The 72,089-nt window shown below is 44.7% G+C and overlaps 1 protein-coding gene across 1 annotated transcript; it reads left to right on the top strand.

Annotated features, from left to right (window-relative positions):
- The first annotated feature begins 28,221 nt into the window (after positions 1 to 28,221).
- Positions 28,222 to 40,341, top strand: LOC144672804 (uncharacterized). Its single transcript, XM_078534790.1, has 6 exons — positions 28,222 to 28,311; positions 30,702 to 30,824; positions 32,298 to 32,420; positions 32,841 to 32,975; positions 37,895 to 38,017; positions 40,218 to 40,341. Exons 2-6 carry the CDS (start codon positions 30,704 to 30,706, stop codon positions 40,241 to 40,243), a joined length of 528 nt encoding a protein of 175 aa, XP_078390916.1. The 5' UTR covers positions 28,222 to 28,311; positions 30,702 to 30,703; the 3' UTR covers positions 40,244 to 40,341.
- The last annotated feature ends 31,748 nt before the right edge of the window (positions 40,342 to 72,089 follow it).

The raw sequence follows: 72,089 nt of genomic DNA, 5'->3' as shown, positions 1-72,089 counted from the left end.
AACCTGAGAAAGGCTGCAGGATTCCGAACTGAAGGGGAATCAGGCAGCTTAAGTACATGAGTTGGAAAAAGTGGCCATGCAGGGAGAGCATTCTAGTTCAGAAGGGTAATGAAATGCTATGCATTTTTTGTAAGGGGAATTGAAATTAAAAATAACGATATTATTCTTCAGTTAAACAGATCATTTCTGAAGTCTGGAATATTGTTTGTAGTTTTGATTTTCATGTTTATGGAAGGACGTGAATGCATGGAGGCGCTTCAGAGAAGGCTCACTAGGTTGTCACCTGGAATGAATGGAATGTCTTGTGAGGAAAGGTCCGGAAGATCGGACTTGCCTGCACAGCATTTTACGGGAGGGAGGGGTGAAATAATTGAAGTGTATGCGAACCTGAAAGCTTTGTACAAGGCGGTGGGAAACCATCTTTCATATTTTGGGTGAGCCATGAATTAGGAGGCGTCTATTTAAAAAAAATGGTTTGCCCTTTTCGGACAGAGGTTATGAATTTGTGTGTGTTTTTTTTTAGTTTCGACTCAAGGTTTATCTGACATTTCAACTACCTGCAATAAAATTAATCAAAGGTTATGGGCTTGGATGGGATTTTTGAACTCGAAAAAAACAGATTATCCATGAACTCAATGAAAGGTGGGGACGGCTCGATGGGCGAAATAGCCTATGTCTGCTCAAATCTTCTGTGTTCGTATATTCTTAATCGTGACAACATGGACGAATTTGATCACAACAACATAGAGCTTCAATTTAAGTTGTTGCCAGAGCGAAAGAGCTCAGTGAGCACCAGGGGGATGGGTGAATGAGGTTTCGTGTGAGTTCGGATATAGGCAGCAAAGTTCTAGTTAAGTTTGGATCATACGGATTTGTCATTGTGTGTTGCCAGGAAAATAATTAGAAAAGCTGAGCTTGGATTTCCCAAAAGGACAGGTGAGGCCCTGAGCAGCAGATGATCCGGAGTAGATGTTCTGATATAATGTTGGGGATCGAGTGCTGGGTGAGTGTGATGATCTGGAGGTGCATGGCAATCATGGCCAAGTAGATCGCAGAGGTTGTGCCCTGTCTGGTTCACCATCAGATATTGGCCAGACACCGGTTCAGGAAAGCGTATTGATCAGAAATGAGGAAAATGTCCGCCATCTTCACAATTTTGAGCAACACGGACTGTAATGCAATGAATCATTGATTTCAGGCGTTAGATCTGGATATAATGTTTTAACAGAAAGTACGCCAAAGCAATGATGGGAGAGTAAGCTAACGAGATCATCAGTAAGTTAAGAATGGGTAGTCCTGTTAATAACTGAATGCAGATATTCAGAAATAAAAACACAAAACAGGGCAGATTAAATGGCTACAAGGGTGAGAGAGTCAAACATCGTTCATACAATTACTCACTGAGTAGAGTCTCTTACTGGGGCACAAACAATAGCCACGATAACGAATAAATGTATTAAAGCACTAGTCCGAAATGGATCCGTTTGGCTTAGTTATTGACTAATGATCTGCAGAAATAACGTTGAAAATGTAAGATAATCCGCTGTACCTTGTTTGAACATTCCACTCTATTGTTCCCAGATCGACTGCATTGTGGTAACATTCGAACCAATTGATCTGAGATTCAGATCCAGTTGTGCAACATTCAAATCGATTGTTCTCAGATTCAAATACATTGTTGCAGCATTTCATTCTGTTATTCTCAAATTCAGATCCGTTGCTGTAACATCCTAATCTATTGTTCTCAGATTCAGATCTGTGCAGGCAAACTGGGTAAATGTTGCTCGAAAATGGAAATCCAACAGCAATTTGGAATCGCATTGACTCCCGTGGGATGCAGCGGCAGGCCTGTTTTCCTTAGTATCGTGGTGCGTGTCCCCACCCTCCGCACGGGAGACAGGGGTTTAATTCACAGACGGGGTGAAAAGTCATTGTTTGAATTGTGCGCTGCAGAAGACGTGCGCACGCTTTTGATTAGCAAATCGGTTTTCATTACCGCATGATGATCGACCTAAAGAGCACCTCCTCATCAATTGGGACAGAAGGCAGTTTGGCAAATATCCATCATGAGTAAAGATTCTGGAAAGATCTGGATATCATAATCCCCTGTGGGCAACGGCCCTTCAATCCATCATGCTGCCGGCTTCCATCTTGTAAACGTCGCAAAGTTTACCCAAAATAGCGCATCCCAATGTTTATCCAGGGCAATCTATTAAAAAAAAAACATGCTTTATAATCGACAACGGCGAAAGTAATACCAGACTTTACGATAACCGATGAGGTCAACGTAATTCACATCCCGACGACAACTGTACATCCAGGGCGAACTGACGACAACAGGTTCCAGGCAGGATCACAGCTTCACGTCGCCTGTACCCGAAGCTGTTGAAGCCTGAAATAAGGTTGTGATGGTCAGAGTGCCAACTGAAATGTACATAATGCGTTTCGGTGAGCTTCAAATTGGCAAACACAGTAATGAAAGAACATTTGAAGGCAGGCAAATTTCCATTACCCACTCTACCCTTCTTTCACGTTATTCCTGTTTTTCTACATTACTTATAGTATGTGAACACTTCCCTTCAGCACATAAAAATTCAAGCCGAAGGAAATAACAACATGGCATGCAGTCGCCTCAAAAGGCCAAGATTATCATGAGTATAAACAAAGTTTCGCCAAGAATCCTCTGGTTATGTCAGCAACGCATCAAATCATTGCCGCATGGAAACTCGCCCTACTTCAACTAAAGTTCTGACTGCCAAATGGGCCTGGATTTTGAAAACCGCTCAATAAACTCTTCAAAACACGCTCTGCTTAAAGGTGAGATAAGGAATTCGATTTCAGCTTTGCCAGCAGCCCGTGTCATCCATGGCTTGTTCCTCCCAAGTAAGATGTTCTTTCCCAAGTGTGACGCCCAGATGTCAAAAATGTCCCCTGGGCGAGAAACCCGGTCAATATTCATAGAAAAGCAAATTTTGGAAAAACTCAGCGGGCCTGAAAGCATCTGTGGGAAGAAAGACAGTGTTTACTGTACGGGTCCGTGCGGCACTTCTTAAAAACTTTAGTTTGTAAACTTTTTTCGGACGTGTTTGCATATGCTACCGTACGCAGGCTATACTCACCACATTTCTGCACTCCTCTTTAGGCAGTTAACATTCAGTCTGAACTGAAAACAGCCTTGTGGATATCCTATCCAATAGTCTCGGATACACTGCATCAAAAAACCCTTTCCCCACGTAGCCTCTGCTCCCCTGACCTCATCCCCCTCTGCTGGTCCTCACTTCTGCATCTGCAGGTTTGAAGAAATTCTTAATTATTAACCCTTCGATCGAGCGCCTTGTTTTATTTCTGTGCTGAAAGCGGACCATGAGAACTCAAGCTGTTTGTTATCCATTTTGCATGGCGCCGCTTTCGTACATGGATCCTGCCGCTGTACTAATCCTTTATCTCTGAAGAGGGACCAAGAAGGACTTAAAATCCATAGAGCCACAGCCCGTGATTTGGAAACGTTGCTTCTGACAAGTTTGCTTATGAGTGCAAATGAATAAAGAATCGTCTTCCCTTACCGGTTACATGTGATGTTTTGTATCCGACACTATGACTTGGTTTGTGTGGATTATGGAAATAGAGCAGGGAGTTTGGCTGCAGGAGGTAGGCGTCTGAAGCAGTTGGCCAACTTGAATTCCTTGTGATTTTTTTGCGAGAATTTGCGAGTGACAAAATGAAGGAAGTAGCCGAGGAAGAAGCATCTTTGCTTCTGTACAACGGGCAAAACTGTGGCCATGTAGCGATTTTGCAGAAAGAAGATGCCTCCCGTTTAAACCGATGGAAGGTAAATATCTGCATTGTGCAGTCAAACTGTGCAACCATTTCTTCAAACTGAAAATCCCACGGCAAATTGGAAACTCACTCGCTCCCTTGGAAAGGAGGAGCAGGCCTCTCCTCGTTAGTATAGTGGTGAGTATCCCCGCCTGTCACGCGGGAGACCGGGGTTTAATTCCCCGACGGTGAGACAAATCCCTGTTTGATTAGCGTGAGGTGGAACGCGTGCTCAAACTTTTGATTCGCAAACAGTGTTTCATTTCCACAAGGTGATCGACTGAAAGGGCATCTACACAGCAAATCCGACAGAAGGCAGCGTGGCAAAAATGCATCATCAGCAGATTTTCAGGACAGTTCTGGTTGTCAATATAACCTATGATCAGCGGGCATTTCCGCCATCATTCTGTCTTCTTCCGCCTTGTGGGCGTCGAAACGTTTACCCAAAATACCGCATCTCCATGTGTATGCAGGGCACTTTACTAAAAAAGCAAACGTTAGAGACGAAGACGGCACAAGCTTCAAAAGATATTGCGGTAATTGCTGAGGCCGATGAACTTGATATCCCGCCCACGATTGCGCATCCAGGGCTAACTGACGACGACTGTCGCGGAAATCGGAGTGAACACTCAGGCCCAAGAGGTTTGTCTCGGAAGCCTTTATTTAATCGTGATATCACGGAGAGCCCAGCAGCATACAATGGAGCTAGCTGACACTCTGAGGAAGCATCAGAGTACACACATAGTTATAGTAAAAGTCGCACATATCAAAGAACTTGAAGGTGATAAAAGTGCCTAACCATCAAAAATTAATTTCATTGAGAATCATTATCTTTGGCATGCAACACACAATTATTCTATTCTAGTTTATGACTACACAGGATATTAGGAGGGGTCCATCTGGTGATAAAAAGTAAGACAGAGAATAGATAACCATGCTTGACCTTATCTTTAGTGCTCGGGGGTGGACACTCTAGAGAACAGATGACCATTTCTTGATCCTGTCTCTTTGTGTTGGGGGCAGACATCCTAGCCTTGCCTCAAGGATTCTAGGAAGCTTGTTTATGATACTCCGTTTCTCCTTTCCTGCTCAATTAGCTGGCAGCTGCAGGTGTGCCTGCTAGAAGAAGAAAGGGAACTGTGCTGTAGAATTCCACTATGATTTTAACCGTTTAACCCTTAGTTGTCCTGTAGATGTATTTTATTCTTCCACAATCCCTCCTGGTTAATCTTTTAGATTAATACCAATGAGGAATAGTATCTTCATCATCATAAGGGGGCTCATAACCATAAGGAAAAGGCCGATCCCTGGCAGAGTAAACTTTTTCTCCCCACCAGTGTGTTTTGCTGGGGCCAGTGCATATCAATTGAGGAACAATTGGAGCTCCTTCTAATCCAGTGGTGACTCCATTCATAGCTCCATTAACACATGGGGCACAGCAAATCCTCAAAGTAGCACATGCGCAACGCCCTATAACACCTCTTAAAACTAACCCAATTAAAACATACAGCAGCCAACTTCCCCACCCGGAGAACCACCACGTTACTGTAGCCCACCAGGAATCCTTGTTATAATAATCTTTCACCAGATTTCTTTATTTCTTGCACTTTATACATAACATGCTGACCCAGGTTAGTAATATTCTCAGAAACATCAGGCACATAAGTGCAGCATTCTGAACCTATCATGGCACAAGTGCCACCCTTTTCAGCTAGGACGAAATCAAGGGCCATTCTATTTTGCAGAGCTGTCAGGCATAGAGCTATCATTTCAGTAGTGATGGCTGAAACCTGTTCCTGTGTCTCAATCAAAGTGTCAGTTGTTGAATTAGCAAACTTTTCAAGAGCAGCTGCCAGGTTAATCACCTCTCGGGAATTACGAGCAGTCCCGTATGAGGGGAAGACAATCATCCAGAATCGCTTGGCCTCCGAGATGTCACGGGGATGCAGATGCAGATGCGGGTTAATATCTACTCTACTTATATAACGGGGGTACGGATTCAAATATGCTAGGTAGCAGCAACCACTCCAGGTGGGAGTGGTAGCGCCTTTGCCCAAATTATCGGCATCTTGATTAAAAAAGGAAGATAATTGTGGCATCCCAGGCAGCCAGGGATATGCTTTTTCTCCACAAACTCAGTAAGTACCGTTTAGAGGATTTTGAGGACCATCACTACCAGGGCTGGTTAATATGTGTTTTGACAAATACTGTTTCCCAGATTATAAGTACCGGTTGCAAGGATCGAACACCAACAGGTGGTGTTTATCGTTTCCGGAGGGGGCCTGATTTTTACTCCATGATTTGTGTAGTTCCACCCCTTAGCAGGTGGAGAGCGAGGGAACCATCACCTAAACATATTGGGTTCTGCATCATCTGGCTCTATATGGAAGATTGTGAGATCCTTTATTTCTTCCTCAGTCAGGGGTTTTGACTGATAGGTGCTTGACACACCTCCATGGTGGGGAGTCTGGGCACATATCCAACAGGCATGCTGTCGTACTTGTCCATCATAGGTGCGGCATAAAGACAAAAAAGTGTTGGGGTGGGAATCCTTTAGGTACACTCCATAACAAACTGCAAAAGGGTAACATATAGCAAAAGTCAGTATCTGATACATAATGCAAATTAATACACTATTAGCAATGGTTATAACACTGCTGGACAGTGTTTCTTGCAACGAGTGGCGTGGATCCACTTCCCTTTAGCCTTCAGGGCCGTTCGAGTTGTCCGTAGAACCAGATAGGGTCCTTTCCACCTAGGAGAAAGAAAATATGTGTTTATTTTTTTTTTTACATACACTTGATCACCCGGCTGAAAGGTATGTATAGGTGTATCTCCCTTGGTTGCCTGAGCCTGCCTGACCCTCTCATGTAGTTCAGCTGCTGTTTTACAAATTGCCTGGGCGTAAGCCAGGGACTGTTCATCCTTCCAAATTAAGGCTAATTTCTCAGCACATACAGGAGGTTCGGCTCCGGTCGTCATGGGGCGTCCCATGAGGGCTTCATGGGGTGTTATCCCAGTACCTCTATTCTTTCGGTTTCGCATAGCGAAGAGCACTACTGGGAGCGCTTCGGGCCATGAGAGAATATTATCCTGACAAACCTTAGGTAAGGTGTTCTTTAGTTCCCCATTTACCCTTTCAACTAGTCCTGAGCACTGTGGCTGGTAAGGAATATGCTACTTACACTGAAAACCCATGATCTGTACTAAATCCTTTACTATTTTCTCAGAGAAGTGAGTTCCTCGATCTCTGTTTATTCCCATAGATATTCCATACCTAGGTATCAGTTCTTTCCACAATATTCTCACTACTGTTCGCGCATCATCCCTTCGTGTAGGGTAGGCTTCAACCCATCGGGTGAACATATCCACTATTACCAATAAGTACTTATACCCTGAGGCCGGGGGCATATGTACGAAATCAATTTGCAAGTTTTCAAAAGGCATTTTAGGCATTGGTAGGTGATCATACTTAGCTGCCGCTGTCCCTTTATTATTCTGCTGGCAAATCAGGCAAGAACGTATGATTTTTTTGTATCGCTGGAGTGATACGACGTGCAAACCATTGTTGATTTATTGGATGTTGCATCCCCCCTTTGCCCATGTGTGCCTGTGCATGCACTAGGCGACACAGGGGCAATAACAGACTTCGAGGACAAACCAGACGACCATCCGAATGGAACGAAAAACCGTTTTTATAACAGCATTGTGCCTTTTCCCATACCCGATTATCCTGCTTAGTACAGTTTTGTTTGGCTGCCTGCAACTCGGCAGACTCCAGAGCAGGAAGGGGGGCGCGATTTGGAAGACATAGCGCTTGCAAAAGAGGGGTCTGCGCAGCTGCGACTTCTTTAGCTGCTTGGTCAGCGCGAGCATTCCCCACAGAGACATCATCAGTCAGTTTAGTGTGTGCTTCACATTTAATCACCGCTAGACGTTTAGGCAATTGAATCGCTTCTAGGAGGTTCAGCACGAGCTGGGAATGTTTAATAGGCCGACCTGCTGATGTAATAAAACCCCTATTTTTCCATATTTGACCGAAATCATGGACGACGGCAAAGGCATATCGGGAATTGGTGTAAATATTGGCTGCTCGATCTTTAGCCAGGATACAAGCTCTGGTTAGGGAAACAGTTCTGCTGCCTGTGCTGAAGTGCCAGGGGGTAATGCGTAAGCTTCCACGATGTGGTGTTGGCTCACAACAGCCTAACCGGCGAGGAGCAAATAGTCTCTAGGTCAATGAGAGGTGCCGTCGGTGTAAAAAGTAACGTCTAGGTCCTGAAGAGGATCCATCTGCAAATCCATTCTAGGAGAAGTAGATTGCTCGACCATGGCAACACAGTCATGCTCCAACTCTTCTGGGGACTCGGGAACAAAAGTGGCGGGGTTAATGGCCGGCGATCGGCGATAGGTGTAGTTGGGATGCGATAATAAAATAACGTCTTACCCCCTTCGTCCTGAGGCTGTAAAATGTTGTGTAGGAGCAGAATTTAGTAGGTGCATGACGGCAGGTGGCACTCGTACCTCACAAGGGTGATCGAGGACTAACGGCAACGTCTTTTCAACCATTGTGGCCGCGGCGGCAACAGCACAGAGACCTGCGGGCATCCCCATCACCACAGTGGGAAGAGCCGTAGAATAATATGCGGTCAGTCGAATACCTCCATTATGGTCTTGAGTAAGAACTCCGGAGGCGAATCCCTTCTTTTCGCAAGCGTGTAGCTGAAAGGGACGCTCACAGTTGGGTAGCCCCAGAGCCGGGGCCGTGGTTACAGCTGCTTTGAGAGCTTTAAACGCTGCCTCCTGTTTTGAGATCCACTGGACAATCGCAGGCGCTTCCTTCATCTTAGCTGCACGGAGGACAGCATCATGTAGACGGTAATCGGGAATCCACTGTCTGCAATAGCCCACTATACCTAGGAAGGAAAGAATCTCTTTCTTTGTTTTAGCGGCAGGTATCGGCAGGATGGCTTGTACTCGTTCGGGTCCGATCTGCCGAGTTCGTGTTTTTAAACTGAAGCCCAGGTACTGTACTAGTGGCTGGCAGAACTGCAGTTTAATTCTAGATACTCTATGGCCTCTCGTTGCTAGGAATCGAATTAAAGTTACTGAGTCGTTCACACAGTCAGTCAGTGTGGGTGAGGTCACTAAAAGATCATCGTCATATTGTATAAGTGTGGAGTTCCCATTTAAATAACATTCGTCCATATCCCGTTTTACTGCAGCAGCGTATACAGCAGGACTTTCAGTGTATCCCTGGGGAAGCCTCGTTCAGGTATATTGTTGCCCTTTATAGGTAAAAGCGAACAAATACTGACTGTCGGGATGGAGGGGGATAGAAAAGAAAGCGGAGCATAGGTCTATCACGGTATAAGCCACGGCGGTAGTCGGGATGGAGGACAGGATTACATTTACATCGGGTACTACCGGCGCTATGGGGACCACAATGCTATTTACGGTTCGCAAGTCCTGCACAAAACGCCATTCGTTTGGCCGTCCAATTTTAGGTATCGGTAATATGGGTGTGTTATAGGGGCTAACGGTGGGTTTAAGAACCCCTTGTTAAAGCAGAGTATTTACGACGGGAGCTATGCCTGCCCCAGCGTCAGGGGTTAACCGGTACTGCCGAACGCAGGGCAGGACAGCATTTTTCCGCAGCTTAACACTATGATCTGGGGCGGAGAGCACTCGACCGACAAGATTTTTATGCAACGCCCACAGGCCACCCTCGACTACGTCTAACGCACAGGGACTGACAAAGTTAGATTGCTCGGGGGGCAGCTGTCGCTGCAATTTGACTGGGGGGTCAATTACTTTACAGGAGACCCCGGAAATCCCTGGGAGATAGATCCTACCCTCAACAGACCCGAACGATTCCAATGATCCAATGCATTCAGAGGTAGTGGTCTGTTGAAGTCTTTTTATCATGGGACCTATATGGTGTGACCGAAAGTGGGGGCGAATAGCTAGGGTCAGATGGGGCACAGACTCAGAGTCTCCTTGAAACAGAGGCTGCTGCTCCGTTGTCAAGTGTACCGGTACGCCGAAGCTCGCCTCGCCCAAGTAAAGGTAAGGATCAGGGCAGATGAGAGTAATGGTTCCTTTGAGAGTGCTGACCGTTTGATGATATGCGGGGTTAACCTTCACTGTATGCCCTGCGGTACAATGGAGACGAGAGTAATTCAGCACTACCTGTAACAAGCTTTTTAGGGTTTTAACAGGCGGCGCGCTAGCTAATCTATCAAGTTCCTGCCACAATCGGCCCATCCCTGCCATGTAAGGATTATCTTCAAGTTGCCAGCAGTATAGAATTGGTTCAGACTTAGTCTCAGGGGCGTCGTCAGGGGCAAGGAGAAGGGACGTTAACTGGTGAGTTTGGGGTGTGGGCACTTCCAAGTACATGCCTTGTGGCGTGCAGTAAATAGTAAATAGTAAATAATTTACAGAGTTTGGCGTCCCAGCAAGGGTAAAGGAGTGCTTTTAGAAACTATCAGAATCTCTTCCACATGGTTGTGTTCCAGTGACAAGGCAACTCGCTTAGATAGAGGTTCCGACAGGGGAACGCCTGCCACTCCTACGGTTACTTCCTTATTCCGACTAAGGGGTAATCCCAGGGAGGGAGGCCTAGAGGAAAGGGTAGCTCCAGTGTCCACCAAGGGTCGTAAGTTTGTGTCTCCTATTCTAAGGGTTACCATAGGGTGCGCTTCAGAGTCTTGGAAAAGTGATATAACTGCTCCCTGTACCATAGCCTCCCCTGGGCCCCCCTATTCTTGGGGAATAGGGTTATTGTAAGTAAAGGGGGGAATCGCCACATTCTGCTGGCCATGGGACCCAACAGGTTTCCTAGGGGGACCCGATCGACATTCTCTAGCCCAGTGTCCCCTCTTTCCGCACTTGCGACAAGTGTCAAGGGATTTATCTCTTCTCTGGCTTTTTACTTTCCCTTACGTTTATTCTGATTCTGACGAAAAAGTTGGGTTCTCTGCTGTTTGGAGCCCTCCCTGTTGCTAACAAATAGTCCCTCTCGGTCCATATTAACCAAAGCAGTGGTTATTTCAGTCCATTTCAAAGTTTGCCAATTTAAGTTTCGCATTTTGAATGACTGGTCATGTTGGGGCAGCATGCAATTCAGCAGTGTTTGTATGGCTAAGGGTCCGTTGCCTTCCAGGGGAACGCCCGCGTGCTCCTCCCAAGCATTACCGAATTGGGCAATAAAATCAGGGGCGCTTTCCTCTTTCCTTTGCAGGCACCGAGTTACTTCCCCCGTGTCCCCGTGTCTTTGTGCTGCTGCCATAATAGCAGTTTTTCCCCTGCCTTGCAGCCAATGTTCTAAACTTTCATTCCCAGCCTCTGCTTGCTCATCGTCTTTCCGCCAATCCCCGTTCTCCCCAGTCGGCACCGGAATGGTATTTTTTAAGGCGGCCCACGAGCTACCATAAGCAAACTTTAATAAAGCTTGCAAATCGCCCGGAAGGGGCTGGTAAATTTCACACATCTGCTCCAGGCAATTTAAAAACGCAGCTGGGCATTTTATAGGATAGGGCGCTTCAGCTATCATAGCTCGACCTTCCGCTGGAGTCCAGGGTTTGAGTATAAGCCTTGTCACCAATCTTTATTTTAGGGTTCTGAAGTACATGAGGGGTAGTCTCAGCCGCTGCCTTCCTAGAAAAGTTTCGTGAGAACCTCACTGGACGTTCGTCATTGAACTGACTACCGAGGCCGGATTCCCTTGTGTGGGGGCCGAGATCAGGTTGGGTACTGTCAGGGGCATCATTTGATGGTCCCGCTTCTGCTCCCTCCCCCAAACCGGCAGCGGCAGCCGCGGAAGCCCCATTGGATTGTCTCCAAGCCGCGGCTATTTCTATGAGATGGTCCGTTAAAGGGTCGGGAAGGGTTGGCCAGTGAGGGTTGCCAGATGCCGGCAGTCTTGGAAACAAGGTATAAGGTCCCATTGGGTCGGTGCCGAGGGGATATGGTGGAGGAGCAGATGCTGCAGCTGGAAGTGCATCTATCAGCTTTTCACTACCTTCGGTCTGATTTTCCTTTTTATTCTTTACTTTGGGGGGTTGGTGGCATTTCGCCACCTCCATCCATTTACTAAAACAACCCATCATATAGTCGAAATCCCAGTTGGGATCTCCAGCCCCATTAGCTACCCCATCCCACCAGGCCCGGATAAGGGGTATTTTAAAACTTCCCCCATACGGCCATTCTCCCCGCGTCCATCCGTACAGGTCGCTGCTAAAAGGCACCGCATACCGATCATCGCCTGTTTCTCGTATTATAACGTCGGCTGGCGACTCCGGGGCGACTAGCGGATCTCCTACCTGCTGCCGAGCTTTGGTTACCATTATCCTTCGTTTTTCCGTTTTCTTACCCATCTTTAAGGGTCCCGCTTTCAGTTCCGGTTTCGGTTTGTTCTTAGTACTTTGAGAGGCAGGGGGAGTGGCAGAGCCCGCTCTGCTGCTGAGACCTCCCACTTATCTCAATAGGAAACTCAATTAGCAGCGCGGCGCGTTTCCGACCCTATGGGCTCACCGATGTTTAAGAATTCCTTACCAAGTCCTCCGATTCTTTGGGTCACTGAATTCTCTTTGGTCGGTAGCTACCCTTTTACTCGCCGTTCCCTTCTCAGCTGGGACGCTGATTCACTGCAATCCCCTTTCAGCTAGGATGCAGTTCGCACTCTCCCTAACTTGGGAGAGGTATTCCTCTCTTTTTTCCGCGAGGGTTCTTTTTTTAGGGATCCGACGAACCAGGATTTCAATCACCTCTTCAACTTAAGAGGCTACTGGACTTCAGTCGGATCCCATCCTCGTCGTGAATTTGTCGCGGAAATCGGAGTGAACACTCAGATCCAGGAGGTTTGTCTCGGAAGCCTTTATTAATCGTGATATCACGGAGAGCCCAGTAGTATACAAGGTAGTTAGCTGACACTCTGAGGAAGCATCAGAGTACACACATATTTATAGTAAAAGTCATACATATCAAAGAGCTTGAAGGTGATAAAACTGCCTAACCTTCAATAATTAATTACATTGAGAATCATTGTCCTTTCCATGCAACACACAATTAGTCTATTCTCGTTTATGACTACACAGGATATTGGGGGAAGCCCATCTGGTGATAAAAAAGTGAGAAAGAGAATAGAGAACCATGCTTGACATTTTCTTTAGTGCTAGGGGGTGGACACTCTAGAGAACAGATAACCATTGCTTGATCCTGTCTCTTTGTGTTGGGGGCAGACATCCTAGCCTTGTCTCAAGGATTCTAGGAAGCTTGTTTATGATACTCCTTTTCTCCTTTCCTGCTCAATTAGCTGGCAGCTGCAGGTGTCCCTGCTAGAACAAAAGAGGGAACTGGGCTGTAGTATTCCAGTATGGTTTTAACCGTTTAAATCTTAGTTGTCCTGTAGATGTATTTTATTCTTCCACAAGTACAGAACACGGCACATAACTTACTCCCTGAGTGTTTGCCGGATTTGCTGAGTTTACTCCACATTTCTAGCTTGGAATTTCCTCTTGCACTTTGGGAAAAGATCATCGGAGGCACCTGTCACAATGATGATAGAGTGGGTGTTGGTTGCCTCGCAATGGTGATAGAGTGGAGCGGCCCTCTCTTTTTGAAGACCAGATGAGGATCTGGGCTAGTAACTATGATGACAGTGCAGGTGGCAAAACCTGCCACTACAGTTACCAAACATTAACGTGTCATCTCGCTTCCACAGCAGTGGTGGGTCCTGACTGATTTGTGAATATCACTGGCCGCCACAAACGTGCTCATCCATTGCCACAACACCTGACTGCCCAAAAGCTGTCTCCATGACTAACGGGCGCACCGGGGTGGGGGTTGTTGAGTATTGCGCCAAGTACATTGCAGGATGTAAAAAACTTACAATGACGACAGGGGTTTGGTTTTGATATGCCAGGTACAAACAATGAGCATAGTGGTGCTAATGGTATAATGGGGCAGATCTTATATTGGTTGACAAGCAAACATGGGATGATACAGCATGATTTCCTGGCTGATGACTGATGTACCTAACAGAGCAGATGAGGCTTTTGATTTCTAATGTAGAGTGGAAAAGTGTGGATACAACAAATGCTCAAAATAAGGAGGTTCTCCAGATGGAGCGACTGATATGCCACGTAAACAGGTAAGATGGGGCGATATATCAGGTAGAAAGAAATAGAGGAAAGAGGTCATGAAGCACAATCCGTGGAGCGTGATATATACCAGCAGCACCAGGAGAGGGGGATGGTGAGCCAGCATACTGGTGCAGGTGTAGTTAGGGAGGAAAGCCATGTACACAGGGAGACGTATAATGGGCATAATGGGATCTGTATATATACCTGTACAGTGGGTTAAGTCTGATTGCAGAACGGATCGAGAGATAAAGCAGGCGTGGGGCATGGATTTTTTTTCGTGCACAAAGTGGGGGAGTAGGCTATACGTGATGCAATGGGTGGGTTGATATAAAAGGTAAACTGGCAGAGGGGTAAATATATATTACGTGCTGCAGGGCAGGCAATAAGAAACACGATTTTCCAGGGAAGAAGGGGATGTATACCTGGTACGCTGCGGAGGCTGGGTGGCGGAGTATGGGAATATGCCAGGTCCAATGGACGGGGGGTGCTTTGTTCGGTTTGACCCGGGAATGGGTGTAATATTCCAGTTAAATCCGCGAAGAGGATGTATATCAGCTACAACTGGGGGCCTTGGGGATATAGTACAGGAAAAGCGGGGAGGAGTAGTTATATACCATGAACACCGGGGGAGGGGCAGTTGCAGAAGTTGCAAAGGATGAACGTAGAGTGGTATCCAATGAAAGCAGCGAGTGGGGGAATATTTGCCGGCCACACTGGGGGAGTATGAGATTCACACCGGACGATCGGGATTACCAAATTTCTCTCTGGAGGGAGCGCTTTGAACCACTTCTCGGGGGAGGGCAAGGCCATGGCGGGTCACGAACATAATAAATTCTCTCTCTCTCTCTCTCTATCTCTCTCGCTCTTTCGCTTCCGTCATTCTCTCTATCTCCCATAAATATACGTTCAACGTCTTAAATAGTCAGTCGAATGCCTATAATAATGGATATTGTTCCTGCATTTCAGCATTTTGGTAACTTCAACTGACAAACTGACAAACAGCTTTATAAACCTCCTTGATGGTTATTTAATCTCTAAGTAGTCAGGACTCTGCAACGTCTATTTCACTGTTTATGGAAATTCGACCAAAAAATTCTCACTGAGCACCAAACATGGAGCAGGGAGATCTCAGGCCCCATCATGGTTTTACCTCTGTCAAGATCGGCACAGGACCTCCTGTCACATTGTCGGATGAGTGATGGAGGCAGGGGATTACGGGATTCATGCAGTAATCCTGACAACCGCACATGTAACATGACACAGAGTCCGAAATGCAGGCAATGGAAGCCCACACGTATTAGTATCGAATATAAACATGGTAAAACAACCAAAGATGCTGCAGAGAGCATTATATGGCAAAGCGACAACAACAACTCATATTCATAATGCACATTTAACACAATCACGTGGCTCAGGTTGCTTCACATTAGCTCCACACAACACAACTTGACAACTGATCAAAGATTTAGTCAAACGGGTCGGTCTGAAGAATTATCTTAAAGGAGGACGGAGAGGCAGTGATTTGGAGCGGTGCTGGGGGGGCGGAATTCCAGATCATGGACTGTAGGCAACTGAAGGCAAGTTCAGCAATGGTTGAAAATCACAGTCGAGGAGGTTCATGTAGCCGGAATTAGGCGACCACAGTTATCATGGTGACTTGTGGGGTAGGAAGAAATTACAGAGATCGTGAAGGGAATGCCATGAAGAGACATCACAGACGTAATTGTGACTTTTTTTCGCAACTGACCAACGAGCCAAAGATGAGATTGTTTCCCTCGCCTCATGTCTGTTTGCTCAAATATTATTGACTTTTAGTGAAGCAAGAACTGGAGTTGTCAGAGGTTATCAGATCCAGGTGAGGGCGCAAAGTACAGAAAGTCCGAATAAGAACACCATGTTTTTTCTAAAAACAATGCTCGCCTTTCAGACAAAAAAAGAGATGGGAGGGATCACTAAACAGGCAGAAAAAACAGCTTTCCCAACAGCATTCGCTTGTTCTTGCTTCAAAAGTAAAAAAGCGCGTTATTCCATCTATCTTGTTTAATGTGAATACCTTTGTGGGCTGAATCTTTATTTAGCCTTTAGTGGTAAGAGGGATTATTTCACACTTCCTACTCCCCCAGTGGAGCTGACAGGAGTCAGTGTATTTAAATAGATGCTTATTACCCTCTGCTTATTTTTATCTAAGTCTAATTATTGTTTTAATCTTGTTGCTGTGATCAATGCGCGGAGAAGCGCGGATGGGAACATTAATCTGCCTCAGAACGCCAGGAGCGGACTGATTTAGACAGACAGCATTGATACCATCATTATTTTTAAATTCACCAACACATACCCTCAGTGAAAGGAGAGTGAAATGGAGAGGGCAGGAGAGGGGTTTGAGCCTATGTTTACAATACGGCGCAATAACTCTTCAGATGTTTGCCGAGCAGAGACATAATCAGGTTAGTTACATTACGGTAAAAAAAAAATCAGCAGCTTCTCTCTCCCTCGGCCTCTGTTTATTTCTCTCACTCTCTCGCTCTCCCACACACCCATATCTCAACTCTCTCTCTCTCTTTCTCATTTCTCTCTCTCTCGTTTTATCTCGTTTGTTTTCACGTTAATAACATCGCCTTCACGTTTTTCTATGTTCCCGAATCCAACTCATCCATATGTCCTGCGCAGTATTCTCGGGACTGGAGCTTTTAAAGAGGGAAGGTTTGGCTTATTTGTGCGTACGTGCCTGTGGTTGTCTCCCTATCTATATGTGTGTGTCTTCTTCTTTGCAGGAGTAACTTTGTTTGTGTGTGTGTGTGTTTTTATGGATGTGTGTGAGTGCGCGTGATAGTGTGTGTGAATGTGAGTATGCCTTGAACGAGTGTGTGCTGTTTGAGTCAGCGTGTGTGCGTGTGTGCAACACAGTGGGAAACAACCCTTCGCGCCGCACACACTCCCTGGATTGGTACGTCAACTTAAAGCCCCTAGTCACAACTCCTCGACCGAAGAGAATTAAATTTTAATTCCAGAGAAAAAGGAAAAAGAGGCAGATTCGAGAACAGAAATTGCACTCTACAATGCAATTTGAACAAAGGAATGCTGTTTATTGAAGCCCTTTTCATGCAAGTACCGCCCCCCCCACCCAACCCCCTGCCATCCCCCCGTTCTTGAAGATGTGCTACCAAGCATGGAAGTCCCCCGCACACTATAAATATTTACTTGAAAGAGCAGTGTTTTTAAAAGTATCTATTCATATGTAATCTTTATTTATACCCAATACAATGTTTTCATATGTGAATCTGCACGAGGAGCTTTTTTGTGGACCTCTACATTATGAGGGCTGACTATTTTTTTGATTATACAGCCAGGTAGTGTGTCCTGCGCTATTAATTCAGCCACCATGAACGATCGGTGACATATATGGAAAGCAGCACACTGTGCACCTTGTAGGGGAACTGGGAGGTGCTGACGTTCCAGTTCTTCTTGCCCATCTCAGTGGTGGATATCAGGGATTTGGAGTTGCTATCATAATGTAATCCAGCGAGAGATATGGAAATGCAGAATGCGATCGGGTTACAGCATTTCACATAACAGTATTTAGTAAAAGTGCCATCATCCCGTTCAGTTTATCTGCCAGGAATCGCGCAATGCCAGAAGCTTAATCTGCCTCAGGAGGTCACTGAACTCACTGCAGTGAAAAGGAAACGAAATCCTGACCCCGTGTTGTTATTGCAGCATTAAAGATATTATTCTGCTGGATCAGAGACCTAGATGGTGAAATTGCAAAGCAATATTCGAGCTGAGGGTTTGCTGTCAGGCGAGTTGGATTTGATTCCTGCACTCAGTCAGTTTATAACCCGTTTTCACAATGACATCGTTAGGAGAACAACGGCACTGAATAAGACAATGAAACACTGTTACATTTAAATGCAGGCTGCCATTTCTAAATATCAAGAGAGGTAAACGAACATATTAAGTCGCCAGGCACGGTTTCTCTGACCTGCAATTATGACCATCACACGCTCATTGACCATGGATACTAAGCAGCTTCCAATGACCGGGGAGGGGTGGTGGGTGCTTTATATTCCCACTGGCTCCGTCCTCTTTGCCGCTTTTTGATAACCCTGAATTTTTCAATGGTGTCTTTTGTGAGAATTTCAGATGAGGGCAACCGTGGATTACCCCTCTAAAAGCAGATATGATAGGACTTCACTGTGTCAGGATGCATGGAATGGTGCATCTCTCTCCTTTCAGATCGACTCCAGTTTCCTGATGAGGAATATCCGGGAGTGGTGGCTACCATCTGGTTTAAATCATTTCAATCAATGTAAATCAATGGAACTTTATGCATTGTTGGGCTGTGAACGTCTCCGAATTCATATGAATTTTCCCTGGTAAAGGGGGTAGATTTCAGGTTTGAATGGAATTGGGATCGCCCTATTTACTAGGATAGTGAAATAATTAGAATGTGGGAGACAGAGAGTAGGATGAAAGGTGGTATCCTCTAATCGTTCGGATGTGGCCGAACGTGTCAGCTCAGGATCTGCACGCAGCCTTAGCTGCCAGTTCAGTAAAAATCACAAACAAATCTGATGCAGCATTATGGAGCCTTATATCAAAGTTAAATGTAGGCACTTAGTGAGACAGTGACCAAATTATATAGATATGTTTGTGAAATTGAGAAGGTGCATTTACCGATGAAACGGAGTCGTAAACCTTGGAGAATAGAGGCAAATTCTGAGAGAGCAGGAGGCCATTCACTTAGGTCATAAATAAAAGCTACATTATTGCATGAATGGTCATCAACTACGAGAATGGTGCAGCCCCCATGGCTAACTCAGGAAGGTAAGCGTATTGAAAGAAACAGTGCACAATTAAGCCGGAATTAGCTTTATGCCTGAGACTGAGAAAATTTCAAAAAATGGAAAATTGTTCCCAAATACAACTTATTTCTAGACATTAGGAGATGCCTAGAAATAAATGTGATAATAGGCATAAAAAGTGTCTTCAAACACAATGGAAGGAAGAGAGGAACTAAATGTTAGGCACGTAGTGTATGAAATATGTAAATTAAGCAGGGAGGTCAAGGAGTTGGCAGCTGAATGTATTTTAACAAGAGCGAAATCCCATTCACTTATCAACAATCTGCTGAATATATTTTAAGAGCACTAAATTACATTCACTTATCACAACACTGCTGAATGTATTTTACCCAGCACTGCATCCCATCCACTTATCACCACTCTGCTGAATGTATTTTACACAGCACTGCATCCCATTCACTTATCACATCTCTGCTTAATGTATTTTACCCGACACTGCATCCCATCCACTTATCACCACTCTACTGAATGTATTTTACACAGCACTGCATCCCATTCACTTATCACCACTCTGCTGAATGTCTTTTACCCGGCAGTGAATCCCATTCACTTGTGACCACTCTGCTGAATGTATTTTACCCGACAGTGCATCCCATACACTTATCAACACACTGTCGAATGTATTTTACCCTGCACTGCATCCCATTCACTTATCACCACTCTGCGGAATGTATTTTACCCGGCACTGCATCCCATTCACTTATCACCACTCTGCTGAATGTATTTTACACAGCACTGCATCCCATTCACTTATCACATCTCTGCTGAATGTATTTTACCCGACACTGCATCCCATCCACTTATCACCACTCTACTGAATGTATTTTACACAGCACTGCATCCCATTCACTTATCACCACTCTGCTGAATGTCTTTTACCCGGCAGTGAATCCCATTCACTTGTGACCACTCTGCTGAATGTATTTTACCCGACAGTGCATCCCATACACTTATCAACACACTGTCGAATGTATTTTACCCTGCACTGCATCCCATTCACTTATCACCACTCTGCTGAATGTATTTTACCCAACACTGCATCCCATTCACTTATCACCACTCTGCTGAATGTATTTTACCCATCACTGCACCCCATCCACTTATCACCACTCTGCTGAATGTATTTTACCCGGCGCTGCATCCCATCCACTTATCACCACTCTGCCTAATGTATTTTACCCAGCACTGCATCCCATCCACTTATCACCAATCTGCTAAATCTTTTTTAAACAGCACTAAATCCCAATCAATTATTACCACTCTGTTCTCCTATTGATTTGGGTTTGCAATATAGCAAACTCCTCGGTTTAATTATTACCATCTTCTTGGTAAATCCTTAAACGGCATCGCCCTGTCACCATCTTTGAAAAAAAAAAATCTTCGGGTCCTCTCAATCTCCGAAATCAGTGCTCCTCCTGTTTTCTTCAGTTGTCTAACACGGACTCCCTTTAACTTGGCTGCCTTCTATTGCCGCTGTGATATGATCTGACATCCCCTTCCCAAACCGTTGCGCCCTGCCACCTGGCTCTGTATTTTAAATCTTCCTAAAAATCGATGTTTTTTTTAGTAAGAATAGGTTCTTCAGCCTTCCCAAGTAGATCATCTATACAGCTGAATTGGTTGATAGCATTAGACTGTGGAAACCATCTTCGGTCGGTTAACAATTTATTATCATTGCCTCGCCCGTTAGACTATGATGCATAGAAGGAGATGTCGGATTTTGGGCACATCGAGACTTACCCAGGATTCAATGTGGTCATGGCTGATCCGATAATCGTCAACTCCACTTGCCTGCCTTCTCCCCATAACCCTTGATCCCTTTACTTATTAGAAACCTGCCTATCTCAGCCTTGGATAGACTTAAAGGCCACCTATACCGCCCTCTCCGGTCGTAAATTCCACAGATTCACTAGCCTCTGAGAAAATAAATTCTTCCTCATTCCTGTTTGAAATGGGCGTCTCCTTACTCTCAGATTATACCCTCTGGTCATAAATTCGGCCACAAATGGAAAGAACCTCTCAGCAACTAGCCTGTCAAGCCCTCTAACGAATCATATCTGTTTCAAAAAGGTCGCCCCTCATTCTTCTATAACCCAATGAGTCCAAGCCCAAACAGCAAAACACTCCTCATCAGAAAATCACTCCATACCCGGTATCAAACCTGGTGAACTTTCTCTGGACTTCCCCCAAGGCCAATGTAACTGCCCAAAACTCTCTCCTCATACTTAGAACTGATAACTCAGACTGAATAGAGCCTCAGGCCTGGTCGCAGAGCAGGCAGCCAATCCAAATCCAGACCACGGCCAATTCCGAGCCTCGATAATCCCCCATGATCTGACATGACTGAAATTTTGTGACCGGGCAATGTGGAGTCCAGGTCTCCAGTCTGATTCAGTCGTCACCCCACATTCCGGGTAGGTCCTGCTTTGTTTTAGGAAAATATCTTTTGGTTTGAGTCTTGTAACGTTTCAATGAAAGGTAAATGCTAAGTAAACCTAAGCAAATGGACAATCTAAAGGATAGGTTCATTTTGAGTTAACATGTCACAGCTATAAAGACACGATCACAAGCAACAGAGAGCGTTTCATTAGTTTCGGAATGGTGCCAGTAAGTCTGTGAAACATTGTTTCGCCTTTGATGGAAATATACATTATTCGCATGGTTTCCCAGAATAAATGGGAACTTTGGAATTCAACCTATTTAGTTTGTATTTCTACCTGGAAGTCGGCTGTGTGTGTGTTCGAGTGCGTGTGTGAATTTTTTGCCAAAGAGACAATGATCAGTGTGGAGCCTCGGTTAGCAAGCTATTTTGTTTCATTCATCTCTGTGTGTTTGTGTTTGCTGACAGAAACAATCATTTCAGTTTGGGTACAGACAGTTGCAGCAGTAGTTTTCCATTTGTGCAGTCTGCATGCCACAGAACCGAGTAATGTGATATATGAACTTCAATACCGATGTGAGTCCAGATATTGAGGCCATAGGTCCAATACCTGGTGGATCATATCAAACACCTCGTCGCTACGGCTGCTCACAACAGGCAAATCAATCACCATAATCGTCCTCCACGTGTTTTTAAAGCAAAAAGCAAAGTGTCCAACATTGGATGTCATTCTGCGTTTTGACAGCACTTACTAAATAATCCTGGTTTTGCTAAGTATTACATTGTCAAGCAATTTAAATGTATCAGTCGCGCTCACAGAGTGGCTCACTTACGCGTGATAGATATATTCACACAGGGGGCCCTGTCCCCTGCAAACAGAAAGAACATGCCTATGCATTGTGACTTTTTATTTAGACAAAACCTCGGGGGACATTCATTCCCTGGTTCATTCCCCATGTTAATACCCTGAGTAATCAGGGCCGTCTTGCCTGGTTCGAATTTTAGGAAAAGCTTGGCAGTTAAGTGTCCGCTGGTTCATTCGGCATAGCAGTGACCCAGTAATCAGCGTCCAGCTAATCACCACCCTCTTTTCATGCAGTATACATTTCACCCTTTGAGATTTGCTATTCTTGCAAATCTTTCCTGATGAGTGCAAGACAAAGAGCTTCAACCGCATTTGCCTTATTAGTGCAATACTCATGTCCTGTAAAACCAAGTGGCTATCGATAACAATGTCAAACTCACCTGACGAATCCTCTCAAAGTTGTGAGCACACCTCCAAATCGTATCCCACGAAAACTCTATGGAAGATGTCATATTGTTGCTCCTGTAGCCATTTCATTACGGAAACAACTTTCACAAATGACATAAAGCACATTTCTCCTTCACGCTCATTACGTTTATGTGCCGAGCCAATCTGCTCTCCAAAAAATAGGAACGAGGTGTGGCCTCTGGATTCCCTGTCCCATGCACTAGCTTGGGAGATTTCCTTCTTCCAATTCTATTTTAAGTGCGCGTATTTCTCTATCAAAAACGTGAATCAACGTTTGTCTTTCTAATTCTCCGCCTTCCTCGATTTCCTTTCTTTCAAACGTCTTCCTCTCTAGTTTGAATTGTCTCACCACGTTAATTCTGGTTAGCAGCAATAGATGCGAGTGCTCTTTTCCTCCTTAAGGTTAATTATAAGACAATATTTCTTCTCTCCAGGAATCCCTGAACAAAGGAAATAACCATGTTGAGATTTCGCTGAAAACAGCAAAATTCAAGGTGAAATCTTGTTGGTTCATATTCTGGAAAATTCCAGCACCCCTTTCCCGTCTTCCCACTGAGAGATCCGGTAACACCCCCGAATTTTATCCGGCCCTTGGCAGACAAAACAACTTGTTCAAAAGAAGTAAATCCCCAAGAGAACAATGGAATGCAAACCAATGTTTTTTTAAAAATTAACTTCACAACTAAATTCACCATTATTCGAGGTTTAACATGCGGATGATTTTGCAAACTAAGGGGTAAATTTCATTTGAACAAGCGACAAAATAAAGGTATGCTCACGGAGTAAACAGCATTCACTTTGCTTCTCCCAGAAACGGGGCACCACGTGAAATCATGCAGTTTTCTAACTCGAGCCTCGCTCGGATCTCGCATTTTCCATTCAATTGCCCTTCCGTCGTTTTCATCAGCTGGTGTATTATGTGAGACATCCCCAGACATGGTTACCACCGACAGGCTGCAAGTCTACGAGCCCTCCCTCACTCCGTTCACGACAGCCTGTTGGCACCGAACCCCTTCTCTGTCACAATTTTAAGTTCTAGTGATCCCTGTCAACACTTAAACTGTATCAAAGGGCCTTGCCCAATTCATAATCACTTCCCCTTCCTCCTATCACTATTATGGTCTTTCCCCCTGTACAACACGCATAACAACACGGTCGCTGCTCTATTCTCGGAGAGCTGGTTTTCCACAAGGATCAAATTGCGAAATGACATGAAGAAACCTGTTCTATATGGAGTGAACCATAGCTGTTTTTATCCACATGAATTCTCAGTATGTTCTAAGCTGCCAACTATTAAAATAGACTGCTATCCAGAAAACTCTAATTGGCAATCAATTTGCCCTTTCCTTGTGAAACGCAAGCTATTACACAGACAAGAATTACACAGGAAAAATACCTTATTGAGCTTTTGGTATACTCTTCAGTCCACATTGCCCTCAAAGGGGACATTGAACAAATAAGAAAATTAAGGCTTATTTTTCCCAAGGACGTGAATGGGCCATCACATGATCTAATGATGCCAAATCATCATCCTCGCTCTCCCTTGCAAAATCATTAAATTAGTTCTGATTGAGAAAGTACAAATTGCCTTAGGATGAAATTTTGCTATTCCCTCTCCCCACGACCCAACTTGACTGTTCCGATGTTCTTTCAGCTACCAAGAACTGCAAACTTATTAAGCAGTTGTGCAGCAGCAAAAAGTAAAAGGAGGGGGATTGGGGGGTGGGGCGGGGGGGGGGTTGGTGGTGTGGGTGGGGGGATTGGTGAAGACAATACCCATGATGAAGCACCATAAATCACTCTGACACTGACAGCCAATTGCTCAGATACTGGCACTGTGTGTATTTTAGAGGGTGGCAGAGAGGGAGATAGAACGCTGTATACTGGAAGTAGGCCAGTGTGACGTAGGACTCAGGTCTTTGGATTGCGTGGTGGGCCATGAGTTCTGCTGCATTTCATTCAGAGAAGGAGGTCGATGTGACAGCATTTCGAAAGATCCTGAGGGATATATTCACATGGATGTTTGGTCCATCGCCAGGTCCAATAGTACACTATGTTCTATCTAAAGCAGTATGGAGGAATCCAGCAGCATAACTTACTCATTGCTTCACGCAGAGCTGGGGAGCTATCCTCAGTGTAAATGTGATACCAGCGTCATTACCACAGTTATTGATTTAACAGCGTCACAACCGATGCCAGATGGAGCAGATTCCATTGCAGTACAATCTGAAGGCATCTCACGTCTGAGTGATTCAGTCGAAGTGAAGAGTTCAGTAATGCAGGCGTAGCTTGTTGCCATGCCTGCACAAGTTATTGCAATGCCAGCTCAGGCTGCTGCCATCAGAAATGTTGATGTCACTATTCAAAAGGGCTTGCAGGGTTTCACAGCAGACAGGCAAGCCGCCCTCCAACACATTAAAAGGGCAACTGAAGCACGTCCCCGCCGGAGCAGGAATGACTCCGTGCATCAAACAATTGCTTTCCGCTCTTAGGTACATATCGTTCATTCTCCCAGAAGAGACAACCTTCTATTTCCCGGTGCCTTCCTGTCGGCCTGTGTACACTGCTGTTGCCAAGCCGAGGTCGGACAATCTGAAGCCCGGCCTGTTAGGATCAGGGCAGCTCGAGGGTGTGCACCAGGACGACCTGCACACCGACCAACTGAAAGTCACCATTCTTCCAACCACCATGCTGCAGCCACTGGGGTCAGACTGGGTCGGGGCTCTAGGCCAGGTATGGGCACATGGATGTATAACACTATGGATTCGGGGGCCACAGAGACCTTAGATGGCCAGTCGACTATCAGTAACTAAGTTTAAGATAATTTAATAAGCAGCAACAGTTTATGAATGATGTATGAATTAATTCGGCAGAAAAAAGGGATTTGGTTCGTGAGAATTGGAGGCTGTTTATTGATCTCATGGGGCGAACAGGCAGTTGGCACACAGCTTGCTAAGCTCAGTATGTTCTGACAGGAGCATCCTGCACTCCAATCCAAGGGTTAGGCAACTCTTCCCGGGATCCTGCTCCTCCCCCTCCTATCCATCTTTCATATTCAGAGTTCAGCTGCCTGTATAACACTAGAGCCTCCCCAAGTGTGCCCCTGCTTCTCGAGTGCTTTTTAATGTACCTTAGTTTACCGGGGGCTGGTAGCTTACACAGTGTCCATTACATATTTAAACTCTTCTGATCAAGGGTTATGGGACAGTTTCCAAAACTGTCAGTGTCGTTACCTGCTCCCCTTTTCGAGGTCGGAATTTCTAGCTTACACCATGCTGATGGACATACCCTGGCCTCTCGTGAAGACTTGCACAGATAAGGGAATGCAAAAGCCCCCATCCTATGCACTTAGGAATGTCAACGTAGAAACCTGAATCAACTGTCCCTGACGTGTCTGGAGGCTGATTAAAAATGTTTTATGTTTAGAAATGGAATTTGTAGAAAATGTTTTTCTGGAGAGAGAAAATCGATGCTGTTTCGCTAACCTGAAAAGAGTTCTTTGCAATGAGGAAATTATTTGTCCTTTTTGCGCCATGATTCCTTACAGATGGCAGTTACAAAGGGAAAACAAAAGATAATTTGTTGATTTCTGAATGAAACTGATTAACGGTTTGGTTTATAAAGTTGCAAGATTTATTTGTGTGGTAGCTTCCATTTCTGAATTGTGCCGAAGAGGGCACAGTGTTGGGGAAAGAAAGGTCTGCGTCTAACGTTCACTGAGGGGTTGTTTTTGGATTCACTGGTGCGACAGTCAGATGAGGCTATGATCGGCTGTCCAGTCAGAGAGGATCTGCGTGGGTTTGTGGGATCCCTTCCTCTCCATCTTCCCCTTCCGCCTCCTGCTTCTGCTTGGCTTCTCTGCCTCCTGCTGAGTGAAGAGGAAACATAGTATGCATTCGTTGCATAAAGAGCATCATTATCTTCCCCTCTAAAACAGTGGGTAGTGACCAGTTAGATGTCTCGATAAAATGGCCTTTATCACCTTCATTTGCAATAAAAAGCACTGTTCACCCTCCCGGCAAAAGGGTAGATTGCAGTGAGAAATGGCACAGGGAAGCAAATATATTTCATACTGTCCTTCGCTGAGGACAATTTGGAGCATTTATGCCTGTTGACCTAAAGCTGAGAACACATTGCTCCCTCTTACAGGACCCTGTCGCAGTCTGAGCCTCCTCTGTCCATTCTACCGGCCAAACTACAGACCAAGGTAGGTAAAAACATTTGCTCCCGTGACAGGGTGCGGGAGTTCAGAGCAGAAACATTATTTTCAGATCCATAGCCTTCACAACGCGAAAGAAAACTTCCTGTAAGCTACATTTACTTGAAGTAGCAGTACAAAACACACCAATGACTTTAATCCACTTAACAACCACCAGTAGAAATCAATCAGCAACTCTACAACAAAGGGTACTGTTTAGAGGAGTGCGGGTCATTTTCGTTCTTCATCGTATGTCCATCACTGAGGGGCGAAGGGAAGGCGATTTATGGAGGGTTGAAGTCCGAAATGGCGGCTTTAGAACGGGGAGGCGTGCACGCCTATCAATGGAGCTATTAAATCAGTCAAACAATGAAAGTTGTGCGCTGTGCTTATTTAGCCCATAAGCTCTGCATATTGGAGACTCGATACAACGCGTCCTAAGGGCAGATGGACTATTTTGTTCTTGGACAGGGAGGCAATCGCACTGGTTTCCAAGTCCCGTCGACCCTGGTACATAATAAAAGGGGGAGGCCATTCAGCCCTTTGGGCCTCTGGCACTGCAACAGGAAGAGGCCATAAATTCACTTGAACATCTATTTTGGAACAGGTGAGAGGCAAGGAGCACCTGGAGTCTGCACCAGAGTGTAATATCATATATGTGACCTGTTCACTAACTCAATTCCACCAACATACCTCCAAATACCTTCATACTCTTTCTGCTAAAAGTCTCAGCCTCAGTCTGGAAAACCAAAGTTTACCCCTTTGTGGGAGTGAGTTCCAAATTTCCACTAACTGTGGTTTCATATTTTGTTTGTTGCTGTTTCCTGGAATGTCGGTGGATTGGCAAGTGCAACTTATTATTCCCATCCCCAATTGCGCTTGAACGGAATGCTCTTCTCGGCTATTTAATAGCCAACCACATTGCAGTGGGCGTGTAGCCACATTTCTCGCAGAGCTCCTACGTGCTGAAGATTTCATACCCTTACGGACATTAATGATCCAGATGGGTCCTTACAAAATCCGTCACTATTAATGGGATGAGTTTATAAGTCCAGATGTATTAACTGAGTTTAGCTTCCACTGGTTGCCGCAGAGAGTTTTGATTAAATTGTGCCACTATCTCCCCGAGCTGCCTACCGTGCCTCCTGAATGACACACCTGTAAAATCACTTTGTTCTCGACACGGCCTTCAGAGGGATTTATTTATCTTAAACACACAACCATATTGCTTAATCATCCATTATCAGCATTGTTAATTCAACCGCTCCACTATATAACTCATGCATCGCACAGCAGCGTTCTCGTACACCCGGGCAGTGTCCCCCTCAGCTGCCAAGATCAATATATCATCTGTGAGATGAGGAGCGAATATCTGAACAAAGTGATCCAGTTGCAGTTCGCTGCTGGCAGGATCCGACACAGGCTCTGTAAACTTCAGTGTGCTTCCCCCAGCTTTGCATTCCAAGCCTTTGTAGATTAAATGGGGGGCGGGATTTCTCTTCTTGATTTTGGCTTCATTCCACTCGATAAGATCTGAACTTCGATCAGCTGGTGTTTGCACTTCTTGGCGGATCCACTTTCACGATATAGGTCTGAGAAGCTTGTGGTGTGCAAGCAGAAAGCAGTGATCCAAGGTAAGTAACACGTTTCTCCCAAAGAATTAATGTGAGCAATATGATCTGGTTCAAACTGCTGTGCGGTTGATTGTATGTTGGGAATTTTCTGTAGATCTATGTTTAATTCATTGTCGCCCTGTGAGCGTGAGTGCAAATCTCAATTCCCACCACCAGCCCCACAGCCCCGATGAGTTGCTGAAGTGTTGCTGCTCTGGTCTATCCAGGTGTTTAGAGTCGAGTGTTTCGAAAATGTGAGCGAACACGAATGCTATTTTTAAAAAAAACTGTTTCCATTCGAATGATGGGATATAGAACAGTGCAGCCCTCACCTATCACCGAAACCTGGAGTAACGCAGAGTTCTTCTGCACTTTTGGCGAACGAATGTCCGCTCATTACTGATCAAGAAGCTATGTTTTATCTGTCAGAACAGCCCGTCCAAAAGTGCGGAGCTCATTATGATCTGGCCCTCCGACAATGCAGCACGACCTCAATACAGAAGGTTGACAATGCAAAACTGCCTTAATAGATCCCTTCCGAAATTGCAACACTCTCTCAGCACAGAGCCTCAAAAAGTGCAGCACTCTATAAGTACTGATCCCCAGCAGTGCAACGCTGCCTCAAAACTGACCCTCTAACAGTGCAGCACTCGCTCAGTACTGAAACCCGACAGTGCAGCGCTCCCTTATTACTGACCTTTCGAGAGAGCAGCACTCCCTCAGTACTGACCCTCCGACAGCGCAGCATCCATCAATACTGACCCTCTGACAGTGCAGCGCTCCTTGAATACTGAACATCCAACCGTGCAGAACTCACTCAGCACTGACACTCCGATAGTACAGCGCTCCCTGGTTGCTCACCCTCTGACAGTGTAGCTCTCTGTTAGTGCTGCTAAACAAAAAGTGCAGGCAAGGAGTATTGGGCTCAAGTTCCTCGAGTGTGACTTCATCGCTCGATATTCCTCCTTAGAGTCGAGACTTTTGTCGACATTTTATTTACACAGTTGTAATATAATGAAAAACCTTAACCAATATTACAGAGCACGAAGAAAAAACATATATTGCCGTTATCACTGAAAAAACGATTATGCACTGGACTTTGAATTCTATAAGGTCAATTGACTTAGTGATTTGCAACAGCTTTGAATCAGGGAACTGGAGCTTATTTTATTGAGATTCAGTTTCACTGTTTCCATCAGACCTGAATTCAATTCATTTCTCCCTCATTCCTTCACTCCCCTGGCCTCCCACTCCGTCTATCACTCACTAACTCACCTCATTGCTCACCCATCAGCATGAAGGTGTAAAACATTCCTCAGATGCATTCGGCGAAACACAGGGTGTTGTTGTTCTTATTAATCACTCATTCAAAGGATGTAGGCGCTGATTAGACGAGCGTTTGCTGAAAACCCTAATTATCCCTTGAGAATGTGGTGTTGAGCTGCCTTCTTGAATCACAGCAGTCCCTGTAGTGTAGGTGCACCCACAGAACTGTGAGGGTGGGAGTTCCAGGATTTTGACTCAGTGACAGTGAAGGAATGATGATATAATTACAAGTCAGGATGGCCTGTATCTTGGAGGGGAACTTCCAGGTGGTGGTGTTGCCATATATCTGCTGCCCTTCTCCTTCTAGATGGTCGTGGTCGTGGATGTTGAAGGTACTATTTAAGGAGCCTTGGTGAGTTCCTGTAGTGCATGTTATGGATCGTACAAACTGCTACTGCTGTGCGTCAGTGGTGGGGGAATTAATGTTTGTGGGTAGGGTGACATTCAAACAGGCTGCTTTGTCCTGGATGGTGGCTTCTTGATTGCTGTTGTAGCAGTGCTCTTCTGGAGAAGAGGAGAATATTCCATCACACCCCTGACTTTTGCCTTGTCGGTGTTGGGCTGGGATTGGAGAATCAGGCCGTAGGTTTCCAGCGGGATTACCAGCCTTGGCCTGCTCTTGTAACCTAATCATTTATATGTCTGGTCCAGTTCAGTTTCTGATCAATGTTGCCTCCCAAGATCTTGATGGTCGGTGTTTTAACAATGGCATTGGGTTTGAATACCCCTACTGTCCTGGACCGAATGCTTTCCGCTTAAGTGAACATTACTGAAATATGAAGATATTTTCTGTGTACTGATTGGGCGCCACAATATCTACTTTTCAACAGAGAGTGCGGCATTTTCTAAAATATAATTATCAGGCTGTGAAAACATTTAGGGCGAACTGTAATCCTGACGGGCGCTACGTAATTGCAGGTTTTTTGGGATAACAAATGATTCTCCCGCAGACATTGATCATTCTGACTCCCAGCTGCGGGGAGATCCATTGTTTCATGGCACCACTTGTGTTATCACTGTTTAGGTCGCATCTGATGTCTGGTTTGACCAATCAGGGACCGAGAAATGTTGATCTGTCTTTTCAGCAATGGCGTCCATGAGTGATGAAAACCCTCGCGGGAAGATTGAGGACATTTTGAATACGTTCGACAATCAGAATCTTCAATTCGTCTTGAGGCACATGTTAACCTTCAGAGACTTCATCACCTGTAAGGCCGACACTATCGCTCTAAGTTATGGTTTCCTTGAATTTATTTGTTGCTTGGCTAAGAATAATAGAGCTGAAACATTTGCTTAATTTTGATTCCAATTTTGGAGGCTTTAATTGTCGTCTCTTCCTTTATACATTTTATGCCTCCACCCATTCTTCAATCCTTCCGTTCTTCCTAAATCCTTGCAGTGATTCCCCACGTGTTCCTGAATAGCATGGCAGGTTTACAAAGTGTTTAAGAGGGCCTATGGAATCCTTTTATTTCTTAACTGAGGTATAGAACAGACAAGCATGGCGCATATACTGCATCTGTGCAAATCATTAATCAGGCATACATGATTCCTGAGTGCAGCGCTGGTTACCGTATTACAACAAAGATCTGATTGTATTGGAGAGGATACGGTGGAGGCTTTTGGGGATCGGACTGGAAAACTGCAGCTGTGCAGAAAGAATGGATCGGCTGTGATTGTTCTCCATCAAACAGCGGAGCCAAGGGGTGAATTGGTTGAGATGTACAGAATTATTAGGGGCCTGGCTCAATAAGATATGAAGGAGAAATTTCCTTTACCAGAGAGAGCAGTGATTAGGTGGCATAGATTTTAGTTGATCTGTGTTAAAAAATAGAAAGGGAGTTGAGATTTTTTTGTTTCAGACAGTGGGATGCAGGGTTCCGCAACTCATTGCCAGAAAGTGTAGTCGAGGCAGAACCGCTCATCTCACTTAAAAAGGGTGTGGATACGCACATGAAGTGTTGTTGGCTGCATGGTTACAGAACAAATGCTGGATGAGGCGAGACGGCTCGTTTTCCAGCTGGTGCAGACACGGTGACCCAAGTGGCCTCTTTCTGTATAGTAACCTTTGCAAAATTCTATAGTATTGAGCAGGTGGTGACTATTGTAATAAAGTTAGAGATTATTTTGCGTTGACTTTTAAGAGGATGAATCCTTTAAGTTTATGAATGGTTAGGACAGGGTTGAATTGGAGTGAATGCACTCAATTGCCGTGGAAAGGAATTATCTCCCTATCCATAATCATTATTGACTGATGCTTAGAGAAGGACTCATTTCTTCATTGAGTAAGTGGGTGTACTGTGTAACGCATGAGCACAGGAAATGTTTCCGGCAGGCAGTTTAAAGTGACACTGGGAGAGCACTTGTATAAAGGTGATTGGAAATATGGGATGCGAGGCTGAGATGAGAAGCGAGAATGGGATGAGACTTGGGTGAAGTCTAAACACCATCCCTCGTTAACTTGGCTAGGTGAGCAATTACGGCGCTCTATATTCTCTGTACTTCCAAGAACTTTCCTTCTTCCTTCCCCCCTTAAATTTCATCCCTCTTCCCAGCATTCACTACCTTACATCATTCATTTCTTCCAAATTTACTTCCCTCCTGCCCCGTTTCTATTCGGTATTGTCTGCCGGAGTGAATGACCTCATGCACTCTGACAAATGCTTCTCTCTTATTTCTAGTTAAGGTCTCTGGAGGTCTGAAGAATTCACGGCAGAGGATCAGTGATCTCCTCGACCGCTGTGATGACAATCTGCTCGCCTTCTTCTTTAATCAGTTCTTAGTCTTCAGAAAGGACGTTCAACGTGAGTTCTGCAGATAGATTGTAACTGTTCAGTTGAGTGATAAAGTTTCCTGCTCGTATGAAGTCCACATTCCACCATTAACCTGGGATCCACAGACCTTCACTGGATAGGGATACAGAACTTTAACATTTTCATATATGCTATTAGCAAATCGCTCTGTCATTTCAATCCTCCAGGCATTCAAGCCCTCCTGGCTCCTGGCAATCCTCCATATCCAGGTCATTGTACATTTTTGATGATCATCACTTCGCTATTGGCAGACATGTCGTGATGTACCTTGCACATCACCTCCGTGGCACACTCCCAAGTCAATGAAATGCCCAGTCCTCGGTCTCCGATCTCAAGCAGTTTTCAAATTCTAACTCCACAGTGCGAACGTTTGGCGGTGGATTCTGTGACTGCTCTTCATTTCACTTACAGGAATTATCTCCAGTGGTGACCGGGACAATGCAAAGACTCGTCGACAAAATCTCGTCTGTCTCCTCGACCAGGCAGAGGAAGGAGATCTGATCGCTTTTGAGCAGATTATATCCAGCTACGTCTCCATTGCTCGAGGTGAGTCACAGTTCCTATCGTCTAAGATCTGTCAAAGCCCACGAGTGCCAACAGTTTATTATTATACAATCAAAGTTCATGGAAGTCCACAATTTATTGTTATACACACAAAGCTCATGGAAGCACATAGGTTATTATTATACAATCAAAGTTCATGGAAGTCCACAGTTTATTATTATACACACAAATCTCATGGAAGCACATAGGTTATTATTATACAATCAAAGTTCATGGATGCCGACAGAACACTGTACAATCACAAACATGTTGAGATTGACATGTGCACATTCGATGCCACATCAAGGCCATGGGCCTAGTGGTGCAAAATTGGATTAGAATAGTTGGGTGATTGAATGGCGCAGGCCCGATGGGCCGAAGGGCCTTTTACTGTCCCTTAAACCTCTGTGAATCTATGATTATATTCATCATGCCTTGGGGCCTGCGTCTGCTGGCAAAGGAGGCGAATCAGATTCCCAATATGCATAGTGTTTAACTTCTGTTTGAGGTTTTGCCTCATGCTGTTAACCATTGGTCAGCCATGAAAAATGTGTATGATAATGATAACCATTAGTTATAGAGCACCATTTAGAACACAAACTCATCGCAGCGATTGACAGCAATGATATCAAACAGTTATTTAACACCACTTCACATAAGGAGGTGTGAGCACAGGCTAATGAGGCTTCGGTCCAACGGGGTGATTTTAAGGAACAGAGACAATTGAAGAGACACGAAGGCTTGGGAAAGGGATACAGATGTTTAGAATATAAGCAGTTTGTAACTAATGTTGGAGCAGTTAATAATGATGGTGCTGAAGAGGCCAGAAACCAAGGAGCAGAAATGGAGGGTTTGCCATCCGGTGTTCTCTGTGTTCCGCTTCATCCCATTCTCTAATAAGCCTCCGCTGTTGGCACTACCATCTCTGTGTATCTCACGTAAAGGAATACGAACACGAGTAGCCCATTCATCCGTTCAAATCTCTGTCCTCATTCAATGACCTAAATTTATCTAGACGATTGTGGTTTAAGATAAAGCAGATAAAAAAGGCCCTGTGACAGGCACAAGCAGAGTAAAACTGTAGACAGCCTATAGAAGTATAGGACATACAGGTGCGAGGTTAAAAAAGGAAAGTAGGAAAGCAACGAGGTGGTAACAATAAAATTTGGCAAGTAAAATCAAAGAAAACTCCATTATTCTTTATCAGTAGATTAGGAACAAGAGAATAACTGAGGACACGGTCCGGCCTAACAAAGGCCTCCATGGAAACTTGTGGGTTGATGCTGAAGATGTGGGCAGGGTCCCAAATGCGTACTTTTTCTCTGTCTTCACTAAGGAGAGGGATGATGCAGACATTCTACTTAAGGTGAAGACATGTGAAAGCTTACATGCAATAAGCATAGTTAGAGAGGGCGCACTGAAGGACTGGCTTCACTGAAGTTCGATAAATTACCAGGGCCAGATGGATTATATGCCAGGCTGTTAAAGGAAACCAGGGAGGAAATAACGAATGCCCTTAAGACTACTTTCCAATCCTCACTAGATACAAGCAAGGTAGAAGAGGATTGGGAGACTGCAAGGGCTGTACCAAATTTTGAAATAGTTTGTGTTGGAGCGGCCATAAAATTATAAACCAATTAGTATGTCTTCACTGGTGGACAAATAATTGGTATCAATTGTGAGATGCAGGATATATTGTCACTATGAAAGGAAGAGATTGATTACGGATAGTCAGAATGGTTTTCTCAATTGATGATAGTGCCTTACCAAATTAATAGACATTTTTCACGAAGTAACCAGTCGGATTGATGAGAGCAGTTCACCGGATGTTATAAACAAGGATATTCCCAAGGCACTTGACAAGGCCCCGCATGACAGACTGGTCAAACAAGTGTGATCCCATTGGATACGGGGGAAGGTGGCAATCTCGATCCAAAGTTGGCTCATTGACAGGCGACAAATTGCAATGGCCGATGGCTGTTTTTGCAAATGGAACGCGGTTCCCAGTGGATTTCAATGCACTCAGTGTTGGGGCTCTTGCTGTTTGTTGGATATATCAATGATTTGCGCTTAAATGTGCGATCGGGAAATTTGCAGAGGAACCAATAATTGGCCCTGCATTTAGTAGTAATTTGGAAAAGTGCTGCCTCCAGGAAGCTATCAATGGTTTGAATGAGTAGGCAGAAAGTTGCCAAATAGAAATTAATCCAGAAAAAGGGTGAGCTAATGCATTTGGTGAGGGCAACCCAAGCAAGGGGATACTCAATAAACAGGAACTTATTGATAGTGGCTGAGGAAGTGAAGACCTGGGAGTGCTTATCCACAGGTCCTCCAATGTTGCAGGGCACGTGGATAAGGTGGTAAAGAACGCAGATGGAATGTTCCCTTTATTGGATGAGGTGTTGAATACAAAAGCAGAGATGCAATGTTGGAATTGTCCAAAAAGCTGGTTAGGCCGCAGCTGGAATTTTGTGTAGAATTCCGGTCACCACATTATAGGAAGGACAACAGAGTTCTGAGACAGTGCAGAACGGATTTACAGGAATGTTGCCAGGTCATTAAACGTGGCGTGCGGTGTGGCGGGGTCTGTGGGATTAGGGTGACACAAAGAAAATACATTTCACCCAGAGGATACTGGGTGCCTGGGATTCACTGCCTAAACTGGTGGTTGAACCTGAAACCTTCAACTCAATTAAATGGTACCTGAAACGCTGTAACCTGAATTGCTACGGAACAGGTGCGGGAAACTGGGGTTTAAAATGAGCTACTGGTTGATTTATTTTTCTCTTTCCATGGCCGGTGCAGACACCGTGCGCTGAATAGGATCCTTCTGCGCTTTATCTTTTCCGTGGTTCATAACTCTCACCCCTTGTCCCCCTAACCCTCTGGACATATGGTTGACAAAGCTGCGAATCTACACCTCAATTGTAATAATTGTTCAAGCGCAAATTCCCATTTTTGGAAGATCTCTCTTCACAACATTACAGTACCTTTACAGTGCAGGAGGAGGCTATTCGGCAAATCGATTTCTCTCTGGCTATCTGAAAGAGCATTCCGCATAATCCCCTATCCCTTGCATTATCCGTGTAACCTTCTATATTCTCTGTTTTCAGGTAAGAATCCAATTCCCTTTTGAAAACCTCGATCGGAATTGTATCTAGCAAATTCCAGGAAGTTTGTTCCGGATGCCAAATGCAAGCTGGCCGAAAAAAAAACAATTTCCTCCCGTCCTTTCTGCACGTTTTGCTAATCATTTTGAATATGTGCCATCTAGTTCTTGATGCTCACTTAGGTGGGAACATTTCCTCACCATTTACCCTGTTCATACTCCTCAAGATCTTGAATACCTCAACCAAGTCTCCACTCCTCTCTTTCTTTTCTTCAATGGAAATTTTTCTTCAATCTTCATAGCTACATTTCTACATCCCGGGGATACTTCTTGTGAATCTCCTCCGTACTCGATATATTGTCTTCACATCCTTCCGCAAGTACAGTGCCTCAACCAAGTCTCCACTCCTCTCTTTCTTTTCTTCAATGGAATTTTTTCTTCAATCTTCATAGCTACATTTCTACATCCCGGGGATACTTCTTGTGAATCTCCTCCGTACTCGATATATTGTCTTCACATCCTTCCGCAAGTACAGTGCCCGAAACTGGACCTGCAATCCAAATGAGGCCTAATTATTGTATTATCCAAGTTCAACATGATCGCCTTACTCTTGTACACAATGCCCCTATTAATAAAGCCTAAGATAGTATATGATTTACGAACTGTGCTGTCAACACACCCTGCCACCTTCAAAAAACCTATGTACGAATACACTGAGATTCCTATTTTCATGCATCTCCTTTAGAAGCTCTCCCTTCATTTCATACCGTCTCACCATAACATTCCTGATGAAACGGATCATCTCACTCTCTCTGCAATGAACTTTATCTGTCTCTTCTATGCACAATCCTCGAGCACGTCTATGTCCATTTCAAGTTCAAGATTGTCCCCATCACAGTTGACAACAAGTTCAATCTCCATATCATGTGTAAATTTGAAATCATGCCCTGCCCACCAGATTCTGGGCCATTAATATATACCAGGCAGAGCAAGGGCCCCAGAACTGATCTCTGAGGAACTCCAAACCTTCCTCCAATCTGAAAAACAGCCATCTATCGCTCCTCTCTGTTTCCTTTCAAACAGCCAATTCCATATTTAATTGCCTACTTTCCTTTTTATTCCATGGCCTGGAATTTCGCTCACAGGTCTGTTGTGTGGCACTGTATTAAATTAAGTTTGAAAAACCTTATAGACAACATCAACAACCTTCCCTTTATCGAACTCTTAACATTTAAATGACATTTCCTTTTATTTCAATCAGAGAAGTTCAGGCCTAGTTTTTTATTTACCTTTTGTACCCACCCACCCAACGAACATCCCCAAAAACCCCCACCGTGCTAAAATGTCCAACAAGCAGATCTATTTATTTATTCATTTATTTTTGTCAATCCTCCATTTCAGCTCTAGTTAATACCGTGAAAATGGCGGGTAGGTTATTTCTGAATGTTCAAAATTCAAGGGATAACATACAATTTGCTTGATCCCCTGCCTCCCAAAACACCACCACACCCACACCCCACCACACCGCAGACCCCCACCTCCCCTTTTTTATATCTTTCTTTCAGCCCAAGGCAATGTTGCCCTTAGCCTACCCTGACTTGCTCCAAGTTATAGGCAAATACATGGCAGAAACACTTCAGGTGTACTCGACCCAGGTGTTTATTTAGCTGAGGCATGACTGATCAGACACCCGTGTAGTCTCTTTAGTTTAATTTCGCTACATTGAAAGTCGCCTTGTGAAGGTCACTTTATTTTGTTGATGCAGAAATGTAAAACCAGTGTTTAAGCCACAAACATTGCTGTATGTTTCCAGCAACAGCAGCTGGCAGGGCAGAGAATCCTCGTCAAATCATCGACTCTCTTCTGGATAAGCTTGATGCCGCCAGTCTCAGCGCCGTCTTGCAACATCTTCTAACGATGCGGGAGCACGGTGTCCGTAAGCATCCGTTTACATTCACATTCTTCAAATGATTCGGGGCTCATTGTGAGATACAGGAAAATCATCCACCCTTACCCAATTTCAAAGAAATTTTTGTATATCTTTATTTTTACACACGGAGGGAAGCGGGGGTGGGTGGTGGGTGGCGGGGGGGTGGTTATTGAGGAGCCCAATATGAACGCATGTACATAAGTAACTAAAGGCCAATGGACAAGTAGATAAAACTGGGACGTATTAAGGGTACAAGCTGATGAGATTTAGCGGGATTCTTCGTGGGATCAGGGCTTTCATCACGTGGTGGTTTCTTGCTATTCACCGGAGAGTATAAATAAAAACAGGCCAGTTCCATTGCCCGAAGGGTGGTTAACAACTCGCTCTAAAAAAAATAGGGTTTCAATGGATAGCGATTGTACAATGCTGCGGCATGGAGAGATCCGAATTTCCTCTTACATGAGACACAAAGCATTCGTCTGCAGGTGAAACAGCTACCGGAGGGAAACTGAATGTTCACCTTTATTGAAAACGGTTGGATTATAAGTGTAGGGATGTATCGGGGCAACGGCGCAGAATGCGAATGAGCGTTTTTCAGGCAATATTGATCACATTATGTCAGGAATAATATAACTGAATTGGAACCACTCCATAATAGGTTCAATATTTTTTATTCTTCGAATGATCAGCTTAGCTCGATACTCATGGGGGTGTGGAAGAATACGAGGAAACGCTTTGAAATCGTTTCGTAATCTTGATGGGAGTTAAGGGGGTGGATAGTGTGTGAATGTTCCCCTCGTGGGGGATTCTAGAAGAAATGGAGCGTCGATTGGGAATCAGAGGGCGTCTATAACTGATTACGCCCAGGAGCATCTTCTCCTCACAGATGGTGCTGATTTGTTACCATTATCCATTCCAGAGAGCTGCAGAGACCGTCATTACACCTCAGAAACATAGAGAATAAGAGCTGGAAACGGTCATTCGTCCCTTCAAGCCTGCTCCAACATTCGATGTGATCATGCATGACCAATTACCTCAACGCCGTGCTACCACTCTTTCGCCACACACTTTTGACATCTTTAGAGAAGGGAGACCTGTCTATCTCCTCCATTAATATATTCAGTGCGTTGGCCTCCATAGCCTTCTGTGGTAGAGAATTGCACACGTTCACAAACATCGGAGAGAAGAGGTTTCTCCTCACCTCAGTTCTAAATGGCCCACCCTGTATCCTGAGACTTTGACCGCTTGACCTAAATCACCCCCAGCCAGAGGATGCATCATCCGTTCATCCAGTCTTTCCAGCCCTGTCATAATTGTTTATGTGTCAATGAGATTCCCTCTCTGTCTTCTAAATTCCAGTGGGTACAGGCCTAGTCGGCCCAGACTGCCCTCTTAGGACAATCCTGTATTCCAAGGAATCATTCCAACGAACTTTCGCTGCAGTCCCCCTATGGTAAGCATGTGTTTTATTAGCTAAGGAGACTAAAACTACACACAATACTCCAGTTGTTGTCTCACTGTGGGCCTTTCCAGCTGCAGTAATGAATCCTTGCCCCTGTACTCAAGGACATTGATGGCTGAAATAGGCAGAATTTGAAACAATGAAGGTGTCAAGGGTAATGGTGAACAGGCAGGTAAGTGGAATTGAGATTAAAATAATATCAGGCATGAATGGCAGAGCAGACTTCAGGGGCTACGCGCCCTGCTCCTGAATGTATAATAATAATAATTATTAATATTATTGCAATTATTATTATTTTAATTACTATGCTCTTATACATTGGAGCTCATTCATCAAACAGCCAGTGTTGAGATAAAATGCGGGGGTGGGGTGGGGTTAGGGGGGAGTAAAGGGGGTTGGTGGTTGGGGAGGACGGGCAAGAGCTGCGAATAATTTAGCAGCTCGTCCTGAAAGCCAAAAACGACACACCAGGCAGAATGGGCTCCGTCATATCTGCAACAGACTGTGGTAATTTCATGTTGCTCTTTGAGCAAAAAGTTCTGGAACATGGAGAGATTAAATTTGTGATTCGGTAATACTGAGCACTGAATACTCCACATGTGGAATATTCAATCCGATTTGGGCATTGCACTACTGGTCTGATCTATTGACCATGGAGAGAGGGTGCGCATGTTTATAGAATGATATTGCAGTTATCCGGCAGGTTAATATTGTTTTAATTATGTGCATTGTTTTGCTCCACAGGCATTTCTGCTCAGCTTAATCCCTGATGTTTTACAGCTGCTGACTAAAAATCACACCCTCACAGTTCAAGTGCACTATCATCCTAACGCTGAAAAGAACTCATTAAAAACTGTACTTAAAATTGCACCTGTCGTTCCCGGTCCCTGATTAAAACAGCTTTGGAATCGACACACAGGGAAAGGGCTGGGCCTATGAGTCACGTGGCAATGCAAGAGGCATGAGGAGAATTGTGTATAATTCGAGTCAATCACCTGTGGAGTGGAATACGAGCCTAGGATCCGGTCACTGCTCTTATACCAGTGAATTACCCTTGAAAGTGTCTTTAGTGAGATGGTGCCAAGACAATGCGGCCCCCTTGAGAACTTAGGATATGCAGAACAACAAAAAAATCCTCAAATTCACATTGGCATGAGTTTTGACCACACGCTGTATAATCCCTTCCTGGTTGCTCAGCTTTCTATTTTTACAAATATTCCAGTGCATTTCATTCGGTCCAACAGTAAAGGTCATGCTTATCAGCTAGCTCTCTGTGATTGTAAGTGCTTAAGTAACCATCACTCAACTGCCCAAACCATGATAGTGCCCCAGCTATATCAGTTCACTTTGTTCATTCGCTCCATAGTACTCTTCACTGAGGGTTTTACTCTGTGAGCACTCCCCTGGCCTATGCCTGCGGGAATCCCGTCTCCCTGCTCCCTCTTGCACTGGGACACAGTTTACTCCACCCCTCCCTGACCAATCATCCTTCCTCTCTCCTCACTGCTGCATTGCTGTCTTTTTCAGCCGCTCTCTGCCACATTTGCTCAATTTTGCCTTGTGATCCATTTAACCCATAACTTTATCTTTCTACTGTAGTTTTCAGTTTCTCACTGAACTCTCTCACAGTGACTTCACCTGTCCCAGGATGCATTGGTAAGACTGTTCTTCACCGCAAGGCGGTTTAATTGGTCAGAATTAGATGGGTTTTACACGTTGTCTCCGGTAGGGAATGACTGATCAGTGTTGAATGAAATGTATGCCATCTTAGTTTAGTGCGTTTGCTTGGAGATTATTCTGGGGCCGTGACCTTCTTATTGCAGGGAATGCTGAGCGGAAAGCGTTTATTAGTTCTTCCCTCTCAAATGGGAGGGCTGATCTGGCTGTGCTTAGAGACCTGAATATCGACCCGATTGATTGTGCAGCGTTTAGGGAAAAGCACATTCTCCTGTCACATTCGATTGGGCAGTGTCAATGGATCGTTACACTCTGATGGAGCATTAAACTGAGTCTCTGGGATTTTTAATTATTTATTTATTATCTCGGGGGATCTGGGCGTCTCTGATAAGACCAACATTACTTGTCCTATTAAGTTTAGCGCTTTGACAGCCATTCCAAAGGGAAGTTGACATTCAACCACATTAATGTCTATGCACTCACATATATTAGATCTGATCGCGAGATAGCTTCATGGGACAGTGTTAGGAGACCTTACGGTGCCTGGTAACATTGATTGCCTGATATTTGTATGGCGCGAATGCTAATTGCCAGCTACCAACCCAAGCTTGAAATTCGTCCATATTATTCCATATGAACACGTTCTGCAAATACAGAGGAGGTGTGGAGTATTGTGCAGTCATCCAGGAATATTCCAACTTAATGGTGATGATGGTGGGAAGATTATTGATGAAGCAGCTGAAGACGGTTGGGCCATGCAAACCACTCTGAGGATCCCCTGCAGCAATATCCTGGTACTGAGATGCGTGATCTCATACAACGGCCTTCCGTTCTGCTAGGAATGATCCAAACAATGCAAACTTCTTTCCGCCTGCCTCACCACCCGCTCCCACAACCACCAATAACCCCCACCCCCCCCCACCCCCATCACACACACACCTTCCCCACCCCTCCCCCCACCCCCCCCCCACCCCCCACCCCCCCCACCACCTCACCACAGACCCCAAGCCGCTCCTTTTTCCAATGAATACGAGTTTTGCTCGGGCTCCTTGCTGCCTCATTCGTTCACGTGGTGCTTTCATGTCAATGACTCGCGCCTGATCCCTTGAGTTCAGCTATTTTGTCCCCGGTTGAAACAGTGCTGCAAGCCTTTAATGAGGTCAGGAGCTGATTGGACCTGGTGTTACACAAAGGGAGAGAGAGAGAGCAGATTTCTGCTGATTATGAGCCGCTTCATGGAGCTGTCAACCACATCTTCCGTCTTTCAGATGAGATTACACGGTAGGATTTAAACAGGTGAAAAAGTGCCTTGCACTCTGACTGATTATATCAGTGACAGTGCTATTATGCAAAGATGCACTGAACATTTTTTTTTTGCAGAGCATCATTGTGCTGTGTTGTGTTGTGTGTTGGAAATGAATTTTAACCACTTTTCCAAGCTCACAATGTGCATCATAATAAATAATTTAATTTGAGTCAGAATAATGTAATTAATTTTCTATCTCCCCAAGATGCCGGGTCTAAAGCTCCCGGAGTTAACACCATTTATGTTGCTCAGTTCCACAGTGAATCCTGAGTCGCTTCTGAGTCAGCCTCCTTATGCATTCCTGTGAGCAACGGTTGTGAAACCGCTTGTCACAAATCAGAAAATGTCAGCCTTTAAAAAAGGAGGGCCACTGGTTTACGAGAGACTGGGAAGAATAGACTCTCCCTATCAGCAAGCACCAGTAAGACCACCTGAACGGAAAAAAGTTGGACGATTACCAACATATGAAATCAGCAACAAAACCGAAAGTGCTGGGGAATGTCAACAGGTCCAACAGCATCAGTAGAGAGAGAAACAACAGAGTTAACGTTTCGTGTCCTTATTACTCTTCGTACTCTCATACTTCAGTGTAAAAGAGAAATATATTTTTTTATTAATTTTAATTATCTTTAACTGTCTTACTGTTCAGTGAGAGAAATAGTCTGCTAGAATACGTCAATAAGCAGAATGAGCATTTTGCAGCACATTATTGCACTGTGTGTGAAGAAGACCACCTGCCTTACTATCTCAGTACCAAGCTGCCCAGGTCACTGCCTTTTTAGCCTCTACTTTCCCCGATATATCCATTGCCTCGAGCCCCTTGCGTTAACACTAGCTCCACACTGAAACCAATTTCACGTCATTGATATACCGCTTGATATTTGCATTCCATGTGCTTAAGATAGCTGTATGTTATACCTTGTGTCACATGTTGTAACATATCAGCCTTTAAAATAAAGAGCATGTTTTATTTTCATAGAGTGAGAACAATGTTCGCTTCAGATCGGAGGCAGAGATGAGATCTCTGGACAAAGTTGGATGATTAAAAACATAGGCAAATAGGAGGGAGAGTGTTGGCTGTTTTTCTGTTTGCATCAATTTTAGCATTGCCGAGGCTATGTTAGAAAATAAGCGCAGGATACAAAACTGTATGATGCTCCTAATAGGCTGCATCCGAAGTGAAAGCAGAGTAGTAGAGAACTTACCGCATATCATGAGTCCACTCTGCCCATCGTTTCTGTGGCACCCGAAACACGAGCCACCCGGCGTATTGCCACTTTTCCCCCTTGCCATTGGTCCCTCTGCAATAGTAATTCGGCCCTTCCTACCTACTCTATCCAGGCCCCTCACAGTCCTGTAGTTCCCCCTATTCCAATCGCTGTTGTTCCAAGGATACCAACCCTATGCTATCCAATCTTTCCTCAGACCAGAAAAGAGAGTGCTGATTCGTTGGGAAGTGGAATCTCTGATTGTAGAGGCGTTGGCATGGAAAATGCAGCACAGAAATCCTAACTGTACCAGCTGTTAACTCTACCAATCAGAGTCCAATTACGCACCCATCTTCACTCTCTTCTCATGTGGTATAAATTGTTGTTCACTTCACCGTTTGAACCATACTGATGAGTGCAAGTTGAAAACCTGAAACATCAGATTCGCTATGCAGACACCAATTTAAATATCATTGTAATATAAATATGTATTATCTGTGATAGATGATAAGACATTCTTTACTTAATCCTCTGAAGAAGAGTCATACCGACTCGAAAAGCTAACTTTATTTCTATCTCTACGCATGTTACTAGACCTGCTGAGTTTTTCCAACATCTTCTGCTTTTCGCCTACCCAGCATCTGCAGCAATTTGCTTTTATGTTAAATAATTCTCCCAGTGCGGATGGGGACAAAGGAAGTTATCAGGAACTCTCATGATAATGCAATTCAAAGAGTATCCGAGCTTTAGCGAACAATTACAGCCTAGTTTCTATGCATTCTCCCTATATCAGGATAGTCATTGTTCTGTTACTGAGATACTTGCAACTATGAGAAATTCTCTCATCCGTTGCACGGAGGACACTTTTACTGATGCTGGTGCAGTAGCGTCTGGTACCCAAAGATCACAGAATGGCAATGTCAGTATTGGTCCAGCGAAAACACGTGGCACTGCCCAGTGAGTTGAATGAACTGGCGCTCTTTTAGCTATTCACATTCAGAGTCTGTTAAGTCCGAAGTACTGAGAAAAAGAAACATTGCAGAAGCAGAGTCATATCCAAACCAAAAACACAAACAGCCTTCTGCCTCCCCAGAGTTGGTGCACTATCACGAGGTTTCCCTTCGCGCTGTGAAGCTTGTATTGCTTCATCTTCACTTTCCTTGTATTCAGCAGGGTCTCCTCGATTTTCCTCTGCTCTTCCTCCCTTCTACTGTTTAGGTGAGATTTTATTGCATTAATGCTGCTGAAGAGTAAAGCCCTCAATTTTGCTTTGTGAACACGCCGGATAATTAGCTGTGTTCCGACTATTTATTTTCTTGGCCAACGAACGACAACTCACCCTGAGCTTCAGCACGTTCCTTTGATGCTGCTGATAGTTCCAATGCAGCTTTTTTTCCCCCTCAAATAATATTCAACATCTTGTTTTTAGATGATTTTTTAACGAATATTGGTTCATCCTGCAGAGAGCCCTTCATTTTCGCAACTTCTTTGAGTCTGTTTACTCTCTACTGTTTTGCCTGGCTGTATATATGGATGAGATTTTCTAACTCTCCGTTTGATTTGCCTACTGTGGAATTGAGGGTGCTTATACCCCCCTTCTCCCTTTACTTGACCTCAAATTTCTGTTTGTTCAGGCCTCGAAAAGTCTGGCTCATTGAAGACTGCGTTGTGCGGTGCTTTTTTAAATCTACATGCCCAGCCTGAATCTGACACTTCCAATCATCCAGATCAGCTTTGAGACAAGCAATATCTTATTTTTTTTGCTGATTTTTCTCCTCCAAGTGCCACATCGCTATTTATATTGATTCCCCTCTGGCTAACTACCAGCTGTTTGTACAATCCTGGAAGCAATTATGTGTATTTGAAAGGGAAATAAATTAAGAATCATGCCTCAGGCTCCCCATAAAGATAGATTCCTGGGATTTCCAGGAAGTTTTGACCTTTCTGGTGCCTCCTGTTCAAGGACGTCATTTCGCCGTTTGTTAGTTTGATAAGGGTGTCCAAAGCACCTTGTAAGGTTATACAGAGTACTCAACTTGATGTTTCAAAGATTCATGATCGGCATTTAATGTTTCATTTGAAGATGGTTGATGAACTACATTGGGCGTGAAAGATTAGCAAATGAGTGTAAAGGTAGTGCTGGCCTGGACGTCTCCAGATATTGTGCTTAGACCTGATCCATCCAATAATTTAAATAAAGAACAATATCCTTTCAGCCCTTGCAGAAACAAAAATGGGGCTCTGTTGGAATTTCCTAACCATGGCCATTTTGTTTTCATTTCCTGATTTAATTATTTTAAATGCCGTTGCGCATGTAAGGCTCTCTGTGCCACATCCATTTTTTGTCCACTTCAGGATGGCTCTGCAGCTGTTAGTTACCCGGCTGTGAATTTCCACACTTTTTAGTATTCGGCGGTATTGCTCTATGTCCATTGCATTTTTGTTCAAAAGGTTAGGCCTGTTAACCCCACATTCATTTTTCAAAAGCAAGAACACAGGGTTCTAATGAAAGGACCATTTTTTAAAAATGCTTCAGGTTTCTCTCTACTCTGCCTGTCGTTAAAATTAACGGCATTAATTGTATAAACAAAAACTACGTTCACTTCAGCCGCGCCACCTGGTTGAACGCTGCCAGCTGTTGTTACAGCTTTATCCAGCTGCCCAGTTGATGTGCTAAGCCCTGAGTCTGCTGCCTACTTTAAAACATACCTACAGCTTAATTTTGCATTTTGCTCAGCCTTTAGTGATTTGGCCAGGTCTATGGACTCTGCCTCTCTCAGCTGTTTCTCCTCATCAAAGTGGATATCCCCCAAAAATGGATAAATCTGTCATCCTTTTTCATTTCTTCGGTTTGTTTGTGAATTTGCACTGTCTTTTTTGTGATCAGCACATCTTCCTCGATTCTGCACTTTTGAGCAGCCTGGCAATGGACTTCCACATGCCCAATTGCAGTCCTTCGCCCGCTACATCTCAAAGGAAGCTTGATAACTTAGCAAACTTCAAACTTCTTGTGCCTTCTGTTTTCATTTTGTAAAACTAAATCTAACTCCACCAGCAATGTTGACAAGTTATCTCCGGTCACACCATGGGAATCCGTGGACTTATTACAGCTATTTGGAGATTCTAGCAACATTCATTTAGCTGCCACCATGTTGAAAAGTCTCATTAGGCGTCTCCAGAAGGCGGCGTTGAGGCTTGTATGATTATACATGAACTGTTTATTGCTAATAACTACTCCCATACCCGAGATACTGCCATGCATGTGGGCTGCCTTAATAATGACTCCGTCCAGACTCCACCACAAAGTAATGTGACTCCATTCATCATACCAGCATTACTAGGAGCTACTATTCTCCAGTAACACACCACCTCTTCCACTGCCAAACAACACTGCATTAAAATGCTATGCTACTCGCGCTGAGATGTAGCTACATCAGGACCTTTTGTCAGGGACGTTGCCCTCTCCTGAAAGTGTTTGATGGGGGCATTGTAGAGGGAGCTTTATTCGGCATCAAACCCAGTGCTTTTGCTATCCTGGTGGTGAGTATTTGGGACAGTATAGAGAGAGATTTAGGCTGCATTTAGCCTGTGGCGTTAAAGTCCAGGGATTGATTGATGGGGGCAGTGTAGGGGGAGCTTTGCTCTGTGACGCTCCCAATGCTATACCTCTCCTGGGATTGTTCATCGGTAAAATTTTAGAGGGAGATTTTCTGTGTATGTAATCCCCTGCTGAAACTGTCCTGCATGTGGTTACTGGAGAGAAACAATTGTTCTGTATAAAATACATTGTTGGTGCTAATCTGAGAGTGTTGACTGGGCCTTTATGTTTAATTCTTCTATCACATACATGCAAATCGCTAGCTACACCAACATTTTTATTGCCCAAAAGTGGCTGCTTTCTTGAATGGCCGCACTCCTTGTGGTGTAAGTGTACTCTCAGTGCTATTGGGATTTCATGACTTTAACCCAGGGACAGTGCAGAGGCGACGATGTATTTCCAGGTCTGGATGGTGAGTGGCTTGGTTGTGAAGTTCCTGGTGCTGCTGTTCTCATGTACCTGCTGTTATTGTGCATATGTGTATTCGAGGCCGAGCGGTTGGAAGGTCACTTCGTGAGTTGACCCCGTGCAGATAGTTGATGGAAAAACTGCTGATATTGTGCTTCTGTGGATGAGGGAGCGTATTCTAAAGGTGGTAGATATGGTACCAATCAAGAGGGATTCTTTGTCCTGGACGGCGTACAGGTTCCTGAGTGCTGTTGGAGCTGCAGTCATGCAGGCAAGTGCAGGTTATACCAACACAATCCTGAGTTGCGCTTTCTAAATTGTGGACCAGCTTTGTGGTATGAGGGGCTGAGTTACTCTCTGTAGAATTCCAACCTCTGCACTGGCCTAAATTCCATAGTATTTATTTGGCTACTTCAGTACAATTGTGGTCAATGGTAACCTCCAGGATATTGATAGTTGGGGATTCAGTGACAGTAACGTCGTGGAATTCCCAATGCAGATAATGACGTTCCCTCCACTTGAAGATGGTCATTAACTGGCAATTATGTGGAGCGAATGTTAAGAGGAAAATCGCTCTAAGGTCATGAGTAAGTTGCTTCGCCGATGAGTATTGAACGTTAGGGATTTAACCCAAAACAACTTGCAGCCTCAAAGCGGTAAAACTATTATGTATTAACAATGAGTAACTAGCGAGCCTAATATTTTATTATCAATAATGGTGCGCTAAGTATCATCCGTATTTAGCAGTATCAGTAAGTTTTATTCATAGCGGAAAGATCTATTAGTATTACTAAGTTTTATTCGTGTTGGGTAGGTTTATTTGCATCAATAAGCTTAACGAAGACACGGAAGAATTGCAGACTTCTCCAACCTCTGGAGTGTACGTTATGTGAAATGTGGGAACTCCAAAATGTCCACGGTGTCCTTGGATAATAATTTCTGCAGGAAGTGCCATCGAAGGCAGGATATCGAGCTCCAGGTTTTCGAAGTACATCGGCAGCTGGCATCGATGGTCTTAATCCAGGTTTCTGACAGATTTGTGGGTTTTTCACTGATAGCTGTGGTCACCTTGCAGCTTATGTCTATGCGTTGACATTGGGAATATATGTCCACCAACCATTCAAATAAGGAAAGGTAGGTGGCAGGCAGTCTGCGTGCCTCATATTCTACAACCAGAATTCAGATCGGAGTAATAATGACAATCTGGTTTCACTGAGGAGCGGAACAGGAGGGAGGGATATGGCATCATTGATGGATTATCTATAAAGGGGGTTAAAAAGGAAGCATAGAAGAGCATTAGTGTTAGTTGTTCCTAACGTTAGGGAGTAGTTAAGCATTACTGTGGCCCATTCAGTCCAGGCTGTTGTGTTCCCTCCCAGGCGCCAAGATCGAGGTCTGTGATCGGCTACAAATGCATTCTGAAAGGGAAGCTTTCAACAACATAAAATACAACTGTTCCAAGGGCGCGGGTAGGAGGAGTGCTGTGGCCCTGCAGTCTGAATTCAGGGATCCAGATTGGAAATTCGCAAGCAGGGCCTCAAATATTTTGATCTCTAGATTAATCCAAGTGTCACGTGCAAGGGAGTATCGAAATAGAAAGATCAAAAAAAATGAATGTGTTTCGAGGAAGATGCAACTTGAGAAATGACTTTAGATTCTTATGTCATTGAGGCTGGCTCGGGAGGAGAAGGGTTCAGCAATAGCCCGTACATTTGCACCTATAGAGACCTTCTTGTGGGCGTTCTAGCTGTGCTACTGGGGTGCGTTTGAACTAACGTGAATTGTGAAGTGGGAACCACGAAGCAATATCGTAGATGAAAAACAATGCATACAGAAAATTGTGAGGGATACATGGCACCTGTGTATGGAATAGAAAATTAATTGGTATGGCCACATTAATCAGAAAGTATTAAAGTCTACTTCTGGGCTGTGGCATTTTAGTGTGAATGTCCTGGCTGTATTAACTAAGGTTGGTGAATTACACAAGCAGGTTTCCATGTGGAAGTATGATTTTGTGGACATAACAAGAACATGGTTGAATGAAGGTCTGCTCTGTGTCTGGAATACTCCTGGATTCAAAATATTCAGGAAATTTAGTTTAGCAAGAAGTGGAGGATGGTTGGTGGAAATGTTTAAAGGGAGTGTTGCAGTGCCGGAAAGACGGGATAACCCAATGGGACAATGGCACAATCTATTTGTCTAGAGCTAAGGAACAAAATCGGCGTGGTTACATTTCTTGGTGTGGTGTATAGGTCATCAATAATTGGGAGTGATGTGGTGGAAGAATTTGGCTAGGAAATTACAGTGAGTTGCAAAGATTGTAGAATACTTAAAATGAGCGAGTTCAATTTCTCGAATGTAGACAGTGATTTTAGCAGTTCCTAAATTGTGCACAGGAAATATTTCTACTGCAGTGTGTTTCCAGTTCCAAGAGAAAGGAGGCACTACTGGACCTCATTCTTGGAAATGAAGTGTACAAGCTAGATCAACATTCTGCAAGAGACCTTGTATGGATTCATTGAACCAGAATATTTAGACTAACTGCGAAAAATGTCAATGGCAATCCATATTAATAATGCTGACTATCCCTGAATAATCACCGCTTCTCCAAGCGGAGGTTTAGCCTGTTGTCAATCCGAATTTTTTGTGCAAAAGTTTCCCTACCGCTGATTTTAGATCCACCAGCTTAGAGCTCCCTGGTTTATCGGCACCTATTTTGAATAATGATACCCCATTCGCTGGCATTCAGTCATCAGGAAGTCTCCTGTGGCGAGGCTGGATATTGAAATTAATGTCAGGGCCACTACAATCTCCTTCCTTGCCTTCCACGGCAGCCTGGAAAACATCTCATCTGCCACTGGGGGTTTATGTACTTCAAAGCCAGCTAAAACATCTAATATCTCCTCCCTCGCACTCCTAAATTGTTCAAGTGCATCACAGTCCCCGTCCCTGATTTATATACCTACATCACCCTTCTGTACACTAAATACAGATGCAACGTGCACATTTAAATTCCCATCTACGTCTCCCAAGTCCGCACACAAATGGCCAATTTTGTCCCTAATGCGCCCTGCTCTTTCCCTGGTTACCCTCTGCACCATAACAAACTTATAAAACCCCTTTTAGCATGACTTTATTTTACCTGCCGGTGTTTTCCAATGCCCCCCGCTTCGTTCTCCTAACTTTCTTTTTTAAGTAACCACACACACTTTCCATATTCCTCTAGGCTTCCGCTATTTTGTGCCCTCGGCATCCACGGGGAGCTTCCTGTTTTTCCTCATCCAATCAGCTACATTCCTCGAATTCCGGGGCTCTCTGGAATATTTTGTCTCGACACTCTATTTCATTTTTGCAAGTATCCCTCTGCCCTGATGCAGGTTTTTGGACAATTGGATGCTCCCAGTCCATTTTGCCAGGATCGTGTATTAAATTATTTAAAAATGCCTTACCCAAATTCAGGAGCTTTATATCTGCTATATTTTATCCTTCTCAATATCTACCTTAAATCTAACTGAATTATGGACATAATCAGCGAAATTCTCCCCCGTTGAAACTTCTACCATTAGCCCAGCTTTGTTCCCAAATGATAGGCCCAGCAGTGCTCCCTTTCTTCTGGGATTCATATTTGCCGGATTAAAAAACTCCCCTGGGTACATTTTGAAAATTCCGCCTCCTCTAAGCCTTCCACAGTTTGCATATTCCGGTTAATAGGGGGAAGTGGAAACCTCCGACTATTGTTAAACTGTTATTTTGTCTTGTCTGAGATTTGCCTACATATCTGCCTTTCCATCTCTCTGGCTGTTTGGGGTTGGCAAGGTTATTGGCCCCTTTTTGAATCGAAGGGCGAACCATATGGCATCATCTGAGGAACCTTCTAAGGTATCATCCTTCCTCTTTGCAGCAATTGATTCATTGATCAACGTTGTGATACCAACTCCTCTATTCCGACCTCCCTCCCCCCAACGCCAGCCTCGTCTCGACTGAGGATTCCGTACCCAGAATATTGAGCTGCCAGCCCTGCCCTTTCCTTCACCAGATCCCTGTGGGAGGAAAAGTATCGTATTCCCCAGTGTTAATGAACACCCTCAATTCATCTGCCCGAATCACAGGACTCCTTCTATTAAAATAACTCCCATCCATCCTTGCCAAGCTCCCTTGTGCCTTAACTTGATGATATACTCTCTGTCTTCCCGGCTGAATTGGTTTATCTTCTATACTTGCCTGTAAATCACATCCTACTTTACCTCCACTGCGTATCCTATGCGATTCCCAAATTAGTTTAAACACGCACTAAGAGCAACAGCAAACCTCCACTAGCCAGCTTCCCCACCTCGCCCCCACCCCCTCACCACCCCGACCACCTGCCCTACCAAAAAATAATTGTGCTTCATTTCCGGTTCAGATAAAACATCCCGGACTTCCCCACATTCCACCTCTACGAGAAACAGACTCAATGACCCAGGAACCTACAGCAGTCCTCTTGCACCAAATCTTCAGTCACACATGCATTTCCTCTATCCGCCTATTCCTCTTCACAATAGCACGTGGCATCGGAATTAAGCCAGAAATTACAATCTTCGACGACCTGCCTTTCAAGCTGCTACCTTGCTCCCCAGATTCTTGTTGCAGGTCCGCATCACTCTTTGTACAAATGCCGTTAGGACGAATGTGAACCACGACATTTGGCTTCTCGCCCTCCCAATTCAGAATTCCATGCAGCAGGTCAATGACCCTGTCTTGACCCTGGCTCCAGGGAAGCAACACACAGTCCTGGAGTCACGCCTATGGCCGCTGATACGCCTGACTCTGACCCAAACTTTTGGTCTCCTACATTATTGTTGTTCCTCGCTTTCTCCACCCCCCCAGATTGTGCAGCTGGGGTCTGGATGCATTCCCCATAGGAATAAACACTTTCACCATTTTCCAACACAGAATAAGAAACTGTTCATAAATGAGACGTACTCTATGCGTTTCCTGACTACCTGCTTGCATCCGTTCTTCTGACTGTGGTTACCCATTCCTTCTCTGCCTGCACTTCGTTTGCACTGTGTGTAAAAAAAAAGATACGCTATCTATATAAGTCTCCGCCTCAGAAAAGGACCACTGTGCATCCAGCCGACGGTTTAACTCCAAAACCCGCTTCTCAAGCGCGTTAAACGGGTGCCACAATCTGCAGATATGGTCATCCATGCAGCCAAGAGTGCCTTATCTCTGTCAGCCTGTATATAAAACTTGCTGATCAGCTGTAACGACCGTGAAGCACCGGAAACAGCTGCCTGATTGGGGAAGACGGCCCCGAGTTACCAAATTAATTCCTGATTGGTTGCTGCGTCCTTTAGCCATCAAATGATGCTCCCTGATTGGCTGAGAAAGGTGTCGGTCACCGGGCAGATTTCTCTGATTCTGTCAGGCGAATATCAACGAAATGCCTAATAGACTGAGTGAATCGGGGGTCACCTGATGAAGCTTTCCGATTGGATGAGGTGGCTTTCAATATCTGGGTGCGTGAATTAATAGAGTGGCTGTGGAGATGTTGGTTCGGGTTAGTGGTTGTTTGAGTCACTGGGTGAAGTTCCGGCTTGGCTGTGCTGCCTGTGACAGAGCGGGTGAAGCTCCTGGATTGGCTGAGTCTCTGAATGCTGTGCGTAACCGATATTTCACCAAAGTCATTAACTGCTGTCTGATCTTGGACTGACTCACCGCATAAATTAATGTGTTTATGCAGCAACTTTAATTCATCAGCATAAATTCGGTACGTTGACATGTATTCAGGATATATTTAGTAAACTAATTCTCTAATTTTATTCTTTACGAATTTTATAAGATACCCCGACCAGGAATTTGATTTATTGTTGGTTAAAATACATTCAGCAGATTGTTGATAAGTCAATGGAATTTAGAGCTGGTTAAAATAGAGGCAGCAGAGTGGTAATATGTGAGTGGATTTTGCGCTGTCTAAAATACATTCAGCAGAGTGGTGATAATTGAACGGGATTTAGCGCTGGTTAAAATACATTCAGCAGTTTGTTGATAAGTTAATGGAAGTTAGTGCCGGTTAAAGTAAATTCAGCAAAGTGGTAATATGTGAGTAGGATTTATTGCTGGTTAAAATACATTCAGCTGTTTGGTGATAAGTGATTGGGATTTCACACCGTTTAAAATACATTCAGCTGCCATTTCCATACCCACACCCCCTGCTTAATTCCCAAATCTCATCCACTCTGTGACTAACATTTAGTTCCTATTTTGCTTCATGAGTGTTTGAAGGCTCTTGTTATGCATGTTTCCACATTTCTTGCCAGGCATGTCCTAACGTCTCCAGCTGAACTGGCTTTGGGAACTGTTTTGCTTGTGCCAAAATTGTCTAAGTCATCTGGCCTAATGTGAATCTTGGCTTCATTGTACACCGTTTCTTTCCAGGTATAACACGCTTGCCTTTCTCAGTTAGCCATGGGGACAGCAACCTTCTCGTAGTTTTTGAGCATTCCGAGAATAACCTAATTTTTATGTATTGCGTACGTGAATGGGCCCCGCTCTCTCAGACTTTGCCTGTATTGTCAAAGATTTGCAAACCGATTTAATCGTTTAAAGCACCTTCCCAATTTTCCACACACATCTCGATAATTTAGTCACCATCTCACTGAGCGCCATCAACAATCTTTGACATAAAGCTCCATGTTGTTTCATGTTGTATGTGCATTTTACTGAACTGGCAGCTGAGGCTGCAGAACAGATCCTGGGTTAACACATTCAGTCACATACGAACGATTGGAGAAGACCCCATTTCTTCTGACTGTCTGTCTCCAGCTTTTTAATTTATTCCATATGCTGGCCTATAGGGCGCTTCCAATTCCATTCAACCCGAAAATCTACCCACTTTATCAGGGAAGAATCTCTATGAATTAGCAGACGTTCACGGCACAATAATACGGAAAGTTCCATTTATTTACATTGCTTGAACTAATTTAACGAACAGGACAGCTACCACTCTCGGATATTCCTCATCAGGAGACTGGAGACGATTTGAAATGAGAGATACCATTCTCTGCATGCTGACAGAGGGAAATCGTTCCAAATCTAATTTTACAAGTATAATCCCCGCCTCCCTCTGCTAAAACCCTCACAGAAGTCACCATTGGGACATTCAGGATGTCCAGAAAGCGACATCGAGCACGGCAGCAGTGCGTAAATAAAGCGCCCGCTCCCCTCCCCGGTCACTAAAAGCCGGTTAGTATCCATGGTCAATGAGCCTGTGATGGTCATTATCGCAGGCGAGGGAAAGGGTGCTGGGAGACGTAATGTGTTGGATTAGCACTCTTGATGTTCAAAAATGGCAGCCTGTATTTCAATGTAACAGTGATTAATAGTCTGATTGAGTGTCGTTGTTCTCCTGACAATTGCAGTGTGAAAAAAGGGTCCTAAACTCACTGAGTGCAGGAATCGAATCCAACTCGCCTGACAGCAAACCCTCAGCTCCATTGTTGCTTTCCAAATTTACCAGCTAGTTCTCTGATCGAGCAGTATAATATGTTTAACCTCACAATAGCACCACAGGGTCAGGATTTCGTTTAATTTTCACTGCAGTGAGTCATGTGACTTCTCCTAAAGCACTTCCAGACAGTTTAGCCTTCTGATATTGCACGTTTCCTGGCAGATTACCTTAACTCTGTGATGAATCTTTTGACAAAATACAGTTATGTGGAATACTGTAACTCATTTGCATTCCGATGCACTACTAATGGATTTCTGCACTGTCGGATTACCAGTACTGAATAGTATTCTGATGTCTGTGTTTCACTACGGAGGAATTGCGGCACTGCCAGTGAGTCAGTATTGAGGGAGCCGGACACCGTCAGAAGAACAAATGCGGGACCAGAGCTGAATTGCCCCATGGCCGGTAGAGGACGAGTGATGCGTTGTTGAAGGATCAGAACTGAGGGAGTGCTGCAATTTTGAAGAGAGAGATAGGGTGTCAAAAGTGCACAGAGAGAGAGAGTGAAGGCAGAGGTGTTGAGAAAAAAAAGAGGTAACAGGAAGAGAGAGGGTGAGATAAAAAGGCGGACCGAACTGAGGGAGTGCTGCACTGTCAGTGGGTCAGTACGAAATAATTCTGCACTGCCAAATTTCAAAACCGTGGGAGTGCTGCACTGTTGCACAGTCAGCGCTGTAGGATCATTTCTGTTTATCTGTCTCCCGGTCTCCCCCTCTCCTTCTTGCTCTTGCCTTCCTGTTATCTCTCTTTTTGATTCTATTTCTTTCTCAACATATCTGTCTGTCTGTCTCTCCCACACTCTCTGTCCTTTTCTCATCCTAACCATCTATTATCTCCAATTCGCCCCGCCCTTCCCTGTCACTCAACATCTCCCTCTCTCCCTTCTCTTACTGTCCGTCTCTCCCTTTCTCACTTTCATTCTCTTCCAGCCTTTATATCTCTCTGTATCTCTTTCTCTTTCTCTGTCGTTCTGTCACTCTCCATCCCAGTATGTTGATCTCTCACTGTGCCTCCACCTCTCTCTATTTCAGCCTGTATCTCTTTCCCCATCTCTCACACTCTCTATCTCTTTCTCAACTCTTCCTTATCTTTCTCTGTCTGTTAAACAGCCTGCCGGATTCTCTTTATCTCTCACTACGTCAATCTGGATCTCTTTTAGGGAGATCGTGGTGCAGTTGTGCCGCCTTGCCCCACACACACACCCCAAATCCCCTGCAACTCCGCCCCCTGGCTGAATCTCAATTGACTCCCACTCCCCTCATAAACACTAGCATCCAGTGAGAGCTGGTCTGCTGCCCATGCACAGGTATCCTCTGATACCTCACTTTCACTTTGTGATCTTAATTCCGATGTTGGTTACCATAATTCCAAGCTGTGAACGCAGCTCCTCTGACAAGACCGCACCACATTTCCCTCTGGGAATTCCATTTCCAATCAGGTGTTGGAAGTAGGATTCCTGTCCAATCACTGAAAAGCAGTGGAAAGTTGCACCAGCATTTTTGGAAATTGACTTCAGTGGCTGAGTTTTCTGTTCAATCAGTGCTATAGAGAAGAATAAAGAACATGCGTTGTGGGCAATGGAAGTGTGCAAATGGCTTGAGCTGTGTTTCCTGCCCTTCCTGTGTGAAGGGAAGGGACGAAGGGCTTTGCATTCGGCCAATGGGATGGGAGAAGTTATTCAGTGAGTGAACATTCACGGCCTCCACCACCACCCCCCTCCCCTCCCCCGCTCTAAATATGAGAACATTCTGTAATTCTGGAAAATTTAGCTGTCTTTGTTCCCCCAGTGAGCACAATTCTCCTCCATTGAAAATGAGCAATGAAATGAGAAAATATTGGAAGCGCTGATTGATACGGTTCCGTTCATAAGGACCCCTTGAACGCACTACACAGCCCCATCCCACCTCCACACCCCCGTGCCAGCTGGAGATATGAAATTCAATGACAGAATTCAGGAAACTCCCCGTAATTTAATCCACCCAGATAATGAACCCACTCACACCTCCACAACAACCCAACTCCCACCACCATCCGCTGAAAACTTTCAGTTTAATGTGAAAAGTCAGGAAGTTCCCTTTGATTCATTCCGCCTAGCGACAGACCCATGTCCCCTGCTGGAAATGTGAAATTATGTTCTCGGAATGTCAGTGATTAAGCTCTTCGAATCATTGAACTAAATAAAGAATTTAAGTGAAGGGATATTTGAACATTTTCCACAACTGCTCCCTGAACTTGGTCTGTGTCACAGCATAAATCCAAGTGTTTGTGCAGCAACTCAGGAGCTGCAGCATGAAGCCCAATTCCAGAACAAAAAAATGTAGATACAGAGAATTATAGCCTAATCCATGCATCCGGATCCATATGGAAAAAAAACATTAACATTGCCCATAAAACGATGAAATTGGCTGAAATATAAAACAGTAACGTGATCGCTTTCTTTCGATTGTCCACCTCTGGGTCCTTGGGGCTTTCCCCACTCCTGTGAGCCCGGAGTCTCCTGCGGGCCCTACTGGTCAATAAAATGTACTCGACGGTCAAAATATTGATGAGCAGAATGAGCACAAATGGGACACAAGGTGTTAGAATGTGATGGGTGAACTCGATTGTTACCCAGACAGGAGAGAACAGAACCTCTTCTGTGTAACCGCAAAACCAGGGGAAATTTACCAGCCAGTACTGACCTGTGAGCAAAAAATACCAGAAAATGTTCTTTGAACAGCTCAGTGCCATCACGGTTCCCAGAATCGCAGCTGCCGTTTTCTCGCTGCAATATTTAGTTTTCAGCTTCGGGCAACAAATGGCCACAAATCGATCGAAGGTAAAAGTGACAGTGAACCACACAGAACAGTCAGTGGCTGCATAAAGCAGGACGGCGTGGATATTACACACGTTGATTGATTTCAGGAAAAAGAAATACCTATCAAACACAATTGGAATATGCCTCAGTATCAGGTCCAGGATAATGACCAGTAGATCAGCCACTGCCATGGCCACCAGGTAACGGGAAACACAATTGGAGAGGCCACACCTCCTGCGCCTGAGGATCACAATCGTGATTAGGTTCACTGCAAAGAAAGGTAATACACGTCAAAACGATATATCACTCTGGTACCAAAGTTGTCAGTATGATTGATATGTGATGGAGATGTCTTACAGCATCCTCCGGTGTATTGAAATCAATGGTCCTGAAAGAAGATATAAAAAATGTCTGTGATACAGTGGAAGGCAGGATACATTAAATGGTTAAAAGAAGGAGCTGTGAATAGTGTGGAGATGAGAGTTGCAGGTTAGCGGGAAATTTTGGGAGACAAAGGGGCGAAGGAGGAATCGGGGGATAATAGATACACTGAGCGGTGATAGAGGCTCATGGCGTGGCCGGTGAGCGTGCAAATTACTGGAGGTACCCATGGGTGATGGTGGAACTCATGAGTGCGAGGGGAGACGCGTTTGAGTGAGAGGAGCCAGAGGTGATGATTGCGTTAAGTGCAAAGAAGCGAAATGGGGTAATTTATTCTGGTTATCAACATATCTCCTGACAGGAACGCTATGCAGTTACGCGAGGGACTGTTTCCTCCGTCCACTGATGTTATTATAAGAAATCCGAAGCGAGCATTCTTGCGAATTATCAATTCAAATGAAAGGATAAACATCCGTTCCTTACAAAATACGAAATGCAAATCATAACGACCCCACAGACACTCATAAACCTTCACCCAAAACATGATGATTTGATTAAATGTAGCACGTACTTAAATTATTACGAGTGTAGAACATGAACAGGTCATTCCTTATAATGCTTAATGTGTTGGTTGAAAACGTTGCAGGACTGAAGTATTCGTTCCTCGGTGGTTGAAGACAAATGGAGTTTGTAAATATCTGGCTTTTAGTCCACAGTATGGTGGAGCCTCGGTATTGAATAAATGTACTAACAGGTAAAGCCTATCAGCCTCTTTTAATGCCTGAAATCTTCAAAAATGTCTCTAAACGAATGTTATTTTGAAGTGAACCTTTTATCAGCAAGAGTCTCCCTGTCCTTTGATTCGGTGTTGGATTTCCATTGTCCAAACAATAAAATTTATGTTGTGAACAACTTCAGAAAAGGAAGCTATGTGCAAACTGGATTCTTAGCGGGCACATGTAGAAAACCTGTCAAAGGCGAAGGCATCCAGGATATGTCTTACTGCAATCTCCTCTTCTCCTGCATTGTCCTCCGGATTCCTGGTGACAATGCCTGTGTCCTTATAATGGTGATGATATGAAGGATGCAGCAGAACACTATGAAAATTACCACCTGCTCCAGCGTGTAGTAGAGGGAACAAACCGAACGGCTCAGGAAGCAGAAGCTTTTCTTTCCCACTTTGGCATGCTTATCAACAATGCTCGATGCGACTCCATTGCTCTCGGATTGAGATGTTATGTTCTCCTGCTTGGTTGGAGGTTGGGAATGGCGAAGGTGTGTTTTTTTTGATCCACGCACCGACGGGGCAGCCTTAAACTCCGAAAAGCCACTGGGTGGTTCTCTATGGAGCTACGAAGATGCTGGAACCGTCCGAGTGCTTCATAATGAAGCTATTGTGGCTCTAGTCAGGACATTGGCTATTCACCAACATGATGTACTGTGCATAGACATACATCAACTGCATATCAATGCAGTGAGAATTCTTTGAGAGCCTTTAACCCTTTCGTTCTAATGGGGACACGGCAGAATCACGTACGCCAGCGGGAATCCCTCTGCCCTGGGAAACTATGGGACCGATCATTCTGCTTCTCACCGTTGAGTGAGCAACAGTACAAACGTGTCACACAGCATAGATTTTCTCTGTCAGCTAGTGGATACACAGTTAGACAAAATACTGGGAGATAATGAATATATCACCTGCCCCTGCCTGGAATCTTCCGAATCAATCGAGGGTTCAATGACCCTGTAAACGTAGTGTCCAAAGACAGCACCACCCTCACCCTGGTGTGCGGCCCCAGACCTGCTAAAGGAGGTGACACGGCTCTGTAACACCTCATTGTTCTGTCAGAGTTATATCCGTCTCTGCACCTGTTTTAGGTGTAGGTTTGTAATGTGTTGCTGACAAACCAAGGGTGCTAAGGGCTGGGCAACCTCCCTCCCCCCACCAAATGTTAACAGGCGTTCCCTTCCCTCTTCACTCCGATCCTTTCACCAGTCATGGTACAGGTCCAGATGCACTGTAAATACAGCCCCAAAACCTCTTCCAAGGTTGGGCCTATAAATCCTATTTCCTCTCTCAATGTATGCAGCCCCTCACAGCACAACACCCTGAACACCATCTACAGCACCTCAATGGACTTCGCAATAACAGAAGTCAGTCAAAAGCCCTTCAGCTGACAGTGAGATGTCTGGCCCGTTTCAATTAAACTGGAGAGGGTGCCGCGTGTTGTTTAACAAACATTTAGCTGAGACTGATTAACACAGGCTTTCGGTGGACAGGTACAGACAGTGTTTCAAAGGCATGTCAAACATGCTGAAAACCCCTGCACAACATGAGGCACCTTGTGTGAGTTTCTGGACATGGGATGAATTGGAGAAGTGAGATTAAAGCGTGATCAAATAACAGGATTTGGAATATTGAAATTGACGAGCTGAAAGACCTGGAAGCAATGTTGGCCCTTGAGCGCAGGGATAATGGTGGACTGAGAGTTGGCATGGGTTAGTTTACAGAAATCAGGGCTTTCTATGCCGTATGTTTAAAGAAGGTTTTTAACTGCAATTGTCTGGCCAGATTAACATTTTAATAGCCGAGTCTGGTTTTGGCAAATGCACAGCTGAGGGACCATTCGGGTGTTGTGCTGATGCAGCGCGAATAGTGGGCCAGGTTAAAGAGCTGGTAGAAGACAGGCTTAAGGATGGAAAGGGTATGGGCTTAGAATTCCGCTGAGGGCCAAATGGAGCGTGATGGTCGAAGACACTATGGTACACGTTTAGATATTGGCACGGTAGGTGGGTGGAGCGACTGGATAGGGAACGATCATTAAAACGGGAACAGCAGCAAATGACTTCCATCTTCCTGAAATGTAAAAGACAGTAACAGTAATGCAGTCAATCTGGTTTAAAGAACAGATTGTTGCATACAGGTTCTTACCGGTCACACCAAAAAGAGCCAGGATGGGAAAGTAACCCACTTGAATTACCGAAATTACACCCTCGATCCTATCAGCTAATGATATCCGATCTTGAGAAAGATAGTAAAGCCCCGAGGATAAACTCCTGTCCATTTTTGTAAAATTCCATGAATTTGTTCTAAGATTCTGATTCATTGTCGTCACGTTCCGATCTATTATTCTCAGATTCTGGTATTTTCTCTCCCCCTCTCAGGAGTCGTTGATCCTTGCGAGTGCTGAATGCGACTGTTCCCTTGACATTATGGGACAGCAGTTTGAAATGAGCCCCGTATAAATAGCAGAGTGAAACCCTCCTGTGACACAATTAGGATGCAGGGAGATTGAAATTACTTCCAGAGACTGAACAAACCGGTTCAGTTAACGCGTTGCTATCCAACAATTTTTGTATCACAACATGGTACAACATTTTCCTGGCCTGGTCGTCCCGTATGTGGGTCGCTAAGGGAAGGAAGTCTGCGAATAGATGTTTGACTGACCATGACGTGTAAATGCACCTTGGAGTGATATCCGCGGACAGGAGGGTTGTCAATGTTCCACGCTATTTATAAAAGCAGAGTTACAGAGCAGAATGGAACCAGGATTGATGGCCCATTTTAAGAAATCATTAATTTTGAAAGCGTGGCGTTCTTTACTGAAACAGGTTCACAGGAGTCTGATTTGACTTTGCAAGACTCGCAAACAAAATATAATTTATCATGATCATATTACACATAAGACATCTCGAAATTATTTTTCTGGAAATTAGCGTAACATGGCAGTGGAATCAAAGGTTATCCGGGTTACCTGGGAATATGGAAATCCAAACACTGCAAGATCAATCATTATCTTATTGAATGGCGAAGCAGGTTCGAGGGACCGAGTGTTCTACCCCTGTTGTTATTTCTTATGCTCTTATCTAAATTTTAACCACCTCTGTACTGTTCAACATAACGGCTGGAAGGTCGAGTTTAGAATTTCCGATTTCTGGTTCATTCTTGAAATAGTTTGAGAATTTAAGTTCTCCCCTTTCTCCTTTCACTAATGCAAACACATTCCTCCCATGGTTACCTTCCCTGCCATTATATGGCTTTAACATATTAACGCGACACACTCAGTTTATTTTCCCCCTGTTTGGAGTGCTGACTATATGATTCACAGAATTGAGTTTTTTTGTGATTTGATAAAGGCCCGTCAACCTTGCTTTTCTATTTTAACTAGCGAAAGGTCACCATACTCACATTTTCTCCAGCAAGAGAGCTTCGACCTTTGGAATAGATATCTGCTCTTGCTTCCATTGTTTGTGGAGCATTTCTACTTTTAAACATTTTTTGGCCAACCCACAGGCCTTGGTTTGTCTTTCCCAGCTATTTGACACGTTGGTATAAAGTGAAGTCTCGGAACTTTGGTTGATAACTTTTCGTTCAATTAATTTCTCTGGATCTCCCTCCTCTTCCTCAAATATGGGGTCAAAAACACTGAATACTGTGGACTCCTACTGGCCATCGCTTAGCAATACAAATGAAAGGACTTTATCCCAAAAATGGAACATCATTGACAATATACTTTAATCGTGGTCTTTAAGTTTGATTTCATCTTGCTAAATTTCCTTATGATTATGGATAATACGCTGAAGGCTGAAAATATGTTTTTTTCCTATCCCAAACCTGTTATTTTTTTATTTGAATATCTGTGACATAAAATTTGAGCCTTGATCTGATTGCTTTTCCTGAGGCAACAAAAATAATGTAAAGAAGATAAAAGGCTTCTCCACTCCAATTTTCACCATAATCTTCCCGAAATGCACTGCCACTGGAAATCTTGTAAGAGCTACCATAATTTTTGAAATACACTGTTTCCCACTTCTGCTACAGCTGGGGTCCAATACAATCTATTAAGGAATTGCTAAACAGTTCTGTGCAAGCTGGTATTGGAACGAATAAAGGGTGTGCTATAATTGCTGATTGTGGTTTCCCCACTACTTGGCATGTATGTCATGTCTGGCAGAAATTAGCAGCACCTTTATGAAACCATGGGCAATACAAAATGTTCCAGTATATTGGCCTGTGTTTTCCTAAAGCACGCATGAACTGCCATTGGAACACCGTAAGCCACTCGAGATGGAATGTCCACCTGATGAACAAGTGCCAATTGCCGATCGGCTCGTATTTGAGGTGGCCTCCCTTTCCTCATTAGCACTTCATTTTTTAAATAATAACACTCAGGTATTGATTCTGATTAAGTCTCTGAATAGGCTGTTTTATCAAATTCTCTCAACCTACGATCAGCCTGTTGCATTTCTACTAAAGTAGATGCACTGAACTGTCATCCCCATTCTCTTTACATTCTTCATTTTGCTTCAGTTCCTTTTATGGCTTCGTTATTTTGGCCTGAGATCTCGCCATGAAGCAGTGAAGAAACATCCCATGGTGTTCCTCAAATCGCGCCTCAGCTACTTTCAGTTCCAGTGGTTGTTATAACACTCTCGGTGAGGCTAATGTATTTGAACCAGCCATGTCAAACCCCAAGATAAAATCAATTACTTAGCTAGTGATTTGATGCAATGCTCCCACTGCAGCCTCTCCTCTCTCTAAGTGATTTATTAATCATAAATTATGGGCGCAGTCTTCCGAGCCCACTGGCGGCGGGCGTGATATCTGGCGGGCATGAAAAATATGGTGGGGACCACTTCACGACGGCATGAAGGCAGGTCGCGATCTTCTGCACAGCCCACCATTAGCGGTCTGCGATTTCCAACATCCGTCCACGGGAAGCAAATTGCAATGATTAGCATATAATTTAAAGGCCATACCGCCAGGCGTATGGAATCCACCGTATCGCCTGTCCATATCATCAGTATAGGACAACGATGTGTTTCACAATAGCACCAAGTGACCTGCACTGCGCAGCTTCACTTTGGGTGGGCTGCGGTGATTGAGTCGCAGTGTTCTCCACTACTCGCCCGTTCTTTACAGTCCTCAATGGCGCCGACGTCTGTGTAAATTGATGCCTGGTCATTCTGGCGAAGGCTGAGGGTTGGGGGTGTCAGCGGGCAAGTGCTGGCCAGCCAGGAAGGTGACGGTTGAGGGGTGGTGGTTGCTGTCTGGGGCATGTGCTGCCAGCCAAATGAGGCGACTGCTGACGTGGCGGGGTGGTGCTGTAATGTGCTGCCCTGGCGGAGGCGGGTGTCTAATTTGCTGAATCTGACTAATGGTCAATAGAGGTGGAAGGCAGGATAAGTGAGGGAAATGGCCAAACACGAAAGACACATGCAAAATGTTACCATGTCTCTGCAACTGAGGCAGATCAGGTGCAGCGACTGTGATATGATTTGGTTCAGGTTCCAATCCTACCCACGCTTTCAAACATCCAAGAGGCTCCAAAGTGCCATCAACCGCTGCATGTCTTACCCACCGTCCCCGCCGACCCCCACACAAACCGGCACTGGCTTCGAATCCGTCAACACTTCATTGCACTGCACAGCAGTTGGACTGCACACGTTGTATAATCTCTTCGCCAAGACTGGCCATGTAGTAGTCACTGCTGGAGGCGCCCTCAGCTCCTTGTATTTTCAGCATCATTGTTTGTACCAGTGTCCCCCTTGCCGCAAGTTGACACGGCACCCATGGAGAGCAATCTCCTCTGGCAATCCGAGGGGTGACCAACAATCTCCGGGAAGCATTAAGGGTTTTTACTACAGGGCCAGCGATGATTACCACGTGTCCTTCTCATTCGTGCTGCAGGAGGACCACGTCAGGATCATCGATCCTGGTTACCTCGCAGTACGCCTGATCGCCTACAGAGACCGTTTAAGATGGTGGAGGGAGCGAGTGGTCAGGCAACGGCAGGAGCAGGATACCGGAGTTAAAGGCTGCCTGCTGACTGTGACGCCCTGCCTGTGATGTCTTTGGCGTGGGTCCTCTCAGAGGCCGAGATTTGCAGGTCACCAGTCTGTTTTCATCGCCCTGCTGTGGGGCAGTGGCATCCTCCTCGGTCTGTGAAGCTAGATCTGTATAGGCTACAGGAAGAGGGAAGCCAAGAGGGCCGGTCACTCGATGAGTAAATTATTTGTATGGCCCCGACGTGTGCAGATGCTGACCTTCCTCCCTATGTGTGTCCGAGATACCCCTGGGTGACTCGGTGAGAGGAAGCAGCAGCTGGATAGCGATCATGCATCCGAGGACATATCTTATATACGGTCTGTTGGAGGGCTACTATGGCAGCAGCGAAGGAGTTAAGCCTATGCAGCAGTGCAAGAGTGGATGACCTGGACCAAAGTCACCATGGCAAAGCCACAATGCCAGTGTTCGGCTCGGTATGCTGCAATGCAGGCACTCCCATCTCAGCCTGAAGATGGACGGTCTCCTCCATCATGCATTATAATTTGAGGAGTGCAGCCGACATGACTTTCTGATGTTGGTTGGCTTGCCTTTGCAGGCCCAGCTTCTGAGAGATGACCAAGTCCAGGTGCTCAACAACTGACTCGTTTTCAGCATCATACTGGCGGGGACCTGGGAAATCCGTGCCTCAACCTGCTGTGGAGGGGGCAGGTGATCACCACAGTATGATCCCGAGGCTTCTCTAAAGCTATGCCCCACGGAGGCGTGTGTCTCTAAGCTGGGAGAGGCCGTGGGTGAGCGCTCTGACGGCACATAGGCAGGGTGCCTTCAGATTCCTCTTCAGACTTTTCATCGGAGGTTGATTGGGGGCACTGGGTCATGCAATCTGTCAGCTGTTTGGCAGGTGTACCTGAGAAAGCAAGGGGAAATAATCAGTCCATGACAGTGGCATATGATAGAGGATGCATCACACACAGAAGTGTTGGCTGATTAATGCTGCACTGCTGGATCCTCACTTCGTAAATCATTGCTGACCTCAACGTTAGCACATGAGAGGTCCCAGTTATAACTGGCCAGATGAATCACTCTGTTTTCCAATTCCGTCAGAACGTTGATGTCCAGCAAGCCATTCCTGCCTGCGATCCAGCCGTCCTGTTGTGATCCAGTTTGTCCATCATGGATAGAGATGTGAGGCTGTATCATGATTCCTGTCGGGCCAGATGACAAGTATGTCTGGACTGTGTGGGTGGTGAGTGACCTAATGGGCTGGATGAACACAGTGATGGCCTGTGTGAAAGAGTCAATGTAGCGGTCCCTTTGCATTGGCACTGAGTGAGGGCCCTGTGCATCAGCGATATGTTTGTGATTGTTTGTTATGAGTGAAAGGAAGAGTGACTTACCCTGGAGGGACAGAGGAGATCAGTCATCCTTATGTGACTCTTGGTGGCTGTCTTTATCTGCAGGGCGTTCGCTCTGACCAGCGATGCCAGTGCTGCCTAGTCTGGGTTTGTGACATTGCTACCCATCCTGCGGATAGTAGGACACATCCCGGCGGCCCCCCAGCAGTTTCCCGAAGCATCCACCATGGAAGAGGGGGTGCTGCAGGCTTCTTTCCTTTGTTGGCCTAATCTCCCAGACAGTGGTGGTGAGCTGGTGGCTGTGGGAGAATAAAATACATATACAGGATAACAAAGGGTTAAGTGGTTAAATTATAAAAAAAATAATATTACAACGAAGTGTCCTTGAAACTAGGCCCATCCGTTTTGTCACTAGCACATAAAATAATAGACTAGTCGCGATATCAGCTACCTTCCCAGACTAATGGGCGCCAGATGGGTTGTGAAAGTGTCAGATGTGGTTGTAAACTAAAATAACTATTGTGTGCATGCCAAAAGATATGTACTTCTTTTGCTATAACTATGTGTGTACTCTAATGCTTCTCAGAGTGCCGGCTAGCTCCGTTGTATGCTGCTGGGCTCTCCATGATATCATGATTCAATAAAGACTTCCAAGACAAACCTCCTGGGTCTGAGTGTTCACTCCGTTTTCCGTGACAAATTGGCGACGAGGATGGGATCCGACTGAAGTCCAGCAGCCTCTTAAGTTGCAGAGGTGATTGAAATCCTGGGCCGTCGGATCTCTAAGAAAGAACCCTCGCAGAGAAAGGGAAGAATACCTCTCCTAAGTTAGGGAGAGTACGAACTGCAACCTAGCTGAGAGGGGGAGTGCTTGAAAAAGGTAGCTACCGACCAGACTCAAAAGACCCAAGGAACTGGAGGACTTCTAATGGAACTGTTAAACACCGGTGAGTGCATAGGGTAGGAAACACGCCGCGCTGCTAATTGTGTTTTCTTTTCAGAAAAATGTGAGGTCGCAACAGCAGAGCGGGCTCTGCCACTCCCCGCGCTTCGCAAAGTACTAAGATCAAACCAAAAGCGGCGAAACCGGAGCTTAGATCAGGAACTTTGAAGATGGGTAAGAAAACGGGAAAACAGAAGTAGTATAGCCAGGGGTTCGAGTCCCCTGGAGGTGAATAGTAAGTGATTTCTGTGTCTTCTTACGGTCCTGAAATTGTCCAATATGTTTCTGATTGGGTGAAATGGACTCAAAGAAAAGGAGAGGGCTTCCCACCAGCTGGAACTTTTAATCGGGACAGATTTGAGCGCTTATAATATGCTTTAAGGGAGGTAGATAGTCCGCTACTGAATTTTCTGTAACTCAAAAAAAAGAAATAATTGATCTAAGTTACAAGAGCTGTTTGTGCTGAAGAGAGAGAGAGAGAGAGAGAGATAAAGGGTACCCCTAGGGGGTTAATGTGTAGTAGACAAGCAGCAGCAGAGAAAATATGAGCTTTCGTCAGTTTGAAGGTCCCTATAACTGGAGCCTTCAAGATCCCTTTATTCCCCCACTGCTACTCGAAGATTCGTTTAGAGTTAAGTTCAATATTATAGGAGTATCGATACATACCTTTATCTATGTTTTGTTTGTGTGCAAGGAAGCATTTGTATGTGAGCTTTAATGTGTTTTCTTCCCTGAATTGTCTTTTGTGTGTGTGTAATTGAGCACTTTAGAGTCGAAAGCCCCATATTAGATTGAAGGAAAAGTTTATTCAAATATTCCAAAGTTTTGAGTATAAGGTTTGAGTTGAGATTTCTGGCAAAAATCGTAATTTGAAGGTAAAGATAAAACAGGGTTTGCCTTTGTTTGAGATGAACCAACCCTTGTACCACACCCTTGCAGACTAGTAGGGAATAACCCTCATCACCAGCATCCAAGCTGATTGGGATTAATCCATACGAGTTAGTATTTAAAAATTCTGAGAAAAAGAAATTACTTGAAATTCAGAAGGATTCTAGGAAAACGAAAAGACATAAACAAAAGGTCTAGATGGTTCCAATGGATAAAAAGCGGTCCCTTATGAAGAGATGAATTACATATTAAAGGAAATCTGCTTTACAAAAGCACTGGAAGTTGAATTTGGGACAATCTTGAGATGTAAAGTGCAGTGTAATTTAACAAGTTACTTTTGAATCGCTAGAATGCTATCTAAGATAAAGAATGTGTCGATAAACATACGGAAATTATAACTTGGATACAAATCGTTACACATGAAAAAGAAGTTATTTTAATTTTGATAGTATAAATCACAGTTCTTAAAAAAGTTTAAAAATTTGAGGTTTGGTTCTTGATAAAGTTCTTAAAAGGGCATTTTCATTTTAAAAGGTCTGACAACAATTGGCACTAATTCAAATGCTGCAAGCTTTTCTGTTTGTAAGTATTTTCCAAAAAATATGAAGCTAAGCTCAAGACATTGACAATGTTTGGCAGAAATCCAATTTTTGGCTGAGTTAATGAATCTGGGATAATTCTAAAAGAAAAGGGTCAGAGACAATTTGATGTTTTACTTTTAAGACAATAAAATCTTTGCGAAGAATAAAAGGAAGCAAAACATTTCAATACCTGATTTCTGTTTTAAAGCTGTTATGAGAATACTTTATTGGATTGTAAAGTCTCTCCAGACAACCTGAACAAGATAAGATGGTAGTGCTTACAAATGTAATATGGTATGAGGCAAGTAGGAGAATGAGTCAGCGAAAGAGGACATAATGTACAAATTGTTTTAAGGGAAATGAATTTGATAATCTGGCCATCAACTGAGGCATTGGAAACGCACAGGGGGAGATAAGCAAAGGTCTTGAGATAGAGATCCCCTTTGAAATTGAATAGTCATTATGGCCTAAAGAGTAAGGAAACATTTTAAACAATCAAGACAATAGAAAAAAACAAAAAGCTAAAAGCTACTGCGGATGCTGGAAATCCAAAACAAAAACAGAATTACCTGGAAAAACTCAGCAGGTCTGGCAGCATCGGTGGAGAAGAAATCAGTTAACGTTTCGAGCCTTCACGGCCCTTCGGCAGAACTGAAGCATAGTGAGGAGAGGGGTGAAATATAAGCTGGTTTAAGGTGGGGGGCGGGGGGGGTGGGTAGAGAGAAGTTGAGGGTGTGGTGATTGTGGAGATAAGCAAGCAGTGATAGGAGCAGATAATCAAAAGATGTCACAGACAAAAGGATCAAAGAGGTGTTGAAGGTGGTGATATTTGTCTATGAAAAGTGCTAATTAAGAATGGAAGACAGGACACTCAAAGTACAGCTCTAGTGGTGGGGGGGGGGGGGGGGGTGGAAAGACTAACAAGGTTTTAGTTTTAGATTTAAAAATAATGAAAATAGGTGGGGAAAGAAGAATCTATATAAATTATTGAAAAGAAAGGGGGGGGGGGGGAGAAAAGGGGTGGGGATGGGGGGAGGGGGAGTTTAAGACCTAAAGTTGTTAAATTCAATATTCAGCCCGGAAGGCTGTAAAGTGCCTAGTCGGAAGATGAGGTGCTGTTCCTCCAGTTTGCGTTGGGCTTCACTGGAACAATGCAGCAAGCCAAGGACAGACATGTGGGCAAGAGAACAGAGTTTAGTGTTAAAATGGCAAGCGACAAGGAGGTTTGGGCTTTTCTTGCGGACAGACCGCAGGTGTTCTGCAAAACGGTCGCCCAGTTTGCGTTTGGTCTCTCCAATGTAGAGGAGACCGCATTGGGAGCAACGAATGCAGTAGACTAAGTTTGGAGAAATGCAAGTGAAATGCTGCTTCACTTGAAAGGAGTGTTTGGGCCCTTGGAGGATGAGGGGAGAGGAATTGAAGGGGGAGGTGTTGCATCTTCTGCGTGGGCATGAGGAGGTGCCATAGGTGGAGCTTGAGGAGTAGGGGGTGATGGAGGAGTGGACCAGGATGTCCCGGAGGGAACGATCCCTACGGAATGCCGCCAGGGGGGGTGAAGGTAAGATGTGTTTGATGGTGGCATCATGCTGGAGTTGGCGGAAATTGTGGAGGATGTTCCTTTGAATGCGTAGGCTGGTGGGGTGATAAGTGAGGACAAGGGGGACCCTACCATGTTTCTGGGAAGGAGGAGAAGACGTGAGGGAGGATGCGCGGGATATGCGCCGGACACGGTTGAGGGCCCTGTCAACGTCCGTGGATGGAAAACCTCGGTTAAGGAAGAAGGAGGACATGTCAGTGGAGCTGTTTTTGAATGTAGCGTCAACAGAACAGATGCGACGGAGGCGAAGGAATTGAGAGAATGGGATGGAGTCTTTACAAGAAGCGGGGTGTGAGGAGCTGCAGTCGAGGTAGCTGTGGGAGTCGGTAGGCTTGTAATGGATATTGGTGGACAGTCTATCATCAGAAATTGAGACAGAGAGGTCAAGGAAGGGAAGGGAAGTGTCAGAGATGGACCATGTGAAAATGATGGAGGGGTGGAAATTGGAAGCAAAATTAATAAATTTTTCCAGGTCCCGACGAGAGCATGAAGCAGCACCGAAGTAATCATCGATGTACCGGAGAAAGAGTTGTGGGAGGGGGCCGGAGTTGGACTGGAACAAGGAATGTTCCACATACCCCATAAAGAGACAGGCATAGCTGGGGCCTATGCGGGTACCCATAGCCAAACCTTTTATTTGGAGGAAGTGAGAGGAGTTAAAGGAGAAATTGTTCAGTGTGAGAACAAGTTCAGCCAGATGGAGGAGAGTAGTGGTGGATGGGGATTGTTGGGGCCTCTGTTCAAGGAAGAAGCTAAGGGCCCTCAGACCGTCCTGGTGGGGGATGGAGTTGTAGAGGGATTGGACATCCATGGTGAAGAAAAAGTGGTTGGGGCCAGGGAACTAGAAATTGTTGATGTGACGTAAGGTGTCAGAGGAATCACGGATGTAGGTGGGAAGGGACTGGACAAGGGGAGAGAGAAGGGAGTCAAGATAACGATAAACGAGTTCCGTGGGGCAGGAACAGGCTGACACGATCGGTCTTCCAGGACAGTTCTGTTTGTGGATTTTGGGTAGGAGGTAGAAGCGGGCCGTCCGAGGTTGGGTGACTATCAAGTTGGAAGCTGTGGGAGGATGATCTCCAGAGGAGATGAGGTCAGTGACAGTCCTGGAAACAATGGCTTGATGTTCTGTGGTGGGGTCATGGTCCAGGGAGAGGTAGGAGGAAGTGTCTGCGAGTTGACGCTCAGCCTCCGCGAGGTAGAGGTCAATGCGCCAGACAACAACAGTACCACCCTTGTCAGCGGGTTTGATGACAATGTTGGGGTTGGACATGAGAGAACGGAGTGCAGTGAGTTCAGAGAGAGACAGATTAGAATGGGTGAGAGGAGCAGAGAAATTGAGACGGCTAATGTCACGCCGACAGTTCACAATGAAAAGATCAAGAGAAGGTAAGAACCCAGAGGGAGGGGTCCAAGTGGAGGGAGAATATTGGAGGTGGGTAAAAGGATCCGTTGAACGGGGAGAGGACTCCTGCCCAAAGAAGTGAGCACGGAGACGAAGACGGCGGAAGAAGAGTTCAGCATCATGCCGAGCCCGAAATTCATTGAGATGAGGGCGTAAGGGTATGAAACTAAGTCCTTTGCTGAGCACTGAA

Source organism: Cetorhinus maximus, unplaced genomic scaffold (genome assembly GCF_964194155.1).
Source record: "Cetorhinus maximus unplaced genomic scaffold, sCetMax3.hap1.1 HAP1_SCAFFOLD_44, whole genome shotgun sequence".
In the NCBI taxonomy this organism is placed as follows: domain Eukaryota; kingdom Metazoa; phylum Chordata; class Chondrichthyes; order Lamniformes; family Cetorhinidae; genus Cetorhinus; species Cetorhinus maximus.
Note: the sequence above shows the minus strand (reverse complement) of the source record. Positions and strands in the feature narration are given on the sequence as shown.

Excerpts from the sequence above, each read along its gene's own strand:
- LOC144672804 (XM_078534790.1), top strand. The coding sequence starts at position 30,704 with ATGGCGTCCATGAGTGATGAAAACCCTCGCGGGAAGATTGAGGACATT. Across the intron at positions 30,825-32,297 it reads CTTCAGAGACTTCATCACCT|TTAAGGTCTCTGGAGGTCTG; the intron begins GTAAGGCCGACA and ends TCTTATTTCTAG. Across the intron at positions 32,421-32,840 it reads CTTCAGAAAGGACGTTCAAC|GAATTATCTCCAGTGGTGAC; the intron begins GTGAGTTCTGCA and ends TTTCACTTACAG.